Below are 72089 nucleotides of genomic sequence, written 5' to 3'. Positions count from 1 at the left end.
ATGCATGACGCTGGGAGGGTTGCGGTGAGGGACTCGGCTGAGTGGAGAAGCGGTCAGGGGCGCGGCCTGGGATTGCCGATGGCCTTCTACTGCAGCCTGATGACCGTAAGCCCTTTCTTGTGAGGGCAGGAGAAGGGGTTAAATCGGGACATGTTTGTGATCAAGTAGACTTGTGTAGCCGGAAATTGATACTGAAAATCGGGGGACTTGTCCGCTTTCTGGCTGGGGACAGCCCAAGAGCCCCTATGACTGGCAGGTATGCGATGATGTTTAGTTTCGCATGGCAAAAGTTTGTGAGAGTGAATGAACAAGGTCTGTTGTGATTTCTACGGAGGTTTCAAAGGTTAAAACGACCATTACGAGTTAATGTTGATCGTGATGAAGTCTTGTGTAGGTGATACCCAAGCTTGCAGATGGAGTTTAGCCAGCTTGCGCATGATGCCTAACTGTATGGGCAAGAAGAGAGAAGCGGAGAGTGTGCATGTCACCGTCGCCCAAATGTTTTCGATGAAAAGCTGTTGTATCTTTAATATTGCTGTGCGCATCTGTATTAGTCGAACACAATTGATGATTCCGGTGTTTTGCGGCTAGGGTCATACGTCCAAGATGCGGTTGTTTTCGGGTTGGCAGACGAGGGATGACTGAGATCTTGCGATTAGGCACCGGTCAAATAAACTGATGCATCCCGCTGTTGTGTTAACTTAGAAGTAATGGCTGCGTTATTTTGTGCAAGATGTGAATGGGAACTGCACGTTATATGGAAACGTAATGCTGCTGGATGATACAGACAGGTTTAGTTAACCAGCAGTCACTTTCGGAAGCGTAGATTATATATACTAATCTCCAGAAGTTTACGTTTGGCTCAAATGACGTTCGCTGAACAGTACAGGCGCCGAGAACGTGTGCCAGTGCTGGCCGGCGATATCTCGCGCTTGAGTGCAGCAGTGGCAACGCGAGGTGCCAGATGATAAAGCTAAATATATTTTTCAAGTAAAAAGATTGTACTCACCCAGCTTCTTGCATAACAGCGTGTTCGGCGGTTCAAACACAAGTAAAACTCAGTTTAATAAAAGGTGAAGTATGGGTAATGAGGCATGGAATTATCATGATTAGAGTAACTGCATGGAACGACAGAATGAATTGTTTACCCCAAGATGATTGTTTCACTTCTCAGAAGATGTGTACAGCCATTGAAACGTTAACGTATTGGCGTACCATTATTGAATTGGGTTGAAATACAGCGATCTTGCAAGCATGACTAGCATGTGTTTACAGATGCCGGCATCTGAACACTCGTCTCCCGTTAGCAGTGAGCTAGCGCTAGCAGCGAGCCGGTGTTGTGCCGAGAAATGCACCCCTGCCAGATTCTGCACCTCCTTCAATAACACGATGTCCGATTGGCTAATTCTAACCCCTCCCCACACTTTACCCTAATCCTAACCCCTCCCCTAACACTTAATCCTCAACTAACACTTAATCCTCACCCTAACCATTGTGGGGAGGGTGGGTGCATAATCTGGCAGGGGTGCATTTCTCGGCATTACACCGGCAGCAATTGCAGCTGGGAACGAACGAAGTGACGAGCGCAAACGTAAAAGGTCTACGGAACCACTTCCTGAATCTGCAGGGAAGATAAGTGTGGAAATTATGCTTTTATGGATCAGGCCTGCGGCGTGGCTGCAGCGCTTTTAAACTCTGTAGGATCCCTTGAATACCTTACATCCACCATGTGCTGATGAAAACCTTCTTAGAGTTTAGTTCTCATTTAGTAATAGTTTATCGAAAGCCAAAAACAACTGTGTAAATCAAACAAGCTGCTGTGTTTGCGTGTGCGTCTATGAGCGACGATGTTGCAAAACGTCCGAGAGAATGGAGGTGAGGTTGCTTGACTACTTATAGGCTGTTGGGACGATTGCTGTGATTGTTAATCGAAAGCCACCCGAGTTAATTATCTGCACGTGCTCCTCCCGAACCTTGTTAATAAAACATAATTTAGGGTGATGCGAAAGAGAATCAATTATTCAATCAATTAATAAATAACACTTGATTATACTTTTATAATAAAAGCAAGGTTAATTTCTTATGTTTCTCTCTGTTTTTAATATACCCTATTTCAGTCAAAGATTTGCAAAAGATCTTAACAAAATATTACATCAGATCAATAGTCATGCCTTAACATTAATTCACTTGTCTAAACGTAAAACGGGATGAAAAGACATTTACATTTTATCGGCATGAGGGGGAAAAAGATGAGCCCTGCTGCATCTCCTCAGCAAATTTCATTTCAGTTATCACTTTTCACACATTTTTAAGGCAGCGGGTGTAGAATGAAACCCTGTAGCTGTCAGTTCAACGGAAATACCTATGCTAGCTTATCGAAAACCAGGACGTAACCATGCATATTGTAAATTCTTGGGAAGCACCAATGATACTAAAATCTGATAATCAATTTTGATCAGTTGGTGATATTAATGCTTCCACTGGTTGTCAAGCTCCTGACAAATATCACCTCTTCAGTCTGAATAATCCTTTGTTGAACCTGCTAAACTCTTGACCTTCTCTCATCAATTTTCTCGCTCTGAACTCTTACCATACCGGCAGTGGCTTCAGCATGATTACAGTCCTTGTGTGAGAGGATGGCAATTATTATGTCCTTAAAGTATCATCAGGCCAGAAACCCTGTGAATCCAGCAGTGATTGTGTCCTGTTAATCGAACAGTCTGGCTGTTTAGATCGATATACAAATATATTGCTATAAATAGTGTACACAGTGAATTTTTTTATGCCAAATCTGAGAAGCTATGTAAATGGTTCTGACCACAGCTTGGTCCTAATTGAGCCAAACACTAATTGTCAGGGCTCGGGTCTAGCACTACTTGTCTTTGTCTGTGTGGTCCTCTGTTTTTGTTTTGTCGAGCACTTGACAGTTACCATGTGCTCTGAGGCCGCGTGTGTGGCCCCGCCCCCTTGTTATCCTATCTACTGCTCATTAGTGATTTCTCCTGTTCACCTGGTTCTCCCTTCAATGCTCATTCTCCCCAACTGGTCTCTCATTTCTCCTCCTGATTACTTTCCTTTTTATTCCCTGTGTTTCACATTGTTCTTTGTCAGTCCGTTGGAATTTATTCCTTGGCGATCTCTGATGCTCTGGTCTTGCATTCCATTCCATTCCATTCCATTCTTGTCAACCTAGTTTTGCTCGTCTTGTCTTGTCCTGTCCTGTCCTGTCCAGGCTCCAGTGCTGTGCTCACCCTGTCTTGCTAGTCCTGTTCCTGTTTGGGTAGCCATCTCGTCTGCCTGCTACCTGTGGCGAATTTCTCAAGGAGTTTATCCAAGGCGAGTCAAGCGTCCCCTCAACCAGGGAGTCTCTCAGCTCTACCGTAGGGTTTTTCACCCATGGATTCTTTCTGGAGAACTGTGAGAGCAACGCATGTGGATTACTATTCATCATCTTCTAGCGAACCCGTGTTTGAAACCTCTCGCTCTGTGTGGATTACCGTTGGGCATTTGTATGAACATTGATTTCGTATCTCTTCGAGTTTGACCCATTGCTTTCGAATTCTCCATTCTACCGCCTCTCTCAGGCTGGACTTTGTGTGGACTTTAGCAGCCTTCTCACCTCCTGCATGGCCGGACTCTTTACTTTTATTTTTGTCCCCCATTCCCCAGTAACGGTCTTTTGGCCGAGCGCTCGAGCCTTTTGCCACCTCTGACGTATCTTTTGTTCCGTTGTTATTCTCTGCTGTGTTGTTTGATGAATGTGGGGGTGCTCTGATAAACTTGCCTGACCCTGCGTTTGACTCCAGTGTCCTTCCTCACACTAATCTCTGACTTGTCGGAAGGTGGGTACTTAATGCACACTAGGGGGCATTTCACCCTTTGCCATTTAAGTTTAGAAAAACAGTACTTTTAAAGTATTTTTTATGACTTCCTATAGGCCCAATAATATCTTTCTTTAACAATACATGGTGTGCACAGCATTCATTTTAAAGCAGTCAGTGCTAGGGCCAGATTTACTAACAGCTTGCGGCAGCGCAAACACTTTTTTTGGCGTAAAAACCTATTGTTTTTGCGCTGAAAATGGGTGGATGCAGCTGTTTTTGCGACTGAACTTATTGCATATGCATTTGTAGGAGTTTCCGTTTTCAGACGCAAACTTTATGGGAAGAGAGTATTTAAATGAATCACGGAGCGAGGTTTGCGGTCATCATTGTACTGATATTTACGGCTTTATTTAACGCCCCAAAAAGTCCTAAACCCTGTGCTAATTTGCGCTGCTCTTGGTAGATTGTGTTGGCCATTATGGGAATGAGATGTTGCGCCTGTGTTTTTTTTAAAGGGACACTCCGCTGAAAAATGAAAATTCTGTCATGAATTACTCACTCTCAAGTCATTTGTCAGGACCTCTGTTTACCTTCAGAACACAAATTAAGATAGTTTTGAAGAGCTTTAGCTTTCTGACTCCTCCATAGACTGCAATGCAACCAAACTTCAACGCGCTGAAGAGTAAACACATCGTTGAAATAGTCCATGTCACTCCAGTTTGTTTAACTCTAAATTTCCACTGCCATCTTTGCTTCTTTGAAATTATGCTCTCGTGCTCTTTTGCCCTGTTTAGTAAATCTGACCCCTAATCTCTTAATCCTTAATTTTTAAAGGAAAGCTTTACCATCATTTGTTGAGGACGTCATTTGTTGTGGACATCAATAGACACATTTTTGCTAAAAAAATCTCATTTGTCACTTATTAGAAGTGACAAGCTTGACAACCAGCCAACATGGACATAAACTTGGGGCAAGGATAAACATCAGAAACCTAACCATACAAACCAAACTTTCACAATTTTCTTCCAATCAAAATGGCACAAACCAAATTTCTCCAATTTACAACATATGAAATGTTTTGCATTTTGTTGGGAATCTTCATGTCATGGTCATTAAAATAAAGTGATTTGTGCGTCTACCCTGAGAAGTTTTTTATAGCATGCATGCATTCAACCCAACCAAACAAACAATTCGTCATCATGTTATTACTACTTAATTCCTTCCTTGTTTACATTTACACTTACAGTTATGTTTTTGGCAGACACTATGATCTAAGGCAAATTACAGGGCATTTAATGTATACAATTTTATTTAGTATGTATGTTCCCTGGAGATCAAACCCATGATCTCTGCCAATTGTGCTATGGACGGTTTCAGTGGCAACAACATAAACAAGCGTTATGTGGCCTGAAATTAACTTCCGCAAAGAATCAATAACTGTTGAGTAGTTTTAATTTAATATAATTAATATGAAATAAAATAGGAATATAAATTAATATAGCTGCCAGCAGCAATTACAGGGTCAAGTCCTACAAGGGCACAAAGGGAAATACATGTGGTCATGTCTGATCATGATTTTTTGAAAATCAGATTAAATAACAAAGGTAACAGCCTAGAAACACAACGAAATTGCTTATAACTTTTGACCACTAGAAGGCGCTTTCATAAAATTAATATGAGGTAAACAATATGTTTTACTGATGTTGTATACATAGTTTTGTGTCAATATTAAAAAGTATCGCAAAGAAAAAGCCACATGACCCTTTGGCATGCTCACCTTGCTCAACCAAGAACTGTTCGATCAAACAAAAAGCTTTTAACTTTTTGTCAGGAGTATCTGTAGATGCTGTATACTAAATTTTGTGCAAATCTGACAATTTTGTAGGAGGAGTTCGAAAAAGTTTGTTCTTTATATAATTGAATATGGCACATATGGAAAGTATGGTGGAATATGACAATTTTTATATCGAAGTACTCGGCTTGAGCTAACAAATGTACTAGAGTAAATGACATTATATTATGTTGAGTTTTTCACATGCTATAAGCAATTAGACATATTCCGTTAAATATCTTGATCAATAGGGTCGCTGGCTTAAAACTTTACAGATACTCTCAGAATATGGTCATGATAAACCACTGCAAGTTTTGTAACGATTCGCCATTGTGTTCGTAAAATACAACATTTTATAAAAGAATTTGAAATGAGTGGCGCCCCCAATGGCCGACCGAGGAACATTTGGTATGGTTCGACTTGCCATGACTCAAGGGATCAAAGGACACCACTCTCATGATTTTAGATGAAAGATTTCAGAGGTTATAAGCAAAAATATTAACATACAGTTCAATGGGCTGTCATAGACACAATGGCTTGACCCCTAAATACAAACTGAATATAAAATAAATTGTTATATTACTAGCCACTAGCCAGACCAATAGCAAACACAGACCGGAGGTTAACTTCAGGCCATGCATATGCATCTGATGAAACCCTCTAACTGAGATGAAGCATTATAAATGATTATAAAAGATTGATTTGGGACAGTTTGCATAGGCTGTAGCTTTCTGCACCATACAAATTGTCCTTGTGGGGGGATACTGAACTAACTTGTCATTCCAATAATATGAAATTAGCCTTTTGCTTAGCTAACAACACAATCCTTCAAGAGCCATAACATATTTTTGATGTATCTTCCATTTTGAAGTAGATTTCCATTTTCAAAACCTTTTAGTGTTTCATTGTATACATTAGTATTTTGAAGGAGACTATGTGCTATAATCGGGTCCCGGTGCATCTAGCAACCCATAAAATGTGAAAAATAAGAACCCAGTACGTTTGTTTTGGTGTGCCTTTCACTGCAAGCATGTAAGAAAATTTTCTGTGAGAAAAAAGACGTCCAAAGAGGATTTTATTATAATGTTACTGCCCCTTAATCTACACAGTTCCACCCACCGCGCTCCGCCATTGTTGTTTTCACAAGCAACAGCGGTGTACGTGACGCCATGGCTAAAGTTCGTGGACAACATGCAATGTAGTCACTGCACAGAGTCCAAACCTAGGAAGAGACAGGAGTGGATTTATTTTATTTTTAGTGGAAATCCATCAGAAACCATAAAAACCTGCTTTTTTTTATCAACAGTCTGAATTGACGTACATGTACCGTATATATAGGAGGATAACGTTAGCATATGACAGCGAAGGGAGCTAAGTCAGTCACGGGCTAAATAGAACATTCAAAGCCAGTGTTAAACTTACTGTGTATAAGTGCAGATGGACACTTGGAGTTTAGCTGTAAAAATGATATTACAATATGTGCGTAAATATGTATAGCTGCGGCAAGCTGTTTGTTTTGCTAATGAACAGGGGCGAACACTGGGGTTAGTTTCGTTTTAAACGTCTCAAATCATTCGTGCTTAGGCTGAAAAATCTGTCACAGCAAACTAGCGTTGTGTGTATAACGTTATAACTTGTCAATGACAAGCGCTAAAATCCATGTAATTCCGCTGAGATCTGCAGTGGATTCCGTGGATATTAGGTAAGCACACACGCACAACGTAAGCGCATTAGCTGTTTGCTGTGACTTATTTTTTTGTCTCCGGACAAATGATTTGAGACGTTTAAGACGAAACTAACCGCAGAGGAATTCAGGAAATATCATTTAGCTAAACCATTGCCACTGCACGTGTGTTGTGTTGACATGTTACGCCTGAGAATAAACAGGAAGAATAATCACAAGACAGAAGTGACGTTTTCTCAGCGATGGCGTTTACTCGTATGAGCCACCTCTCGCGATCTCGCCTGAGAACGTTCACCCGTATGAAGAAACTCTCGCGATACAGTGTGAACAACAGGGCATGAGCAATCAATCTCCAATGGACGGATCTACGCTTAAACTCCCTATAATAATCGAGCCCAGACTAACGGCTCTGTTAGAAACAATACGACCATCACTAATTGCATTACACCACATCACTAATTGCATTACACCATTAACAATAAAACAATCAATAATGTTAAACGAAAATTACTTTGAAACTTTGAATAGAACTATAACCATATTAACATATTAACAATATTAATATCTGCCAATGTGTGATAAGTACTGTGAATACTACCAATTACACTCTCCCCTTCAAAAATAAATGTTGTCCCCAACATTCACTCTTAGTGCAACATGTATGCTATGTATCATTAATGAAGATTTTAACCTCATAACATTTCAGACACTTATTCAACAAGTTACAAACTGGAACTCTTTACATGCATTCTGTTTTTTTTTCGTAGGAAAAAATACACATTGTACTCCAATGTCCATTTCAAATCCCCTTTTTTTTCTTTTTTCTTTTTTTTTTTGACATGTCCATGTTATCTCACACTTATCACCCTTGGTTTCAGTCTCATTGTCAGTCCCTTCTAGCAGTGCATTGGAACTGTCTATAAGTAGAACCAGTCTATGAGTAGCACTGATGCTCGATAGTCTATTTGAGTGTGAACTCAGCGTTTACAGTCCATTCTGGGCTCAGTGTATGTGCATTGGCAGTCCATTCTGTGATCAGTGTACGTGCATTTGTGCAGTGCAAGGAGGTGTATACTATGGCAAAAATCTAAATTCTGTGTCTATATGACTGGAAAAAAAAGTATGGGTACGCAGGCAATGTCCACAGCATTTCAAAGTTTGTAGGGTGTGGCTGTGTGCCTATTGTGTGACACGTTGGTGAACCCAGCCTATCATACGTGAAAACCTTTGGCTGCCTACGTGGTCGTTGAGGTCGTTGAAATTCTCTCTCACTGAAATTACTTGGCGCAGGCGAGCAGATAAGATTTTCCACAACTTGGTCCTCAGGAACACTATCTTCTGTCTCCCGAAAGTACTCCACTTGATCTTAATCTAGGGGTGGATCAGCACACACAGAGTTTTCCGTTTCAGCTGGACAAAGCTCAGATGGCTGCTGAACTATCACTGGATAGTACTCATCATCATCATCATCCTCTGCTTCTGGCTGTACAGGTTCCTCCTTTTGTTTTTTACAGTTTTTCTTTGGCTGTGTCTGTACTGGAATTTCTACAGGTAGGTGGTCACATGGGAGAAGAAGGTTGCGATGTAGAACTCTGGATCTTTTCTTTCCTTTTTCAGGTCTGAGCTCATAGACAGGGATATCTTTACTGACCTGACGCACAACTGTGTGAATCGTATCCTCCCAGTGATTTCTCAATTTTCCTGGGCCGCCACGAGGTGTCAAATTTCTGATTAAAACACGGTCACCCGGCTGTAATACTGAACTTTTCACTTTACTGTCATAATGACGTTTGCTTTTCAATGCAGCCTCCTGAACATTTTCTCTCGTGATCTGATATGCTTCTTCAAGGTCTTGCTTCCACTTTTCCATGTAGTCATGGTAGTTACTGTCTCTCTGCTCTGGATTCAAACTGAACAACATGTCAACTGGCAATCGTGGGGAGCGCCCATACAACAGGTAAAAGGGGGAGAAACCGGTCACTTCGCTCCGAGTGCAGTTATATGCACAAATCAGTTTGTTTAATGAGTCTTTCCAGCTGGATTTTTGTCTGTCCGTGAGGGTCCGTAACATCTGGAGTAGTGTGCGGTTGAATCGCTCAACCTGTCCGTTCCCTAGAGGGTGGTAGGGAGTGGTCCTCGACCCCGCTACACCACAGTAGGCTTCCAGTTGTTTGAACAGTTGATTTTCAAATTCACCCCCTTGATCGTGATGTATACGGGTCGGAAATCCGAATCGAAGGGCATAGTCATTGAAAATCTTTTCGGCGACTGTTTTACCGGATTTGGACGTTGTGGCATAAGCTTGTGCAAAGCGTGTGAAATTGTCAACAATTACCAGAATGTACTCGTAACCACCTTTACATTTATCAAGATGCAGGAAATCAATTGACACAAGTTCAAACGGTTGAGTGGTAACCATGTTCGTTAGTGGCGCTCTTGTTTCATGGTGGGGTCTTTTGTGTTTAAGACACACACATCTCCTCATGACATAATCCTCTATCTCCTTCTGCATATAGGGCCAGTAAAAGCGATCCCGTATCAATGATGCAGTTCTATCGACACCTTGGTGGCCCATTTCATCATGGAGTTCTTTTAGCACTGTACTTATATGTTGTTCTGGAAGCACCAGTTGGTTTCTGTTTACTGTCTTCCTGTATAAGATTCCATTCTCATCAATCTCCAGTTTGTCCCACTCTCTAAGAAGACATTTCACCTGTGAGCTGAGTGGTTTCAGTTGTGAACCTGAGGGTTTTGTTTCTGTCAGCTTGTACTGAATAACTGGTCCCACAGTAAGGTCATTTCTTTGGTCATGTTTAATTTGTTCCGTTGTTAATGGAATAACAGAGGTCACTGTAGATATTTCTGTGGCTGACACACCCCTGGACCATACCACACTGGAATCATCCTGGCTTTCCACAGCTTGTGTAACTGCCCCAATCACGTCGTATGCCATCTCCGCTGAACACTCGCTCATGAATTTTTCCATATCTAGAGGCATTCTAGACAGGCTATCCGCATCAATATTTTCTCTTCCAGGACGGTATTTGACTGTAAAGTGAAAGTCGGCCAGTTCTGCGACCCACCTGCATCCTGTTGCGTTCAATTTGGCAGTAGAGAGTATATAGGTAAGTGGGTTATTGTCGCTATACACTGTGAAAAACGGGGCATAATACAAATAATCTCTGAATTTTTCAGTAATGACCCATTTGAGGGCTAAAAACTCCAATTTGCATGAATGCAAATTATAATTCTTTTCTGATGCAGTTAAGGTACGGGAGCCATAGGCGATCACTCTGAGTTTTCCAGCCTGCTTTTGGTACAACACCCCACCAAGTCCTTGCTGAGAAGCATCGGTATGTATAATAAACGGTTGAGAGAATTCGGGAAAACCCAACACAGGAGGTTGGACGAGGCAATCAATCAACTGTTCTAGTGTCGACTGGTGTGTGTCAGTCCATTCAATGGGAGTGTTGGACGGAACTCCACTCTTCTGTTTTGTTTGCGACTTTCTCTTTTGATTTGTCAGTACTTGTGTTTCTCTAGGTGTTTTAAGCAACTCATAGAGGGGGCTGGCTATACGTGAGAAATCCTTTACATATTGCCGATAATAGCTCAAAAGTCCCAAAACGGCTCTCAGCTCACCAATATTGCTGGGTTTTTTGTGTTTCAGAGCCCTTACTGCAGCTGTATCGGTGGGATCCATTCTGTTACCTTCTGCGGACACTATTCGCCCCAGGTACCGAACCTCAGTTCTAAACAGGTCACATTTTGTTGGTTTTAGTTTTATCCCACGGCCCCTTAGTCGTCGCAGCACCTTTCTGACATGGTTAACATGGTCCTCAAACGTCCTACTAAACACAAGAACATCATCTAGGTATGGCACACATATGTCATCCCTTAAACCCTCTAAACATTCCTCCATGCAGCGCTGAAAAGCTGCAGGTCCATTCATAAGGCCGAAGGGGATCCGCACCCATTTGTATAGCCCCCAGGGAGTCACAAAAGCTGTTAGATGTCTACTGTCTTTCGCCATAAATCCCTGGTGGTAGGCCTTTCCCTGGTCCAGTAGTGAAAAAAAAAAATTTCCCCCCAGATTATCCATTACATCCTGAACTCTGGGGATCGGGTGACGATCCGGATTAGTTTTTCTATTGAGTTCTCTGTAGTCGATGCATAAGCGCAGGGTACTGTCTCTTTTTCTTACGCAGACGATGGGAGAAGAATAAGACGACGTAGATTTTTCTATCCACCCTTGTGCTATCAGGTCCTGCAAATAGTCTTTCATTTCTTGATACAAAGGTTTGGGCACAGAGAGGTATGTTTTTGTTACTGGTTCATTATCTTTCAGTGAAATGTTCATTTGCAGGTTTGGTACACAGCCAATGTCATCATCAGTTCTGGAGAATGATCCGGATTCCTCTCGTAACATTTCAGTGACTACTTGTCTCTGTTGTTCATCTAGGTGTGTCAGATCAATAGGAGGGTCCCAGTTTTCGGGCGGAGGGATGTTTTCACCAGTTGCTTGGGCCTGGATGTAATGGGTGGACGAAGCAGGTAAGTGATTTTGGTCCACTATGATAACTGGGTACTCTGACTGCACTGACTGCACAGAACCAATAACAGTTCTACCTGGAAGTATAATTTCATAATTTGTAGGATTCTGCACACTGATAATGATTTTTGGGGCCATTTCTGCCTTTACTGACACCAAGGTATCACAGAATTCCAGTCCTTCAGGCCACTGCGAGACTTCGTGCGGTTCAAAAATCAGAGTGGTTTTCTCTTTAAAGGGTGGGGTCTGTACTCGACACTCAACTTGAAGGACGCTCCGTTTTGGCACACTGATTCGCTCATTTACTGTTCTCACTTTATATTCACACGTTCGCCCTAAGATCACTGCGTTAATAAGGGTCTTTGCTTTGTTCTTTCTCAGATGAGGGAATGCCATTTTGACGGCCTTTACCAACCCCTCTTTGTCTCGGTGCTCGACCTGGTTTCCTTGGCTGCACAACACAATGTGTTCGATGACGTTGAATCCAATAATGGGGCATTGTTGTTGCTTGCCTTTTAGCACTAGCACAGGTATTAGCCACTCATTATCACTAGCAGTAAGTTGAAAGAGTACCTCCATCCAACCAACATATGGCATTTTGGTCCCATTGGCTGCTTCCAGTTGTAGGGGGTCATGGGGGTCAATTAACTAGGTTATATACCGTAGCGGCACATCTGGTAAGTGGTCCTGTTTCCAGACCTCGTCTATAGCGCAAACTTGTGAACCAGTGTCCCAAAGCGCCTGTGTCTTATGTCTGTGCAGGAAACATCAGATCAGACATTTATTTCCTACTAACTCTCTTACTGTATTGGTATTTCTGGCAGTAAGAACATTCTTTTTCTCAGGTTTCACATGTGACTGTACAGCTTGTTTCTTCACACCTGAGCATGCACAGGGTCCACAATACTTTTTGTGTACAGGCCAATGGGCTGCCTGGCACTCTTTTGAACAGTATAAGGTAATGTTACACACTGAACAATGTTTTAATTGTAGGCCGCCTTTCTTTTTCTTACAGTTTGCACAAGATTGGGACAGATTGACACATTTGGTTACTCCGTGTCCCTCAGGAGTAACCATTTTTAGTTTAAATAACCCCGGCCTCCTGGTTTTGTCCATCTCTCTGCACTACAGCCCGCCCTAAAATGCTCCGTGCTCCCACACCTAAAACAGTGCTGACAGTACTCTTCACCAGCTTGGGTACATGCAACACACCTGGGTTGAGGCCGAGGAGCTGGATAATATTGTTGGGGCGCAAATCTTTGTTGGAACTGAGCTGTCCCCCTCATCCGTCCTGGACCAAAAGCTGGTCGGTACTCCGGCATCGCTGTTGGTTGGGGCTGGTGGTCATATGGCAGGACATTTGATTCAGTTCTATGAGAAGGGGACGGTTGGGTTGAAAACATCAGGCATGGGGCTGGCCATTTTTGGTACTCGGCACTTGGTGGGGGATACTGGGGCGGTGTAGTCTTATGTATAGTTTCCATAATTTGGGAAACCTCAGCCTTCAGGTCTTTCAACAGTACCATGTCAGCGCGCATTTCTTTGATTTCACCTAACAAATCAAGGGGAAAGGGATTGGTGCTTTGCTGGATGGGGCGTTTCCTTTCCACCGCCACCTCACTGGACTGTACTGTACTCACATGAGTTGCTCGTGATGGGACATTGTTTTTCTTTTTGTCCTGTCTTTCTTTTTCATTTGCACAGGCGATATTGACTTTTTCCAACAGGAGCTCATCCGAGGTATTAGTCTGCAAGAGGTAAGGCTGTAGGTCACTTTTAATGTTGTCATTCTGAAGACCAGTCAGGACGGTATGCATAAATAGACTCTGAACTAAAGCTGGGTCATATTTTAAACTTGATTCATCTTCCTGGGAGGCAAACAGTATTTTCTGCCTCAGGTCCATTGCTCTCATCAGGAAGTTCTGAGGGGACTCTTTACTACTTTGTACCTCCGAAGTGAGTTGTGTATACAAGTCGGTGGCGCCTCTCTCTTGATAGTGGGACCTGAGTATTCGGCGGAGGGCAGGCAGTGTAAGATTTTCTTTCCCCTCAAGGTAACTCCGTAACTGTAGGCCTGGTGTGATCGCACGAATTACAGCGTCAATGATATCAGGCTCTGGGAAGCCTTTGCTGAGCCCACTTTCAATTTGTCTAGCCAGACTAGAAAATATCAACTTATCCTTCTGCCCTGGTTCCCCAATTTGACCTGCTATTTTAAAATCTTTGCGCCACATAGAGCTATCTGGAATTGCTAGGGCCATACTCTTTGCAGGAGTACTGATGCATGAGAAGGGGTTCTTGGTTTTATTTATCAAGTCCCGCATTGCATTCTCTTTCTCTTCCAATGACACTCTGAGTGCCTCAACCTCTTTCAGAATTTTTTCCTGTTCATCAGCTTGATTTGGAATTTCCTTTTGTATTGTGTTTATTATGTCCTGCACATTGAGGAGTATTGACATGCCCTCATCCTCGAGGTCAGTTAGCCCTCCCTGGTCGAGATGCTTTATAATATGAGAAATCAGCTGACTGCGACTTTTATCAGTCACCTGTTTGTCTTCAGGCCCCGAGATCTTCAGTACATTGCATACTTTAGTTAATTGCCCTACAGTCAAGCTGTATAACGCTCCTTTAATTTCCAGTTGAAGTTTCTCTGATTCAGACTCCATTTGATTGGGAGCAGTGAAAGTAACAGAAGGAGAGGATTTATCTGACTGAACTGGCTTTTGCTGCCCCTAGTGGTCACTTAGCTCACTTCAGGATACAGGTTACCAGCAACTGTCGGAAAACCACCGTGTCCACTTTGCTACTGCCCACTTTCTCCCATACCTGAGTAATTTTGGGGATGATTGACACAAGGATTCCACCTACAAGCTGGGGCAGTCCTCAAATCAAAAATCCCAGCGGAGCCTCCAAATGTTACGCCTGAGAATAAACAGGAAGAATAATCACAAGACAGAAGTGACGTTTTCTCAGCGATGGCGTTTACTCGTATGAGCCACCTCTCGCAATCTCGCCTGAGAACGTTCACCCGTATGAAGAAACTCTCGCGATACAGTGTGAACAACAGGGCATGAGCAATCAATCTCCAATGGACGGATCTACGCTTAAACTCCCTATAATAATCGAGCCCAGACTAACGGCTCTGTTAGAAACAATACGACCATCACTAATTGCATTACACCACATCACTAATTGCATTACACCATTAACAATAAAACAATCAATAATGTTAAACGAAAATTACTTTGAAACTTTGAATAGAACTATAACCATATTAACATATTAACAATATTAATATCTGCCAATGTGTGATAAGTACTGTGAATACTACCAATTACAGACACGCCGGACAGAAGGGGGGTGGGGTTCGCTGTAACTCATTATCATTTAAAGAGACATGCACCAAAACGGGTTGCTGTGAGCATAGCTGTTTTTGACGAGGCAAGAAGGTTTTGTTTACACAGCCATTGAGTGTTTTTAAGCTAAATATGTTCCAGACATTTCACGAAGACCCTAATAAATCATACCAACTTGTTGAAATTGCTCGTCTGATTAGACCTTTAAAATCAAGACTTCTTATACTTCCTCCCATCATCTTGGATCCTAAAAATGTGAATTTAAGAATGTATCTTAATACGCAGCATAATTATACTGTCTACCTTTTGAAAAGCCTAAACTAATGTCAGATTTTGTTAAAGTAAAGTAGATTTTGAAACAGAGCATTGGTATAACCGTTAACACACCCATTTTGCCCAAGACTTTCAGAATAACTTATAGCTCTGAGACCAGACTGAAATAGGCCTCAAATTGTTGGTCTCTGGCACTTGGCTTTCCAGTGTATTGTCGTGTCCAGAGGCACTCTCAGAGCTGGCTGGTGGTTGATGAGACAGGCCCATGCTGAGATGAGCCACTCCAGTGTGACAGCCTGTTGTAGTCCCTGTCATCGGCTGAACCAACAGAAAGCGGCAGTCATACGGTCAGAGACAGCGTTTTCAGTGCTCAGTGTTCAGCACCACGAATAGATAAATGCAAGTTTTATCTCTGCAGTAGAGACTGCGAAACACTCATAGCTCCATCACAGTCAAATGTCCAGTGACAAATACAGTGGCAGTAAAATGTATATAGACATTTAAGTCGCACCTAATTGCATTATACAACAAGATATGAAACCAGGTGCCATTTATTACTTTTAAAGATGCATACCGTTCGAGCAAAATATTTTAATTTGTTCGTTTTAACATTACATTTTGAAGTTATTTAAGCAAAACATATTAAGGAATAATCTTCATTTAAAGCTCCATGATTGCATTGTGTTTGCAATAATCTCAGGAAACACATATGTGTCTCAACATATGTATAGATTCAATGCACGGTAAGTCCCTTTGTATAAAAGTGTCTGTCAAATGCATGAAAGGTAAATGATTACAGTATGTGTTTACATGTGAGCCCCTGTTTATAAATCACATATAAGGGATGTAGACTTTTATTTTAATTTCACTGTCTATTTATGAATCCGTCCTTAAGAATGTTCTAAATATCTCCAGCTATGCAGCAAAAACAGATACAGTTTTTTATCATCTGTCTCTGCCTCCTTTCGGAATTAATTTTGTGTTGCCGTCTGACTGATGCCATTCACAGGTTCATGCAGGCAAAACTTACGAGTACCTGTTGACACTTTCCATGGTGCCATGTGATTATCTGTGATTTCTCTGCACTTCAGAAACCTGGAAGCCTTGCCGGTTCTCCCAGAATAGTGGAAAGTTTGGCAGTCTTGAATGCGAACAGGCGTTGATTATGTCACCTCTTCCAGCATTTCATTTACAGGTGAAGAATCTGAAATCCATCCCTCTCTGCCTATTTTAAGCATGGGATGACAGCTTCTGTCAACTGGCAGGACAAATACGGTGACATGTTTTTTTGAACATTTTTGTTTTCTCATAATCACGCTGAAATTTGTTATTAATCAAAAATATTGTTCATGAACCTATATAGTTGTTTATTTATCCTGTGAACTGTTTCAGAAATATTAAACATGTAAACCACTGTATATTAAACATAAAAAAGCAAACAACAGATGGCCAGAAACGTATTAATGTGGGCAGCGGTTTACTAAATCCCAAGCTTGTAATCACTGTTATATAAACTGCTCGAACTGTCTGCTTTCCTTTAGAAGCACAGCCTGCCAGTTTGCTTTACCTTGTATACCACTGAAACATCAGGACTTCATTGAAAATTGTTCAGATTTTTTTAATGGCAAAAGGGGTAAGATGAAAAAAAGAAATGTTGCTGGTTGCTGGAATGTTGCTGGTTGCTGGAAACCGCTGCTGGTTGTGACTTGTGAAATATGTTGATTTTGATTAAAAAAAAAAAACTCAATTTACATGAGGTTGCATTTGAGCAAAATAAAATGTTAAATGGCACTTTACTTTACACTTGTGAGACATTAATTAGAAGTTATTCAGACCATATGCTTCAAAGGTGTGCCCAGACAGAAGTAAATGAAGTGGGTTATTATGCAGCCATTCATTATTTACACAGAAAAAATAGATTTTTATATATAAAATAATTAATGAAATGAATTAAAGGTATAATTAATGAAAATACACATAGCTATGTATGTGTGACCATATTCAAAGTGAAATTAAATGCTTTATAAACGTAAATTGTGGCAGCTTTTAGACTCTTGACTTACATGATGTTGTCTAAAGGTGTTCAAAAAAGCATTGATACATTTCATGTAATACCTACCTACTGCAATGCACCCATTTAATATTTCATGATGGAATTTACCGGTAATATTTTGAGGTCATATTGACAAATTTGGCAAGTTTTTAATGTGATCTTTGAAACGTAGATGTGTGACAAACTGCTGATGGTCTGTGTTACATATGGTTAACATTACTTGGTTGCTGTGGTCTGGTGATTTACATTAGACACTCAAGTAAAACAAAAGCCCAAAATGTGATCAATTTAGATTAATTTTTGCATTTTATTATCTTTTTTGTATATTTTTATATCGTCTCTTTGCTGAAAAGCCTGTCATACTGTATACTGTTCATAGGCATGTCCATATAGTGAGACATGAAGGTACAGTGAAAGCCTTGTTTGCCTATATAGAATTTCACTTTAACAACTAATCTACAATAAAAATGAAATAAGATAAAAATGCATTACAATAAGGTCTCATTCATTAGCATTCACAACAGCGCATTAGCTTATATTGAGCAATATACAGCCAATATATAATCTCATTGCATATTAACTATATTTGATATTGACAAATTACTTCAGTTGAATTTAAATACAAATGACAAGGCATAAATGTTGTACTTTATACATAGTAAGATAAATGTATGCTGTATACGTATTGTTTAATTTTAATTCATTTTAACAAGTGGAACCTTAAAGTGTTAATGATAAAAAATTAAACACACAAATAAGGGTCAGAAACATGAGACTTGCAAATGACTGCTGTCATCCTAATACAAAGTCTAGTTTTATTATATTAACACGAGTACACTCAGCGATGCCATAGAAGAACCATTCAGCCAAGGGTTCTTCAAAGAACCATCTCTTTCTTTTTATAATCTGAACCTTTTTTTTCACCACAAAGAACAGTTTGTGAAACAGAAAGGTTCTTCAGATGTCAAAGGTTCTTCTATGGCATCGAAGAACCTTTTGAAGCACCTTTTTTAAGTGTAGGATTTTCTCTTACGCTCTATTGTAAAGCATTTGGTTGCTTCTATTGCATTGGTATCTTAACATGCATATAGTTAGATAATATTCACTAGGGAAATGCCTCCATGCATTCAAAAAAATAAACCAAAGTAAAAAATACTTTGCTTGTGACTTATCATATTCCACATAACCCCTGAGCGAACGTGTTTGCTAGGACAGCTCCTGCGCTTTTAAAGATGTCTGTAGTCTCGTGCCTGTCCGTGGTGCTGAAATGACACGGAAAATGTCATAAAAATCATGCATTTAAATAAATGTCATTCTATAAATATAAATCCTTTATGAGTTACCGATAAAATAAAGGGTACAAAGTGTTCTGTATTAAGAAAGCTTAGACAGACCATGTCTAGGCAAATATAAACTTTCGTGATGCACATGTCTGCACGGTCACGTAAAACGTGCAATGATGCGATCTGACATATTTCCCCAGGTTCTTGTCACCATCCACTTGCAGGGAACAGGGCGAACACATAATACACGACAATGTAGAATCACACGCACAGAGGGAAACTTGGTGTTGCAGCTGTTGCTCGCATTGCATCAGGTTATAGTTAAACTACACTGATGTGATCGCGAGAGACACAGTAACTCATTACTGTTCTCGTCATTTATTGTTCAATGTCACGCGTGCACGAAAGCCCACATGGGTGAATGCACACGAATACGCTGCTGATTGTATATCAAACCCATCCTAATGTGTCAGATCTGTCCAGCAGCTCTCTAACTCCCGACAGGCAGAAATCGATGGTCATGGCCTCTAATAACGGCAGTGATTTCATAGAGCTGCGCTATTTTCCTCGTTAATGTCACGCTAAAACACCCTTCAGCTTTGAGTTTGTGTCTTCGCTACGCAAATGATCAGAAAAAAACACACGGAATCGTTAAAGCTCCTCTGCAGATGCGCTGTAAGGACTGCGGCTCTTTCTCAAGCATTTGACTGCAAAAAATAGCTGTGCAATATTCCAGGCGGTGACTCAGTGAGGAGAGGGGCTTTGTAAAGACTGCTTCAAGGTGATTTTTGGGAAGGACTCGTGTCGTCGGGATTTTTTGGTAAGAAATGAATGCATGCCAATTTATTATATGCATGCGCATGAATTACGCACATTGTTGCATGCATCGATGATATGCTTTTTACGCGGTGACACTCAACAATGTTGCTGCCATAATTAATAGCACATTTACTGTGATGAGTACGATGCGGATTGCACTGTGAAGCATCAAATGCAGACCGACGCAATAGAAGAGCGCGCGAAAGGGACGAGATCCGGGGCTAAATGTAAGATGATTTGATTTCCCAGTGAGTGAAAACAGATTAAGTCGACAGCAGTGCAAGTTAAATTGTGCTGCATATGAAAAATGGGGCGGATTGGTCTTTCGATGAGAGATTGGTGCCACCTTCCATTCTATAATACAAATCGCCGTGGACTGAAGTGATCTAATTTCACATTCAAGGGGAACAGCACGATCGTTCGCCTAAAGTAAATCCCGATTCAGCCGCAGTATCGGCGTTTCTTGTGGATTAGAGGTTGGTAGATGACCAATTTGCTGTAAACTGGAAAGAGAGTTTCGATGAAGAGTGCGCGAGAGTTGCGCGCGCTCAGCATCATCATCACCAGCAGCAGCCTCCAAATCAAAGTCAGCACAGTTCACATCTCAGAGCATCTTCTCGCACCCGAACAGAAAAACCATTTGCAAAAGTTTGATGATAAGGACTTTTCGCTGTAAGTGCACATAAATATATAGATCTATAGATTATTTGATGCTTGTATTTTGGATTTTGTAAAAATGGGGGCTGGGGGGCGAACCACAGGTACACCCGGAAATCTAAAATGGATTATTAAGAACTTTTGTTCTTTTTTTGTTACACTGATGAGGATGCGTTAAATGCATAATGATCGTGGCATTCATGATTGCTGTGATGTTTTGATGGAGGCTGAACTTGGAGATGACAATGCACGATTTGCATACCTAATTACGCCAATTGAATTACTGCAAATGTTTAGGAACAAACCCGATGCGTGCGATAGTCATACACTAATTTTAAAATACATTTATACGCATTTGCGTATCTCAACGTGTACAGCTCTTAGAAACGGCACCATAGTACATGTAAAGTAAGGGAATTTTGCCCATTCTGAATTTGGGCATTATCGAGAGTGCCTCGGTGGGCGATCACGTTTTCACTCGGAGCTGTGAATCATTTTGACGACGTTTAACAAAGGATTAGATCGCAGATTGCGTGCGTAATGATTTGCTTTAATGTGTTAGTGCCATATACTCGACGGAGACAACGCAGACTTTGCGTATATTGTTGTTGTTTTATAACACGCTGTTGCACAGCCTTATATTAGCGCAAGATAGAGTATCCTAGCAGAGGTAAGTGTACATTGTGATTGCGGAGTCTTGTGTTGTTTTTTTCTTATACTGGTGACTGTCATGATGTTATTATCATGTATAACAGTTATTTTTATTTTATGGTGTTATTGATGGTCATTCGTATTGCTATAGTGTTAATACACGCGCAAACTGTATTATGAGCTTTAGAGAGCACAGTATTCACTTGCTCTTTTAGTCTATACGCACATTGAATAGTTTCTAAAAGAGGATACTTAGGTGAAATGTGGTCATTTGTATGTATCGTAATATATACATGTTAAAGTAAGGTTGTGCTTCATATATAGATGATTAAATGGGTAGTGGGCTGTTTCTCAGATTAGGCTATATTGTTGTGAATCAACAAATCAGCTAGCAACTAACAGTGGTATCCTAATGCATTTCTAAAGTTACATATATCTTCTAGAAAGATATTGATTGTAAACTGTCAGATTAAATATTGTTGTTTATATGTCCCCTCTAATCACAACCATATCAGTTTATCAACATGTATACAAATTTTGGGTTATTTCTTTCGACCTAGACTCCACCTTTTTTCTAGTTAGTTCCTGTGGGAGAACTTTTAGCTTTAAAAGTCTCAACTGTGAAGTAATCCTGTCTATTCTTTTAAAATATTAAATGAACACATGAACTCTAGACATCATGTAGATATTTGATAGTCTTTGTGTTTTCTCCTTTTTAGTGAGGATTCATCAATTGGGGGCATGATGTGGGGTGGAAGAGGAGTGGCTTGGCTGTGGATTTGGGCCTGTTTACTGGTGACTAATGTACTGGCTGGAAAAAGGTATGTTTATGCACATGTAGATGGTAAATATTTTCATTAGATATCAGAATGATTGTCATATACTCTACTCTTTATGAACAGCACTACTAGGCTCTAGATGATATTCGTGTGTATGTATAAGGTGATGACCTTAAGTGTCAATGTATGTGTATCACCTGTAAGCGATGAGGATCACTAGATTCGTTTTATGACCTGAACAAACACACAAATAATGGTTCTCTTAATATTGTAGATAAAAGCTAGTCTTGTAAGAAAATATAAGCAATTTACATGTCAATTTGTAACTGCTGAAAAGTATGTGTCTTCAAAAACAACATATCTTGCTCGGTTTTTCATTTACAATTTATTATTTGAAATGTGATATGTAACATTGACTGTGTTGAATGGTCATTATTGAGTCTTAGGCACACTAAGTAGTATGTTCACTATTAACATATCGACACTATTTATACTGAATAGTGTAGAGGGGTGTTTCAGTAAGAAAATTGTTTGATTACATGAATTGTGATTACAACAGCTACAGCTGTAAATTTGGACAGCTGAGAATCAGAATAATATTGCCATTCTCATATACTGTATGTTTTATAACAAGGCTAGAAAATGCCACAGGCATATATGGTCTGGTTTGTACGCTGTGCTGCGTGACAGCGGAAACCCCACGGCACCATGATGCTGGACAGCATTGTACAATATTGCTGTTCAGATGACCTGTAGATGGGGTTGGTGTACAATGTTTAATGGGGATCTGTGTGCTATTTATAAGCAGAAGGATTTTGCAGTATAGTGTGCATCTATCAGTGTGCTTTCATTCTTATTCACCCACAAACCTACCAAAGTATATTCTGTGGCTGCTGCGATTTTATTTTTTCCTAAATAAATGCCTCTGAGCTGGGTCGGCATTCTCCTGTTTATTAGTGAAGATGTAATTTTAGGTCAGCCTGACATTACCGGCGTGCTGTGAGTGTTGTACTGGCATGCATGCGTAATATATGAGACTACATTTTCCTCATGACCCCTTTTCTGTGTCGCTCGTGGGGTGTGTATGCATGTGCGCGTATGTCTATTGGTGCAGATGGGGGAAGGGTGGAAGTATTCTCCTCATTTTATTTTTCGTATAGTGGTATTTGTTGACAGTTTGTAGTTATCTGGGTCCGGAAGTTTGAGACCACTACCACACTTGATTTTGCATTTTTGTAATGGAATGCAATTTTTAGATAAATAAATTATATTATCTTAGAATTTGCTATGACCCACTTTTGCTTTTGCAGTTTACCAAGTCAAATTGGCATGGACTTCACAAGTATGCAACACCTGCTCATCCATCTTGGAAGCATGTTTTGAGAAGGTTTTAAGGCAGTTTTTAATTGGCTTATTTGATTGTTAACCTAGAAATAGTAATACATATTTTAAAAAATGTAGTTTATTTCCAGGTGGGATCAGGGTAGGCAATAGTTACATTTACATTTATGAATTTGGCAGACGCTTTTATCCAAAGCGACTTACATTGCATTGTACTATACATTTTTGTTTCTGACTATGTGCAATCTCCTGGGATCGAACGCATGACCTTGTCATTACTAGCGCCATGCTCTAACCACTGAGCCACAGGAATGCACGAAGAATAACTTACAGTGTATTCAGTCTGTACATGTATTTTATCAGGATGTGTGTTCCCTGGGATCAAACCATTTGCTAGCACAATACCCCAACATTTTCGTACAATCGTTGCATTTGGAGTGTACCGTGAAGGTAGTGCTGTAGTACTCGAGTCCGGTCTCGAGACGTTTTTTTATGGTCTCGGACTTGTCTTGGACTCTTTGGTATTTGAACTCGGACTCGTCTCGGACTTGATCATTGGTCTCGCAAATGTTCTAGTCGGTCTCGTCCGAGTCCAGCGATATATGTTTTATTTTCTCCTTCAAAACAAAACATTGATAGAGCAATATTCTTGTGATCCGAAAACTAATGATCCGTAGTGATGGGTCATTCTTGAACGATTCGTTCATTTTGAACGAATCTTTAATGTGACTCGGGAAGAACGAGTAGTCTTAGGGAGTGATTCGTTCAGTCGCGCATACGCATTGCGCAACATTCTATGGGTCCTGTACTGGAATTCAAGAAGAATGAACGATTCAAACCCGAAGACTCGAGAGGTGAACTAATCAATTCTCTTTCTGGCTCTGACTGCATTGGTTTAGCTTACGACGCTGTCACGTGATGAACGAAGGAGTCAAACCCGAAGACTCGAGAGGTGAACTAATCAATTCTCTTTCCGGCTCTGACTGCATTGGTTTAGCTTACGACGCTGTCACGTGATGAACGAAGGAGTCAAACCCGAAGACTCGAGAGGTGAACTAATCAATTCTCTTTCCGGCTCTGACTGCATTGGTTTAGCTTACGACGCTGTCACGTGATGAACGAAGGAGTCAAACCCGAAGACTCGAGAGGTGAACTAATCAATTCTCTTTCCGGCTCTGACTGCATTGGTTTAGCTTACGACGCTGTCACGTGATGAACGAACGAGTCAAACCCGAGGACTTGTCAGATAAGAGGTGTGGTGAGCTAATCATAGACTAAAGACCCAGGTAAACAATGAATTAATCTTTTCTGTTTCTTATAGCATTATAGTTTTGTATTGTTTGTAATGTAAATACTACTAAAGTAGTAGATGTGTTAGGAAAGTAACATGTAACATTTTAATTATATTTTGCTAAAATGAACGAAATGAACGATATGACTCGAAAAAAGATTTGTTTTGCTGAACGAGACTCAAAGATCCCAGTCAGTAAAATGATCCGAACTTCCCATCACTAATGATCCGAAAACTGTTGCCGACTCTCGACTCTAGAACGAGAGCTGCGCGTGCTCATAAGTTCTCTTTTCACACAGCAGTTCAGTTCAGTGTGTGCTGTTGTTGTAATTAAATAACTCCGGTATATTGGTTCAAGTCCGCGGGACTGTCATGCACGCCAGAAAGTGAATAACTGAATTAATTTGTGGATAATATTAAGTGTTTACGGGAGACGCTAAACGGGAACGATTCAGCTGAACTGGTTCGTACGGTTCACTAAAAAGAAAGAACCGGTTCGAATGAATGATTCGTCCGCGGCGCGAACCAGCATCAATCATTCATCAGGCACGATGTCAGCGAGCAGCGGCATAATACAGATTGGTTTTACAAACCATAATAAATGAATCGACAGTGCGCTTAAAAGGAAAGTTTTTGCAACAAAACTTTCCCCGAAACATGTGGGACAACATCCAATTTCGTAAGACACCTGCAAAGGCATCACAAAGAGAGGTAAGTTAATGCCATGTTTCAGAGTTAGCATTGCATTTGAGTATTTTAGAAAGTTTGGAAAGTAGGGCTTAAAGATAAGAATGATCGTATTTTTATTGTAATTGTGATGAACATGTTATTTAAGGATGGGCACCGACGTGCTTATAAACGTGCTTATAAACGAGCCGTGGAGCCTCTGCTCTTTCTAGCGGCTCCTCTATCGAACACGCACGTGCACGGGCAGGCGCGCACACGCACGCACGCACACACGCACAAAAGTGTTCATTGCTGCACAACCTTGCTGTTAGGAGGGCTGATAAAAAAGTTCCTTAAAAAAGTAATAAACAGTTACACTTTGGCTTTGTGACTTTAGTGCTATACCTATATAGTAAAAATAAAATGACCTTATTTTATCTGCTTTTTGATCATTACAAACAATAATAAAAATGATTATCTTAGAATAGAAGATATGCTGTCTCTTGCATCACATAAATTATCAATAGTTAAGTATGTGGTCTTGTAGTCATGATTTTTTTCTGTCTCTGTCTTGACTGTCTCAATTGGACTCGGTCTTGACTTGGACTCGAACCTCTCTGGACTTGGACTTGACTTGGACTCGAACCTCTTTGGACTCGGACTTGACTCGGTCTCGACTAGTCCTGGTCTTGGACTTGTCTTGGACTCGACAATGGTGGACTTGACTATAGCCCTACGTGAAGGGAAGGTGGGATATTTTGCTCAGTGCTAGCTGGCTGTATTGTTAGCCGTTTCCGAAATCGCCTATCTTTCCTTTAAATCCTAGATTTGCAATGTCCCAGACTTCTAGACCCTAATGATTTTTTTTTGCTAAAAAATGAACTGATTGAATTAGGGATGCTCATATTGACCGTTTAACCGATCGTTAACATTTTGACCGGTTAATACTATCAGTTAAACGATTTAAAAGGTATGTTTATTTTAAGTTTAATAATATTAATAATATTTATTTAATAATAAAATAATTTAGTAATACGTTTTTAAATGACTATTAAATCGTACATGTTTTTAGTTTTATGTATGGTGAAAGAAAAACATACTGAGCATTAACTCACGGAGCGTGCAGACGTGCGCAACTAGGTGTTAATGCCCTCCGAAACGTTTTAGAGACAGATTAAAATCCGATCACGCAAATCACTTGACGAAACAGGACACGTGTAATTCCTCTGATTGTTGAGGCCACATTTGTCAGGGCTTTACTCCTCCAAACGGAGTGCCACTGGCAGCCTTGCTCAAGTTCTTTGTTTTAAATGTAGACACGGGACAATCGCGCTCACAATGCGCTGTAACATTCTCTGTCTTCCCGGCGTGTCTACGGCTCAACAAAGCTAATAGCGGAGCTACTGCAAGGGAATTTCGGTGCTAGCCATCAATTTATCCTTTACATAAACTTATCTCATGGATGCTTAGCATTGGTTGCCAGTGCGCTTTGGAAAGGAGAAGAAATCGGCACGACCAGTGGTTTCCATGCCTTCTTTTTAGACGTGACGTAAAAATACGAATGTGAAATATGAGTAAGTAAAAAATAATGTTTGTATTTTGGGTGGTATAGCAGATCGGATTTATATTTGTTTAGCTAAGACTGGCTGTTGGAAAGCAAATGTGACACGCTTCCCGTGGCGTTATCTCTACATTCACGGGACATCTGTGCCATCTGAAAGGGTGTTTTCTGCCTCGGGTCTAATTGTCAACAAGCTCCAGACTGTCACCACAACACGTAAACATGTTACTTTATTAAATAAAAACTCCAAGCTTTGGATTGAGGTAGGCCTGCTATTTTTATTTGATGAAAAAACTTTCTGACGGAAATAAACCTTGCCGGTTCTTCTGTGTTTTCGTTTTGTCATATTTTGTTAATTAATTCAATTTTTTTCTTGCCTGTTTATTTTATGCTTTGGATTTATATTATTTTAGTTTTTCTACATTGTCCAAAACGCTGCAGGTTCGTGAAAATGTGATAATATGTGAATGCAGGTGCTGTTGTTGATGCATGTATTCGTTATGCTGCTGTTTGCATGTTAAAATAAAACTGTGAAAAAAATGTTTGTATATTTAACGTGTCACAGACCCTCGTCAACTGTAGGTATGTTCTCTTTTCGAAGTCTGTGTCCTCCGGATGTCTCCAGAGGACGCAGCCTTCGAAATGAGATGCAGCATGTATTTTTTAAATTCCAATTTATTATTAGAATCTTATCGGTTAACGGTTAATGTTCGGATTACGAGTGTCGGTTCTCGGTTAGGGAAATTTACAGAAATGAGCATCCCTAGATTGAATGAACTGATTGAAATGAACACATTCCCTGTGTCTCAATCAGCTCCCTTGTTCCCGAGGTTGTGAATCAGTATATCGTGTACACTGGCTCACTTCACATTAGGACACCGTTCAGTTATTTTCCTGTGACATGACTGCTTAAGCGCGGTGTGATACTTCACAGATGGCATTAATAAATTAATTAATCATGCATTAATCACATGGTTTCCGTTGAGGGAACATAGGGAGCATCGATGCTCCCTGGTTTTTGCGGTGCATTGTGGGAATTTTTAGGGAACGAACGTTTCAGTCCACTGGAATGATTTTGCAAATGAGACAGTCCTTAAAATGGCTGACTCCCTGCTCAGTGCCCTGACTACTGAACAAGGGAGCTGATTGAGACACGGCCATTGACACTCCTGGTACCGGGGAATATAAATATATCAAAGATTGTGGAGTTAGATACAATAACATGATAGATATGAGGCACCAAATGCACAAATAACTCAAATAACTATTGTGTGCCAATTGATGTCTCTCTCATTTGTCTTTCGCATGCTCTCCATCTTTCATTATTTAAAAACACCCCCATCCACTTACTAATCACAATAACCTCATCTTCATCATTGAAATCTGTTTTCATTCCAAGCAGCAAGCAGCAAACACCAAACAACATTTATTCAGTCCACAATCACTCTTGTAGTTCAGTACCTGCTGCGGCAAAAAGAATGCGACGATTACCACAAAACAAACTATTATGTATGAATGGCGCTTATTGTTTTTAAAGGACAAGAAATTGGCTTCCCTCTTTCTGAGCTGTTGCTTATATAACATCATTTTGCACTTTATGATGTCATGTTTTGTTGGTATTCTTTAGTGTGAAATATTTTTGAGCCAAAATGTTAATATAGCTTTTTTATTTTGCCAAAGGTGTAACTATCTTAATGGTTATTTACGTCTAAAGGAGTGGTTTAGCTAATTATTAACAGATTGACCTTGTGTATAATCCCTTTGTCGTTAAAAACAAGACATTTCTTGGGGTTATCTTCAGGCCAACATTGCATAGGTAGAGCGTTTCTGAGCCACACATTAGGGTGTTGTTCTGCTCATCGCTGTTGATCACTGCATTTGTCACGCTGTGAGTAAAGCCTCTGATGTTTTGAATTGTCAGCTCCAGTCAGAATACAGATGAGCAGAAAGACAACACCACAGTTTTCACCAGGATTCTGGACAGCCTCCTCGATGGCTATGACAACCGTCTGAGGCCCGGCCTTGGAGGTAGGAACACAAGTTTCTCTAATGATTTGCTTCAAGCATTTGCTCAGCCTTGCATTAGATTTACATCAAACTTACATCTTTAAATTAATGTTTTGCACCCTCAATTGATTTCTTCATATTAGGAAAACAAATCAGTAACCAAAAATGACAATCTTTCTTTGAAAGTGGGTGACATTTTACAGCTTTGAAGCAAATGAGAAGGGACATGTTTAGCCAGTTTCCCCTACTTAGACAGTTTTTCAGTAAAATGTCATAAACACGTTGGAATTCATTGTGATTTTGTTACGCACGTTTTCAATTTAAGACTCAGCATCCATAATGTCCTGAGGTTACAGCAATAAAGCAAATTATTCTGATTTACTTTAGGAGGTAAAGGTTTTCAAAAGATTTTTTATATTGTCTGGCAAAAATAATTTTTAATTAATAAAAAAAAGAATGCAGTGCAGGAAATAGCATGATGGCAGTTGTATGGAGGTTTGTTATAATCAAGGCCTGTCGGGAAAAGCACATCATGAGAACATTGTTTTTGTCAATGCAGATCATTTAACTTCTGACATGAATTAGTTTTGAAGAGAACTGCATGATTCATTGAGCTGGCAAAAAACTCTATGCACATACGATGTAATATGTGTAATTTTCCTTGTGTGTGTTTGACCTTACACACATAACCTTAGTGCCTACAATGTGACAACATGTCAAAAACAGCAAACGATGTTGACTAACAACTTTAGTCAACATCAGTCAACATTCCGTGCTGCACAGACAGTTTTTCTGCATAGAACAATTTGTTCAAAACACTGTAATTATATTATACAATTTAAAAGAATATCTTACCCAAAAATATTAGTTTTTCATAATTTAGCCACTCTCATGCTATCCCAGATACATATTTGATATCCTTTTTTCAGTTGAACACTTTAATATCTATCACTTTATTTAGCCTAAATACAATATATGGACAAAGGTATTTGGATGCCTGCTTCGAAAACATGTTTACGATTAAATTCCTTTAATTTCCAGTAATTCCAATCAAAACAAATATTAATACTTTACCATACAATACCATATTAAAGAAATATGTTTCCATGTTTGTTGTAACAGTTTTGGAAGGGCCTTTTTCTGTTCTGAAATGACAAAGTCATTGATGATTGTTTGTCTAAAAGCCTGCAAGTCATACCAAAGGTGTTCAGCTGGGTTCAGGTCTGGGCTTTACAGAGACCAGTCAAGTTCTTGCACACTAGTATGAATCAATAATTTCTTTTAAATCTTGCTTTGTGCACATGGGCATTGTCATGTTGGAATAGAAAAAGGCCCTGCCCAAACTATTGCTATTAAATTATAAATTCACAATTGTCTAGAATTCTCTATATGCTGTAACATTAAGATATGAGCTCACAGAAAGAAACCTGTTCATTAGAAGGGGGCGTCCCAATACATATAATGTACATATTGATATACTGTATATTGAGGGATATTTTTACAAAAGAAAAGAAGGTGTGCGTATATTTATTTTCAGCTAAAAAAAGGAAGTAATATACTTGGGTGTGAGTAAATTGGGTGTAAGTAAATTATGAGAACATTTTCGTTTTTGGGTTGGTTAGCCCAGATTATTGATCCGGTCTTGGCAGGATCTCACATATTATGTGATAACACTGGGGAGAACAAAAAGTATAAGAAATGAATAGAGACAACAAAGTTTCCATAATACCTCACAGAAAATCAAAGAAATGAACACCACGTATTAACAAAAACAGCATTTTAACACACCAGACACCCTTTTATATGTCAAAGACAAAAAAAAGAGGTTCACTGACTAAAATCTGGAATTATTATTTCTACTTGAGGTAACTTGGTGTAATCATGAAATGTTGTGATGGCAGGATGAGATAGAGTCTGTGCCATTTTAGTGTGATGGGGTTGTACAAGTGAACCTTAATGATACTTCTTGGGACAAAGAATTATAAAAGTAAATGACTATCACTAATTGACACTCAAACTTTTAATTTCCTGCTTCGACAGAGCGTGTAACCGAAGTGAAGACTGACATTTTCGTGACAAGCATTGGACCGGTGTCAGACCATGACATGGTAAAACTTCTATTAAACTTTTGTAAATGTCACTTGCTTTCTGTCTCCTTTTTGACAGTTGTTCAGACAAGTCATTTTCATGGTTAACAATTTTTTCTGATTGATCCAAACATGAATTTTTAAATGTGACAGTTTTATATAAATGTGAGATCACAATAAGTAAGGAATAATTGATGACGGGCTTCGCGTCGTGGCCGCATTACTACCTCGGGGTGTGCATTAACTTTCGAATAATTGAACTGACCCGAGTCAATTATTCCGCTTATACCAAACCACAGGACATTGTTCAAATGTTTCATTTCAACGTTTGTCATGTCTTTAAAATGATGTTGATGTAGGACTACTTTCTTGTGCACCTCCTTTCAAGCATCCGTTAGAGCGAACGGACTCGGAGGCTTGAGCCACTGCTACGTGGTGTGAGTGAGTGAGAGAGCGAGATGCCTGCTTGTTTGCAGTAATCATCAAAATATCGTCGCTGTCGGGCGGAATCCTCGCATCTCCAAAACCATTATTTTTCAGGAAATTAAAAAGATTGCATATTTTTTGAGTTATTAAACATTGTATCGTTAAAGTTGGTATTATACCTTATATTGCTATCATATACTGTTGTGTACCAACATTAACACAACATTTCCCAAAAACCATGTTTAATCGGAGATACAAGGTTTATGATTTGGGAGCAGGGAGATACGAGATTACGCTGTCATTGATAAGAATGGTACGGACACAGACGTTGCTGCTGCCAGCAGTGTTCATCAAAGTCTGCAGTCGCGTTGAGCCTTTTGACAAGTGACGAGACTTTAAGAGCTAATGAAAGCTAATGATTGTGGTTACATACATCTTCCTAAACTCTATTTTAAACGTTAGAGCTATGAGTGATGCAATACCAAAATAAAACGTTAAACAGGCTGTCTAATATAGGCGGAAATTAATCTGCACGCAAATAAAGTCGGCAGTCGCGTTGAGCCTCTTGACAAGAGAAAAGGCTCCAATCGTTAACCAAAGCTAACGACTGTGGTTACATACATCTTCCTAAACTCTATTTTAAAGGTTTAAGAACTATAAGTGATGTAATACAAAAAACGATGAGCTGACTAGGCTGTCTAATAGGCGGAAATTAGCTGAATCTGCTCGCAAACTTCCTTCTGGCTCACAGGCTTCCTTCTGCACCGGAGCATTACAGCTATCGGTTTTTAACAAAACAGGCCTACTCAAATGTATCTAACCTAACTATTTTCACTCGTTATTGTCTAAAAAATGTTCAATCATGAGACGTAATGCCGAGAAGCTCCCGCGGCGTGAAGAAGAGGTGGAGTTACGAGACTTCTCAGACAGTTGAAGTGTCCAATGGAGTTAAGAGATTTGCTCTCAAGCTATTTTCAACACTTTAGATTGGTTAATAATTTGTAAAAATAACAGACCCACATGGGGACTGACCAATAGCATCGATTTGTGAAAAAATATGAAATTGACCAAATTTGGACATAGGAGGTTTCCGCCCGACAGCGACGATATGTTTGTTATCAGTTATAAGCAGCATGAAGAGGAAAACGAACCAGTAGGCTATCAGTGTTTATTCATGCATTTTGTTTTTCTATTTAGTTATTTTATATATTCGATTTCAATACATGTACTGTATTTCTATATTGTTATTGAAACGAAATTGTGCACCCGTTTCCATTAACAGTAAAGTTTGAACGTCAGATCAAGAGCAGGGTGCTGGATGAGGTGATGTCCTGTAGGCTACACTATAAACTTTCTGTTATTTAAACTTGGCGAAGTGATATGGAACTGTAATGTGGTCAGCAGACCTGCAACACCTTCATAGGTGTGCATTTACTGAAAGTTAATGCATACCCAGAATGTTTGTCAACCAATCATATTGAATCATTCAACAACCCCATGGTATAAAATTATGTAATATTCAGTTACAGTATTAAAGGTGTTAAAGGTGAAGTGTGTCATTTTTTAAAATATATTTTGGTGTCTTTGGTTAATGTGCAGAGAGTATGCCAATCTTACACCAGACGCGAGGGGCGTGACAAATGGCTTCAATGGCTTCATGCCGCATCCAGTGTGGATTATCTGGTGGGAAAGCTATAGTGTAGCAGCACAGAAATGATACACTTCACTTTTATGTATTTTAGCAATCTATACATATTTATTTTATTAATCAATATGTGATCAAACTGGACCTATGAATTACTAACACAATGCTTTACCAGTTGAGCTACAGGAACACACAATAACTTATTTGTCTTAATATATGGAATGAATTGCAATAAACTGTCTGTATTGAATTCGATTGAATAATTCTATTTCCAGTTATAACCCAATCTTGTTTTATTAAATAAACAGCCAATGAAATGCTGCTGTTTGGCTCTATTTTGCCCTCTTTACGTTTTATTCAGCTAGTTATGCGAGTCCCATGTGGCTGCATCTCCCCCCTCTGTGTCATGATGGATGATCATGTGAAAATGAAAAAGCGCTAGCAGCTTTGACAATCAGTAGTTGTTAGAATGATTCATGCTGCTAATTATGGCCGCCGATGCTTCAACAAGCTCTCACGACTGTGGTTTAACTCAAATTACTGCAAGGATACAACAGCTACTCTCCAGCTATAAGTCTTAATTAGGATCCTCAGTTTTTATTGACCAAAAAAAACAGGTTATATAAAGAAACAATTGCACATGCGTAATGTAAGTAGTAGCTTTTCTCAGCCTCTGTAATGGGAACGAAACAAATAAAGAGAAAGAAGAAAAACTTCTAACAATAAACTCAATTGAAAAAAATGTACATAGTTTTTAAATGAAACTGCATTCTTTCTTAACAGTTTTGTAGGTTTCCTTTTTTGCAAAATATGGGTTATGAATTCCCTGCTAGTGTTTTCATTTTCGTTTACGATCCTCAAGTTTACATTCACCGAAATTTAAGAATCTAAATGACACCCCGTGAAATGAATACATTCAAATTGATTTTTTAAACATTGCTACAGCAAAACAAATTCATAAGAAGGCATAATTAGGTGTTTAGAAGTGATGTTTTATTAATTTAGTCTGTCTATTGCAAAAGACCTTGCCATTGTGTACACTAAGAAAAAAATGGTGCTACATAACACTAAAAGTGGTTCTTTGGCTTGTAATCATAGGGGAACCGCTTTTAGTGCTATAGCACCAATTTTTAAAGGTACTATACAGCACCTTAATCAAATGGTGCTAGAACCATAAGATGTACCATGGAGGTACCATGTACTTCATTGCTTCAACAAAAATGGTGCTTAATTGAACCATTGGGTTCTTTGTAGACTGTGAAAAGGTTCTATTATTGAACCATTTAGAGCTCTATCTTTAGGGTTCATTTTTACGGATTTTTTTGTCCTTTGAAAATATCATTGTAATACAGTTCAAAGTAGGGAGGGAAGGAGGCGGGAACATTCAACAACTTTAATCAAAATAAACAAACAATAACACGGAAGTAAAAAGAACATAAATACAAACTTAACACATGACCGAGCCCGGTCCTCTCTCATCGTACACTCCTGTCGCTCGTCCCTTTATGCTTCCGATCTCCTCCGTGAGAGATGTGACAAGACCCCATGATGTCTCAGTCATTTTTCACTTTCATTGTATCATTCTTACCGTACAATTGAAGTAAATGTTGACTGTGGTTATCAATTTCTTAATATCCCTGAACATCTACTTATCATAGAAGAATGAAAGTCATACAGTTTAGAACAACAGGATGAGGAAAGATTTTCTTTGTTTCTCCTCATTTATTAAAATATAAAAAAAACTGAAATGAGTTAACTTAAAACTTACATTGTGTAGAAAGAAGTGAAACCTGATATTTTCTCAAAATAAGGATGGTAAATGAGCAAGTGCAACATTCTTCTCCAGATCTGCAACGCCATTGTAAACAAAAACAAAACAATTTATTGGCACACAGTATGAGTGTAATACAGTTCAATAGAAGGGAAGGAAGGAGGCGGGAACCGGCGAACATTTAAACATATTTAATCAAAAATAAATAAACAATAAACAGCATTAAAACAGGCCGGCAGCCCCTCACGGACGCCTGCCGGCCACACGAACGTAAACAAAACTTAACAACTTCCGGGCCTGGTCCTCTCTCCTCGGCAGTCCCGTCGCTCGCCCTCTTACACTCCCGAGCTCCCCCGTGAGGCATGCGAGACCGGTGCATGTACAGCTGATACTCATTATCACTCACGCCACCGGCCCCACCTTCCTGCCCCACGGCTCTCGTCCCGCCTTCCTCGCTACAATGAGATAAAAAGTAAAAAAGTTAAAAGTAAAAGAACCACTGAAGAGCCATACAGGCACTTAACAGGTTCTTTATGCGCTAGCGGTGCTATATAGCACCTTAATCATCCCATGTGTGTATAATCTTATATAAGTAAACAGATTGAAGACAGGCAGAAAAGAGAGACTTCTTTAACTATAAAATAAAATAACATTTAAAGATGAAATGAAAACTAGCAGCTAATTCATGATTTGTAAAGAAAGCTGTTAGAATGCAGTTTATTTAAAAAAACATTTTAAACTTTTGAACATTGAAAACTAAATTAAAAAATGAATCATAATTAGTGATTTTTATAACTTTATAACATTAAAGTTTTACGAAGTGACGATTTTGTGTAAATCCATACAATGTGAATTGGAAAAAATAGTTAAATTATTAGAAAAAAGCAAGCATAGAGGTCCACAACTAACCTAACTTTATTGACAAGGTTGCCGATAGTGTTGTTTATCTTGCAGGAGTACACCATAGACGTGTTCTTCAGGCAGAGCTGGAAGGACGAGAGGCTTAAGTTCAAAGGTCCCATGGCAGTGCTTCGTCTTAACAATCTGATGGCCAGCAAAATATGGACCCCCGACACGTTTTTCCACAATGGCAAGAAGTCAGTCGCCCATAATATGACTATGCCCAACAAACTCTTACGGATTACAGAAGAGGGCACTCTACTCTACACCATGAGGTGAAGGCATTTGGACATTTCTGTTCTATTTATTTTACTTTAAAAGGGTAAGTGTCATAAAACTTGATATAATCCAGTTTACAGTAATGTGTAGAAACCAATGTACATCTACTTGTAGGCTGATTGCACAAAGTCTAAAAAAAGTGGCTTTGTGGCAAATCTAAATTCTGTTTGGTTTAAGCCAATTCTTGGAGAAAGCAAACCATTAGTGTTCCCATTCTCAATATCAATGGCAGTTGCCGTCCTGTGAGCGGCCCCTCGAAAGTACGTAATTCGCATTCCGTCATTTTTGCACATTGCCTCTCAGTGGAGATGTCCAGAGAAGAGTAGATGTAAAGATCAAATGTACAGTTTAACACTTCTAGTGTAATGTTGTATTTGAACAGCAGTGCCATAAATTACAAACATCTGAGGCGTCTAACATACGGGTCAGAAGAGCAAAAGCTATAAAGGATTCCTTTAATGAGCTTATTAGAAGATTAGGACGAAGCAGAAAGTTTATATTTGTGTCAACAAAATGAAAAATTGTGTAATGTCTGTTTTATCATGTTGTCAAGCTTTAGTGTGTGTATGTGTGCGTGTGTGTGTGAGAGTGTGTGTGTGTGTGCGTTCATGTTTGTATATCCCGGTGGGGACCTAAACCTGAATACACACCAACACGTGTGTGTGTGTGTTCATGTTTGTATATCCCGGTGGGGACCTAAACCTGAATACACACCAACAAATGGGTACTCGTGTACAAAATTGAGGTCCCCAGGGGCAAAAAAGCTAATAAATTGTACAGAACAATATTTTTTACAAATCTAAAAATGCAAAAAGTGTTCTATGATCTTTAGGTTTAGGGATAGGGTTAGGGGTAGGGGATAGAATATACAGTTTGTACAGTATAAAAACATTACGCCTATGGACTGTCCGGGGATAGTCAACCAAAGCCTGTGTGTGTGTGTGTGCGTGTGTGTGTGTGTGTGATACACACCAACAAATGGGTACTCGTGTACAAAATTGAGGTCCCCAGGGGCAAAAAAGCTAATAAATTGTACAGAACAATATTTTTTACAAATCTAAAAATGCAAAAAGTGTGTGTGTGTGTGTGCGTGCGTGTGTGTGTGTGTGCGTGAGAGTGTGTGTGTGTGCGTGAGAGCGTGTGTGTGTGTGTGTGTGTGCGCGCGCGTTTGTTTGACTTTGCGTATGTATCTGTAGGAAGTAGTCATTTGAAACATTTCTGTCTAGGTGGGTGGCATGACCATTTGATTTTATGTCACAGTAACAGTAAATATCACAATATAGTTTTTAAATATTAAAGAAACTATGTGATTATATTTTGAAAAATACAATTAAATTCTTTGAAAGGAACGGCATATAATATATCCATGTATTTATTTAGAATAAATTATTTGGACCTTGTTGCGTTCAAACCAAAAGATTATTAATAAAATTTCTCTATCCAGCATTATTTAAAAAGCTGTTTAACATTGTTATTTCAGACAGGACAACTAGTTTCATTAAACACATCATTTGGACTCTAAATTCTCATCTGCTGAGTCACAGTTCAAGGCTGAGCTGCATTAAAAGCCATTGTAAAACATTGAACACACATCTGTGACAGCACATCCGTTCTGATTTAAAGTGGCAAGTTGCCTATATATTGCCAACTAGACCAAACAAGCCCAAACTTTCCACTAGTTTCCATTTAAACACAAGAGCTGTCAAAGGCATTCTCTTACTCCAGAGTTGGAACGATCTCTAAATGGGTTTTTTAAGTAATATTTCTTGTGGTTCACACAATTCTCTCTCTAATGCATGGTAGTTTACAAAAAAGAATATCTAAATTGGGTCCATTAGTAATTAGTAAAAATAGTAATTTGTTTAAATACGGTATTTCCTTCTTTGTCCTTTAGGCTCACTGTCAGAGCTGAATGTCCCATGCACTTAGAAGACTTCCCGATGGACGCCCATGCTTGCCCTCTCAAATTTGGCAGCTGTAAGTAAAGCAACCTTTTCTATTTTCCATGGCATCTCAGATCCTACCCAAACTCTCCTCACTAGCTTTTAGGTTGACAGAGCACAAAGATTACCTCTGACACAACACGTCACACATCTGAGCCCACACGACCAGCCGGACGGATTTAGTCAGATCGTGTAATTCTCACAAAGAACAGATGCGTCTGCGCCGGAAGAAGAACAAGGACAAAAAAACACATGAATAAAAAACAACCCTGTGACTCGAAGCCACGAGGCTCTAAATATTTTAGCGTCTGCTGCATCTCTTTGTGTGCTTGAGGATGTACCGCAGTACATGATCCTAGGAAGCCCATGCTGACAGCTGAAGAGCAAATTTACAACTTCAGCACTCGTGACGCTTGTTTTTGTGTTTTGTTTGTTGGCACCAGATGCCTACACAAGGGCTGAAGTGGTGTACGTGTGGACACGAGGGGCAGCACAGTCCGTGGTGGTGGCTGATGATGGCTCCCGTCTCAACCAGTACGATTTGATGGGACAGACCGTTGACTCGGGCGTTGTGCAGTCCAGTACTGGTGCGTTTTTCTGAAGCTAACATTACACTTTAAATGGTTGTATTTTAGCAAGTTTACCGAAAGTAGCATGCCCCAGATTTTATAAATTCCCTGGCGGATATGAAAATTACTATACTGCTCCTTGTTTTATTAGCCATTTAAAACAAGCACGGATCCAAAATGGTTGACCTTGTTCATAGGACTATGGCAGCATTTAAGGTGACTTGATGCCATTAGGTGTCAAAGGGTGAATAGCTTGTCATTATGAATCAGTCACAAAAAAGTAAAAGTATCATAAAAGTATTTTGATTGACAGTTTGTGCTTCCAATAAAATACATAAACATTCATAATTATTATTATTATTTTACAAAATTTACATTTAACAATTAGTTTCTTGCTTCAATTTAAGCACAAAATTGGTTCTATGAAACATTCTTAGATAATGCTATGGGCAAATCAAATATGACATTATAAAATTTAGTTTGAGTTCAATTATTATTATTTTTAAATTGTTTATGCCGTTAATATATTTTGTGATAATAAATTCATATGAAATTAGAAATTGAATTAGAAAATGTGTTATAAACTTTAGAAATCATAAATATTGCAAGAACACCTGCTGAATATCATTTTAATATTACCATGAAATGATATTGGGGTGTATTGCTGATGAGCAAGTGCTCTAAATGCCACATCCCTCAAAAGAAAACGCACATTATATTCAAGTACACACAAGACATTTAGGTGCACAATAGCAGCACAAGTGCATGTGCTTACATTATACTTCCATATACAAAATGTATTTAGAAGATCTAAACAAAACAAAACAAAATAACAAAAGATCAGTGCAAAATGAATAAACCACACATTAACAAATGTGGTGCTTCGTTTAAAATTGCCCCACTCAAATTTCTTTCTCCACATTTCTAGGAGAGTACGTTGTCATGAAAACACAATTCCACCTTAAAAGGAAGATCGGATACTTTGTCATCCAGACGTATTTGCCATGTATCATGACGGTGATCCTCTCCCAGGTATCTTTCTGGCTAAACAGAGAATCTGTCCCTGCCAGAACTGTGTTTGGTGAGTGCCTTTTTAGTTTTCCTATCAATGTGCTGTTAGCATCACATCATAGTTTACTAACAAAACCTGATGAGCTGTCTGTTAATAGTCAGCTAAGACAGCATCTTAACTGAAACGGAACCTCATTTTTGGCCATTGGCCAATATAAAATGCTCTACACTGTAAAAAAAGAAAATTACCAGTACATTTTCCTTTATTTTACAGATTTTCTCCGTTAATGCTAAAATCCTTCATATTGATATAGTATATTGTTCCCTATTTTTACAGATTTTTTTAGAGTGTACAGACAAATACTTGACAACTGATTTTAAGAGTTTGACATCAGCATGGTAGCTTAGGCTAATATAGAGATATTTCGTAAAACTGTGAAATTATTGTATTCTTTTATGAATACACTTTACTGAAGTACAATACTTATTTAAATATAATTACTTATTATACATTTATTATTGAACTCATTGTGGAGCATTCTGAGATTGTGAAAGAAAATACAACAAAACAAATTTTCACTTGTAATGAGAACACACATGGTGAACTACTTGTTGTGAACTACTGCTTTGGCATACAGCTGAAGTACATATTTTATCAGTGCAATGCCACATGCTGTCTAGGTAGGGAGGCAAAAAGGTTTTGGGTAAGATTTCACAGCTTGGGAGCCAGTCGGGTTTATACCAAGGATTTAATTTATCTTCAAAAATCAACCTAAATTGTGAACCTGCCTGTGAAAACCCATTTTTTGTGTGATTTTCTGTTTTCTATAAAATGACATAAAATTAACAACATTCTTTGAAAATATATGGCTGAGGCCATTTCAAATATTGCTATCATAGTGAAATTAATGTTTAAAATCATATTCTATTGCTTGTTATCTCATAATTAGATTTTGAGATTTTAGCCTGGTTTTTACAGGTCACAATTCTGACAAGACAGGCTCTTCAAATCAATTCTTAGATTTTCTCCCAAAACTACTTTAAAGGTTGCCTGCATAAATTGTAATTTTAAGAGATGCATACAATTGCTGAAACACAAATGCTTAATATGACAATGACCCAATAGTGCTCTAACTTAAAATGTGCCAAGAGGGTTAAGCGTCTGAGTGTTTTTGTGTCTGAGTGTGATGCATTATGTAAGATGTGTCAGAAAAGAACGAGTTTCTTCTGTCAGCTTGTCAGGCAGATCTCATGTTAGGTCTCCTGAGTGGCCACTCTAGAAATGCTGGCATCTCAGAGAAACATTTAAAGGGGCATCTGTCAGTGTCTAATTTCTTTCTTGACTGCAGCCTTGTAGAAATTTATTTGCTCTTATTTGCTCCTTCGAACTTGTATCTGCAAATACACTTTTATCGCAAATGGCTTATTGCCATGTTCAGTTTTGAAACTTCTTTTAGTGTGTAACGTTGTTGTTTGAAAATAAAAAGATCTCAAAGTTCACTTCAAAGGGATATATTATTTTATGTTTAACAGAAATCGCTTTATAACTACAATGAACGGCTCATAGGGACTACGACGAGCTTATGACATCACAAACCCCTACATTTAATCCCTTCACCTGGGAACATCCGAAAAAGGGGGCAAGGCCTTTGTAACAAAGTTCAAAGTAGGGAAGGAAGGAGGCGGGAACCGGCGAACATTAAACAAACTTTTAATCAAATAAACAAACAATAACACGGAAATAAAAGGCCGGCAGCCACACAAACATAAATAAAACTTAACACATGTCCGGGCCCAGTCCTCTCTCGTCATGCCTTCCTGTCGCTCCTCCTCTTATGCTTCCGGAGCTCCTCCGTGAGAGATGCGAGACCGGTGTAACGCACACCTGACACTCATTATGACTCGCACCACCGGCCTCGCTTCCTCCTCCCACGGCTCTCGTCCCGCCTCCCTCGTCACAGCCTTGTTGAGCTGCTTTAGATTCAATTAAATTTTATTTATATAGCGCTTTTCACAATGTGCATTGTTCCAAAGCAGCTTTACAGGAGAAAATAAAAAACTGAAAAACATAAAAAAGGTAAAACACAGCACAGTGCATGGTGTTTATAGAACAAGCAAGATTATTCTAGTAAATAATATCTAATAAATGCAGTCTCCCGGTGGTTTATTTAGCATATTTTGCATTAAGTGAATGCTTGGCTGAAAAGATGTGTCTTTAATCTAGATTTAAATTGGGAGAGTCTGACCCTCGAATAGTATCGGGAAGGCTATTCCAGAGTTTAGGTGCTACGTATGAGAAAGCGCTACCCCCTTTGGTGAATTTAGTTGTTCTAGGTGTTCGGAAAAAAAAAGTACGGAGTTTTGGGATCTTAGAGAGCGAGATGGGTTGAAGTGTAATAGAAGCTCTGTTATGTAGGTTGTCGTAAATTTAAAGACCGCCTGTACGTCCCCACCAAACTAACAGCTCCCACAATCTCTAGTGCAAATCCTCTAATCTCTCAGCATACCCACTGGTATTATGAAACCCCACATTGGCATTGAAAAGAGCATCTCACCTGCAGATGGCATGCGCTGTCAGGAGTCATCCTACGGGGCGGTGTCTGGTTGACCTCAGAAAGTTCGGTCACTGGGCTAGATCGTTGGATTTTCATTCAGGTTGAACCAATAATTATATTTGTAATCACTTCACACCGAGACTTGTTAAAAGAGGTAGATCGCATCACCATAGTAAATGGCTTCGGTTTAATAACAAATCATCAAAAGTAATCATACAAACATAACATAACAGCGAAAAGTCTTCACCACGAGGTTCGGCCTCGTTCAACATCTGGGTTCCTCTTTTATAGGGTCCCAGTACAAAGGAGTCATGTGCCAGGATATACATCCCTTATTTGGGCACTACACATCCTGACATACATTTCATAAGCATAACACAGAATACTATAGAAACAACACCTTTAACCACACTGGAGATAACATCTCGAGTTTATGGCAGTTGACATCTGTTTCCCCCCATTCACAAACATATACATGGGGAAGGCTTCACACCCTTTACATTTCTAATGCATAAGCAGTTTAACCGCTGACCTTTTCACCCTTATTCTTAGGAGTGGAGGTGTCAAAACAATAGCCTGCAAATCTATATGTTGCAGAAGCGTAAGCACTATTACAGAGTACAATTCAAATCAACAGCCAGCGCTAAGTCTTCCGGCGAAACCAAAGAGTTAACCTCGGCTGTGGTCACTTCGAAATTAGAACAAAGGTTATCATCTATGAATATTCCCCTTGCATGCCTCGACAATTTCTTATTGATACGTTCTTGCTGACGAATCAACCTTACAATTTCTGTAGCTATGGAAATCATATCACTCGTTGATTTCTGACGGTTTTGTTCTACGCTTGGTCTTCTTCTCCTCCTTGATCCTGATTTTCTCCTGCTTTTTCTGGAGACCTTGAACAATCAAATCATGCATGTCATACTTTATGGGTTCACGGTGAAAGGACATATACAAACTCTTTCTCAGTACCTTTTTAGCATGTGCATCAAATACAACAAGGTAGGGGCTAAACCGTTTAAGGCTTTATAAGTAATTAAAAGAACTTTAAAGTCAATACGATACTTAATGGGTAACCAGTGAAGGGTTGATAACATTGGGGTTATGTGATCGTATTTTCTGGACCTGGTTAGAACTCTGGCAGCTGCATTCTGAACTAACTGTAGTTTGTTTATTGATGATGCAGGACAACCACTAAGCAGTGCATTACAGTAATCAAGTCTTGAGGTCACAAATGCATGAATGAGCTTCTCTGCATCAGCCACACATAAAATATTTCGCAATTTGGCAACATTTCTAAGGTGGAAGAAGGCTGTTTTTGTGACATTTGAGATGTGATTTTTAAATGACAGGTTGCTGTCTAATATAACGCCAAGGTCTTTAACTGTATTTGTTGGAGTAACAGTGCAGCCTTCAATTTGCAGGTCATAATCCGAAATATTCTGCTCACGTGTCTTTGGTCCGATAAGTAATATTTCTGTTTTATTAGAATTTAAAAGAAGGAAATTACAAGTCATCCAATGCTTTATATCGTCGATGCACTCTGCCAATTTGGATAGTTGGAAGGAATCATCTGGTCTTGATGAGATATATAGCTGAGTATCATCTGCATAACAGTGGAAGCTAATTCCATGTTTTCTAATAATGTTTCCAAGGGGCAGCATGTATATGGAGAATAGCAAGGGTCCTAAAACCGATCCCTGAGGTAATCCATAATTTACTTGCGTTAGATTTGATGATTCCCCATTTAAATGGACAAATTGATGTCTGTCTGATAAGTAAGATCTGAACCATTGTAGTGCCTGTCCCTGAATACCGGTATAATTGTGTAAGCGATCTAGAAGTATTTTATGGTCTACAGTATCGAACGCAGCACTAAGGTCGAGCAGGACTAGGAGTGAGATGTTACCTTTATCTGATGCTATAAGCAGGTCGTTTGTAATTTTAACGAGCGCAGTTTCAGTACTATGATGCGGTCTAAAGCCTGACTGGAATTTTTCGTGTATGTCATTATTTTGTAAGAAAGAGCACAACTGAGTGGACACTACTTTTTCTAGTATTTTAGACAGGAAAGGGAGATTTGAAATCGGTCTATAGTTTCCTAGTTCATTGGGGTCTAAGTTTGGTTTCTTGATAAGAGGCTTAATGACGGCCAGTTTAAAGGCTCCTGGGACATGGCCTAGATTAATTGACGAGTTGATAATGTTATAAATGGGCTCAATTGCAACGGGTAATAACTCTTTTAATAATTTAGTTGGTATGGGGTCTAATAAGCAAGTTGTAGGTTTAGATGTTGCAATAAGTTTAATTAAATCTTCCTGTTTTATAGGTGAAAAACACTGTAGCCTTTCTTTTGGGGTGATGGTTGGTACTAATTCATAGGACAGACTTGCGTTTGAGGTTGCGTTTTTACTATTTTGTCTCATATGTTTTCATGAAAAATCCATGAATTTATTGCTACCAAGGTGCGGCGGAATAACCAGGTCAGGTGATGTCTGTTTATTTGTTAATTTAGCAACTGTACTAAATAAAAACCTTGGATTGTTTTTGTTAGTTTCTATGATGTTACGGAGGTGCTCCGCCTTTGCTGCTTTTAGTGACTTTTTATAACAGTTTGCACTCTCTTTCCACGCAAATTTAAAGACCTCTAATTGGGTTTGTTTCCATTTGCGCTCCAGTTTACGTGTTTCTCTTTTAAGGGCGTGAGTGGTGCTATTGTACCATGGTGCTACGTTTTTCTCATTAATCTTTTTTGACTTCATAGGTGCGACAGATTCTAATGTATTAGAGAAAATAGTGTTCAACTTGCTGGTCATGTCATCGAGCGATTCTGTCTTTATTGGTATGGTTTTTAAAGGAGTCAGATCTGGCAAGCTCTTTGCAAAACTATCTTTAGTAGTCAAGGTAATTGTTCTACCCTGTCGATAATGAGATAAACGGCTGATTTCTGCAGTGCGCAGTGTACATGTTATAAGATAGTGACATCGTCGCTTTGAGGTATAATATCTATATTGGTTAGATCGGCTCTGTGAGTTATAATCAAGTCTAGTGTATGATTAAATAGATGAGTGGGTCCATTGATGTGTTGTGTTACTCCAAAAGAGTGTAATAGCTCTGTAAACGCCACTGCTAATGCATCGTTAGCACTATCTACGTGGATATTAAAATATCCGACAATTAGTACTTTATCAACATTAACCAATAGGTCTGATAAGAAGTCCGCGAAATCAGTGTAGGGACCAGGGGGTCTATACACAGGAGCCAATGTAAAAGAAAGCAATGGTTTTTTACTTTCGTTTGGAACAATTATGTTCAATGCAAGCACTTCAAAAGATTTAAATGTATGCTCTGTTCTCTGAGTTACAGTAAGAAAGTCTCTAAAAATTGTTGTGTCACCACCACCTCGACCAACCGGACGTGGCTCATGCATATAATAGTAGCTTGGTGGGGTACACTCATTTAGACCGTAATAATCATTTGGTTTAAGCTAGGTTTCGGTAAGGCAAAGTATATCAAAACTGTTGTCTGTGATCATTTTATTTACAATAACTGCCTTTGAATTTAGTGATCTAATATTAAGTAGGCCGAACTTTATTGGTTCTTGTTCGTTGGTTTTGTTCGTTTATTACATTGTCTTCAGGTTTAATCACGATCAGATTTTTTCTCTGAGTTTTGCCTAAATTATTATTTTGTAGTATTATTCGGGGGACAGATACGGTCTCTATGCATTTGGAAGCAGTAACATTTATAACAGTTCAGTGGGAGGAACACTTAAAGGTTAAAGTTTTGACTTACCGGTGGGAGACATAGTCAAGCGGTGCGTAGCATCTTTGAGATGTTGTCAGACAGAAGATCCGCTAAGATGCTTTTGGGGTGCAGGCCGTCGGGGCGGAAGAGCCTAGGTCGCTCCCAGAACAGATCAAAATTATTAACAAAGAGCAGCTTCTGTTCAATACACAATGACATCAACCATTTATTTAGCGCAAATAGTCTACTGAACTTTGCATTCCCTCGTCGGTAGGTAGGAAGCGGCCCTGATACGATGATCCTCGCCGTGGGCGATGCGTTGCGTACAGTCTCAATCAAACTCCTGAAGTCCCTCTTCAGGATCTCCGACTGCCGCATCCTGACATCGTTCACCCCACGTAAAGCACGACAGCTCCGATGTTAGCGTCGTCCTTCAGGTTTGCAGGTACCTGCGCAGAGACATCAAGAACACGGGCGCCAGGAAAACAATGAGTGTGCACCTTACCTTTAGTGGAGGAAGCGCGTACGTTCCGGACGATTGAGTCTCCGATGACCACAGCGTTGCATTCTGTCTCGCAGAGGGCGGCAAAACGGTTCCTGGTCGGGATCTCGAAGTCCGGTGGAGGCAGTTGGGTCATCGCTCCGGTCCTGGCTCGCGACTTTTGCCGTGGGTGTGCCGGTGCAGGAGTGAAGTTCATTTGGGCAGATCGTGTTCTCGAAGCCTGGGCTCTGTGCAAAGAAACACGCGGAGTAGAAGTGGTAGGAGTATTACAATTGCGATGAAAATTTACCGCGGATTTGTGAGCGTCAGCTCGGGATGTTTCCAGTGCCGTTTTACATTCTCGCAGCCGTGTCTGCTTCTAAAGTAAATCCTGGATCTGCCTCTCCACAGCCTCCAATTCCAACTGAAATGCAAACGTTTCCTCATCTGCACTCATCTGCAATCATTTTTGTAAGGCTCCGTTTACTGCTGTTAGCTCTGGTGATTAAGATTTAGCCACACCTATTGATAACTAATAATATGATCCAGTCTGTAACAATGCTCATGGTTATGGTAGGGCAGAACATTGTTGATATGGGCTATGAGCAGGTGAACAATCGCAACAATAACATATGGCAAGCGACAGTACATTTTAGATGCACACTGGGTGACAAATCACAACAGACTGGGTCAGCTTGACCAGTCAGAGCTTTTCGGATGCAGGGGATTCAGCGGAACTAAAACAAGCAATAATGTATGTGAAAAACAGCATGTTTTAGAACAGTGGTCGCCAACCCTGCTCCTGGAGATCGACCAGACTGCAGCTCCAACCCTGCTTCAGCACACCTGTCTGTAATTATCAAGCAAACCTGAACACCTTGATTGGATAGTTCAGGTGTGTTTGATTGGGGTTAAAGCTGAAATCTTCAGGACGGTCGATCTCCAGGAGCAGGGTTGGTGACCACTGTTTTAGAACAACCAAGCATAAAACCTATTAAAGGTCACCCAAATACAAAATCAAGACTTTGTAAATGACCATAATATGACTCCTTTAATTTTTGTGGCCATTCTAAACATTTATTAAAAAAATAAAACATAAATACAGTATCAACATTTGTTGATTATTTAGCCTTTTTTCTGGAACATTTAATTCATTGTGTAACCATGTTCCCTGCCTGTCTCGCAATGCGTCTTTATACAGTATATATATAAAGTTCTATAGCGTTTAATGATGTTTATTGAGTTAGTTTGTGCGATTTTTTTTAAATATGTTAAAATCACTTTGAAGATAATTCATATTTAGATGTATTAGAGATATGGAAAATATGTTATTTAAATGCTTTGCACTTCAGTGAGAGTGTAGAATGTTGGACAATGAATTAGTTTTTACTTTAGCATTTGGATTATTTTACTGCTAAATTGTAGTATTAATTATCCCTGAAATGAATTGGTGACAGGGGTATGATCATGGTCTAAAGGCAGAAATGTGTACTCAACTTTCTACTCAACTCAACTTTATTTATATAGCGCTTTTTACAATTTTCATTGTACATTCATCAAGACATATTGACTATAAGCAAACCAATTAAAGTTGTACCTGCAAAAACAAGAAACAAGAAAAAGGTGAAAACAAAGAAGACAGACATACCCACATACAAAACACTCCACACACACAATATGCACACGTACTAACACACAGACACACACACACGGATGCGCACGCACACACACACGTACACAGACAAGTACGCGCACACACAAAGACACGCACGCGCACACACACACGCACACACACACACACACACACACGCACACACACACGCTCACACACACACGCTCACACACACACACACACACACACACACAAGTACGACCACACACACACACACACACGCTCAGTGAGAGCACACATTTAGGATAAAGGAGAGAGAAGCACAGGTCAAATATAACAGACTATAAATTCCTATATGCAATATTAATTAAGTAAAACTTTAAGATTCTAAAGCAGCCCCCCGGTCAGGCAGATAGTGCAAAAACAGTATGCAAACGGTGGCGAGGAACCCAAAACTCTAATCGAGAAAAAAAACCTCAGGAGAACCAGGCCCAACCAGGGGATTCCAGTTCCCCTCTGGCAAAAGCTGCTCCCTGCACAAGCCCACTTCACAACAAGGCAAAATTACTAATAAGGTAAATATAGTTTAAGATTATCATTAATAACTAATAGCATTTGAAATTTTGTGGTGAAGACGTGTCAGGTGACCGCGTCCTTCTTTATCCAGCTCTATCATCTCAGCTCTTGTCAGGTCTCCCTCTACCATCAGGTCAGGCCATGAACTGCATCCTGCTCGCTGTGGTAACCTTGGAACAATGAGACAAGACTGGCTGAGAGTAGAGTACTGTTCTGCACTCTTTGATGCAACAAGTACATCAGTTGTGTTTTTGGTCCGGTTGATCTAACTATGCAGCCTAAACCCTCAGAAGATTTATATTATGGAAGTCTAGTGTATGCAAGATTAAAAAGATGCGTCTTTAGTCTAGATTTAAACTGACAGAGTGTGTCTGCCTCCCGGACAGTGCAGGGAAGACTATTCCAAAGTTTAGGCGCTAGATAGGAGAAGGATCTACCACCTGCACTTGATTTTGAAATTCTAGGTATTACCAACTGACAGGACGCCTGAGAGCGTAATGCACGTGAAGGACTGTAATACAAAAGGAGTTCATTCAAGTACTGAGGAGCTAAACCATGTAAGGCTTTATAGGTAATAAGCAAGATTTTAAAGTTAACGCGATGCTTTATAGGTAACCAGTGCAAGGTTGACAGAACCGGGCTAATATGTTCATACTTTTTTGTACGTGTAAGAACTCGAGCTGCCGCGTTTTGGACCAATTGGAGTTTTTGTAATAAGCCTGCAGGGCAACCACCTAACAGTGCATTACAGTAATCTAGTCTTGATGTCATGAATGCATGAATTAACTTCTCTGCATCTGACATTGACAGCATATGACGTAGTTTAGATATATTCTTAAGATGGAAAAACGCAATTTTACAGGTGTTGGCGACGTGGCTCTCAAATGACAGATTACTATCGAATAGAACGCCAAGATTCTTTGCTGACGACGAGGGTTTTATGGAACATCCGTCAATAGTTAAACAGTATTCTTGGTTGTTACTTATAGCAGTTTTCGGTCCAATAAGTAACACTTCCGTTTTGTCCGAGTTCAGTAATAAAAAGTTGTTACTCATCCAGTTTTTTATATCGACTATGCATTCCATTATTCGATGGAACTGCTGTGTTTCATGAGGCTTCGAGGAAATATAAAGTTGAGTATCATCAGCATAACAGTGAAAGCTAACTCCGTGTCACTTTATTATATCTCCTAGAGGTAGCATGTATAATGCGAAGAGCAGAGGCCCTAAGACTGAGCCCTGTGGTACACCGTACTGGACTTGCGATTTGCGTGACACCTCATTGTTTATTGCTACAAATTGAAAACGGTCGGATAAATAAGATTTAAACCATTTCAAAGCTATTCCTTTAATGCCGACGTAATTTTCAAATCTATGTAGGAGTGTGCTGTGGTCAATGGTATTGAATGCAGCACTAAGGTCTAGCAGCACCAATAACGAGATACAACCTTGGTCAGACGCCAATAGCAGATCATTTGTAACTATGATCAAAGCAGTCTCTGTACTGTAACATAATCTAAATCCAGACTGGAATTCTTCATTGATGTAATTCCTTTGGAGGAAAGAGCATAATTGAGTTGAAACTACTTTTTCCAGAACTGTAGATATGAAAGGTAGATTCGATATAGGCCTGTAGTTCCCTTGTTCTCTAGGGTCGAGTTGGGGTTTTTTGACAAGGGGCCTTATAACAGCCACCTTATATGCTTCAGGCACATGTCCCAATGTCAGAGATGAGTTAATAATACCAAGAAGAGGATCTATAATTTCTGGGAGCATCTTTTTCAGTAGATTTGTAGGTATAGGGTCTAGCATGCATGTTGTTGATTTATATGATCTAATGAGTTTAGACAGCTCATCGTGATCTACGGTATAAAATAATTGCATTATGTCCTTAAGGGCGCTGTTTTTAGTTTGTTCAGTGGGTTTCACTTCTGATTGCATTGTTATAATATTTTCTCTAATATCTTGGGTTTTATATGTGAAGTAGTTCATAAATTCATCACTGCTATGCTAATATACAGGATCAGAAGTCACTGACGATTTATTTTTTGTTAATTTAGCCACTGTGTTAAATAAAAACCTTGGGTTGTGCTGGTTTTCTTCTATTAGTGATGAAAAGTAGGCGGATCTAGAAGTTTTTAGGGCTTTCCTGTATTTTCGAATACCATCCTTCCATGCTGTACGAAATACCTCTAATTTAGTTTTCTTAAAGTTGCGCTCCATTTTTCGGAGAGCAAAAGTGTGTTCATTATACCACGGTGTGGGGCTGCCATTTTTAATCTTCTTTAAACGTAGAGGAGCAACTGTGTCTAGCGTTACCGAGAAGGTGGAATTAAAATTTTCAATGGTAGTGTCAAGATCTTCAACGTTATTTCTCATGCTAGCGATTTGAGACAATTCGGGCAGATTATCGAGAAACGCATCTTTGGTAGTTGAAGTTATTGTTCTACCATATTTGTAACAATGAGTTTTATTTGCAGCTGTAGGCCAGTGAAGCAGACATAATACCAGATAATGATCCGAAATGTTTTCACTCTGCTGAAGGATTTTAACGTCGTCCACATTTATACCGTAAGACAGTATTAAATCTAAAGTATGATTATGAAGGTGAGTGGGTCCTGACTAAGGGTGTGCAAAGCAGCCGGTATTTGTATCTGTATTTGTATTTGTTGAGGGGGGTAAAGTATTTGTATTTGTATTAGAGTAAAATTCAAAATAGGAGTAAAAATCCAGTTTTTTTTGCGTTACACTTCTAATTTACGTTATAGTGTACGTAAACAGAGCGAACATGAGAGCACCCGACTGCAGACGTCAATAATGCAGCATAATGGAATAATCTCCCGATCAAACTCCGCTTCCCGAAAGTTATAAACTGCCTCCGGAACCCAGTTAAGGTACAAAAATCTGTTCATCAAAAATAGTGATGCACGCAGTGAAGTCTTTTTTCGCTCAGCCGAGCCTTCTCTGTTGCTGTGTGGAGCAGCCTGTGTCAGTCACCTCTTTCCCCCCCCCGACTCCTGAATGTCTATGGAGTTTAAATGGACCCAAAAATCACGCGCATGTAATCCACGCGCAAACGCGCATAATGATAACCACGAACGGAAAGCTGCTCCGCGAGGGCACATTTAAACTCCGCGAGCGAGCAGAACAGTATCCGCAAGCGGAAAAGAATCCTCGCGCGGGCGCATTTCTGCTCCGCGAGCAAAAACTCAGTCCGCGAGCAGAGGCTTTGACGAGCGCGCGTGCGATTCTCTCTATGCTCTCGCAACTGCTCAACACTTGCTCGCTCGTTGAGTTGACTTCTGAGACTTTGGAGGCGGGACAATGCATTTTAAAAGTTACCAATCAAATGAGGTCTCCGCACATTATCATTATGCGCGTTTGCATCGCGCGTGTGCGCGCGGATTCCATGCGCGTGAGTTTAGGGTCCATTTAAACTCCATAAATGTCACTCACTCACTCACTCATGCGGGCATGCACTGCGGTCTCATGAGAAAACGCAGCTTTTTGATATAAAGTTTTTCTTGTTCCCGAATACAAATATTTTGTTTAAGTATTTGTTCGAAATAAGTATTCGTAAAAAACAAGCTATTTGTGCCTTTCCGAATACCGTATTCGGGTTCGGCTCCACCCCTAATTCTAATATTGGTTGACTAACGCCCATGGAGTTAAGAGTGTCTTTGAAAGCCATTCCTAAGGCATCTGTATCGTTATCTACATGGATGTTAAAGTCACCAACGACAAGGACTCTATCTGCGGCCAGTACTAGTTCTGATAAGAACCCACCAAATTCTTTAATAAAATCTGTGTGGTGCCCTGGAGGCCTATATACAATAGCTAAAATAAATTTTAAAAATGTTTTATCTTTAGTATTAGGTGTTGAAACATGAAGTACCATGACTTCAAAATAATTATATTTAGAGTTAGACTTCTGGGAAATGCTAAAAGAGTTATTGTAAAGTGCTGCGACACCTCCCCCTCTGCATTTTAGACGAGGCTCATGTTTTATAATAATAATCTTGGGGGACAGATTCATTTAAAGTAATATAATCATCTGGTTTTAGCCATGTTTCTGTCAAACAGAGCATGTCTATTTTATGATCTATTATCATATCGTTAACAAAAAGTGCTTTATTAGAGAGAGATATTTAGCAATCCGAGTCGTAATAGTTGATTATCTGTATTTTGTTCATGTTTAATCTGTTTAACGTTTATTAGATTACTTTCAAGAGGTTTACGCATTATTTTATGTTTGCTAATCCGGGGGAGAGACACAGTCTCTATTTTGTGTATCAAAGAAGTGCAGAGCCATATATTGTGTTGAAAGTATTACTTTATACACCTGGGCTTTTAGAAGTACATTAAATCAGTAATAAGGCTCATATTGCCACCATAAAGGTCTCAAGAGCCGGATAACATTGTAGAGTCACATAACTTTAGGCTTACTGTAATGTCATCAATGAAGAGAGAAGGAGAAAGAGCCAAATGGCTCAAGAGACAGCTAAACCCGTAACTCAAGTTAGACAGTGTAAGGCCCTTTATGATTTCATTCTTTATGAAGTTATTCAAATACAGAGAATTATTTAATAAATAATTTAAAATGTTACTACTTTAATGACAAATGTGTTATGCTTATCTATGCCTTTTAGATTCTGCGCTGAATGGCTTAATACCTATTTTTTTTATTAGGTGCATCATAACAGCCCTTTAATTTATGTATTTATGGTGAAATTGACTGACTACCAATCGCAGATGTCAGAACATAAAACATCAAATAGCCCATTGTTAAAAAAATCATGTCACATTTTGAAATTTGTAAAAACATCACTACTCTAAACTACATGCGACTTTAAATGAGAAAATCTAGCAGAATTGCCTCCCAGCTTTTCAACACTTTTAATTGTTTATGGTGGCATGTATTATTGTCATTAGTGTCAGTGAATCAAATTGCAAAAACAATAATTTCCCTCTCCCTTTCATTAATAACTCCACATGCTTCTGTCACTAACAGTGTTACAGAGGACACCTGAAAGTTAATTTAATTTAGCTGCAATGCCATTATTCTCTGTTTCCCTGCTGTGTATGTGTCTGTGTATGTGAAAAATGTTTTTAAACGTTACTGACCATCTTAACAATGAGTCCATGCTTATTCAAGAGTAAATTAAGTGTAGTTCGTAATAATAATATTAAACTTTTTCTAATTGAATTAGAGCTCCACAGGTGCATCTAGACAGAGCATATAATAAAACTTTGTCTAATAGCCTTTCATGTACATAAACAATAGATGTGCCAAAAGCTTTTGCCGTTTATTTATGTTTGACAAAAGAGTAGAATGCTAAAAATTAAGAACTGTTCTGTACAGTACCACAGCTAGCGCATTTGTAGCTTTGTCATGTTGTAGTTGGATGTAATAATTGTGAAAATAATTGTTACCAAATTTATTCATACTTTTTTGTATACTGAGAAGAGATACGTAGCAGTGATTTTTACCAAAGAGAGACAGTGTTTGTTGTAGCAGTGATGTGTTAATGGACAAATTTGTGTTTTTGAACAAATTTAAACAAAGTACAGAAAGCTGTTCCCCATACCTACCCTAACCACATGGGCATGACTTTGTGTGTATGATTGATTCTGCCTTCAAAGGGGGACATTAAAATGATAGTAAATGAGCATATCATTAGTCAAATCCATTGAACAAATACGCCCCTTTACTGAACTAGGCAATATGTTTCTTTGATCCTTGCCAATCAGCGAGATTTGTTGCTTGTACTCAGAGTAATTGAAAATGGATCGTTAAGTCTCAAGTCTGAGTAATAAAATATATAGTGCGTTTCAATTGGATTCGGTTCAACAAAACACACAACATTCCAAAGAATGTTTATAGTCATCATTGTCATTGACAACGTTTGTGGAGTGTGTATGACAATATACTCTACAGAAGTACAGAAAAACAAGAGTACTTGCAACATATTAGATACAAACTGTAAATCTCTCATGGGGTACCCCACTAAGCCCACTTCCCCGGCCTGGCCCCGTCCACCGTACGCGTCAGCCATATATTTCCTGGGGCTGAATAAAGCATTCACTTTGCAAGCTGAAGCAGCAGTGCAGGAACCGTTGATCACACTCAATAATGTGATGACAGTGTAAATTCACAAGGTAAAAGTAATAAATTCTCATGATGTCTAAATGATGTCTAATTTTGTATGTTGCTGTTGTATGTATGTGAGAGGGTAAAACGGTTGCATCGCACTGTCAATCACTCCTGCGCTGACTGAATCATCATTTCTCATAATAAACTTCAGAGAACTACAGTTAGACATCATGTTATATGCTTATATTGCATATGTGTTGGGGAAACGATCACTCTTTCCTACACCGAGTGACTCCTCAATCGTCTTTTATTGTTTCCTTCAAAGCATGAGATAAAAAAATAGATATACAAATACAAGTTATACTGTACAATCTACATCATCAGTAAAATTAGCTTCTTGGAGAGGTTTTGTTCATTAATGTATTTAACGTAAAATTAATGTATTGGGAATTGTTATTATTGTACTGTGGCAGGCTGCTCGATGCGTGTTGGAAATGCTCTCCCTACATGTGCTGCTCACGTCACGTGATGCATCATCTTGCCGTAGGGCTATATCACAAAACAAATTTGTATTCCTTTACATTTGATCACCGTAAATAGTAGTACGAACACAGTTAAAAACTAATAAGAACTGTATTTTTTCTTAATATTATACACTTGCCAGTGTATAAAGTTAATAAAGATAAAGTTATTAAGTTACATTGTTGTTAGTATTATTATAATTATTAGGTTAAAAGGTAAAACAATCTAGTGTTTACTTGGAATTTCAATGGCATTTATTTAATTTAAACTTCATATTAACTGTAACGGGCAATTAATATAAACAGCAATCGGTGATTCTCTGACTCTGACATTCTGCAAAAGCATCCCAAACGTCTTGGTTATGGATGTAACCTCAGTTCCCTGATGGAGAGAACGAGACGTTGTGTTGAACCGACAGAATGGGGTTTGTCTTGAGAACCTATCATCTTCTGAGTATTTAGAAAAGGCCAATGAAAATTGGCGAATGAAATTTGCATGCCGGACTCCTCCCCGGATGTCCGGGTATAAGAGGGAAGCCGGCGTGCTCATTCATTCACGTTTGGTCTGAGGAGCCTTAAGCATCCTCCCCCGACAGCTGGGGTGGGCGGCCAGTGTTGTGGCTTGAGGGACACAATGTCTCGTTCCCTCCATCAGGGAACTAAGGTTACAGCCGTAACCAAGACGTTCCGGTTTCTTACCGACAGAATGGGGTTCCTATGGAAGACGCCACAGCACTGAGCCGCGTCACAATCTCTAGCGGAGCGACGTTGACTGGCCTGGGCGAGTCAGACGTAGGCGCTAACGCGAAATTATGACCATCCAGTGGAGAGGAAGGTGGACCCAGAGCTTTACCAAAAAGTTGGGAAGCCCCTGCCACCGGCCGTCACGGGCGGAGGCCTAGTTCTCTAAACATCGAGAAGCCGCCCGGCACCGTAAGGGCCACTGGGTAAGCATTATTCCCCCCGGGGAAAAACTCTGCAGAGACCACTACCTACCGTAGGAATTAGTGGAGACACCACATGGTCTCACCATCAGGGGAGAACTCATGGGAAAATGTGCGGACTAGAGTTAACCGCAAGGTGGGAGTCCACCTAGGGAGATCATGGGTTGCCGAGGTGGGAACCATTCATGAGGATACATCAGACGGAACAGCCCACGGAGGGGGGGTTACCACGTCTGGAGCACTAGGTCCGGTTAGAGCTATGTGGGAGATAACTCAACTGTTCCCCGGCCTAAGGGGGCAGGGCTGCTCTGCCCAGCCTGCCCCAAGGAAGGTGCTAGTGATGGATAAAATGCCTGTTTTTTTACCCAGTGGGGGGAAGAGGGGAGGCGTAATAGCCGCTGATCCCCCTAGAGGAAGGGGGAAGGGCTTTCGCAGGCGTACGCTCTACTGGCTGCCGGTCCTACACATTGCCCTGCAGGATGCGGGCTGACACCGGTTCCGCGCGTAGGTATTAGAACCTCACAGAGTAGTTGGGCATAGCCCAACCTGCAGCTCTGCAGATGTCTGCTAGAGAGGCACCCTGAGCCAGTGCCCATGAGGAGTGTGCCTCACTCCCAACGGGCAGGGGCGAATTGAGATCGGTATGCCATAACGACGGCATCCACGATCCAGTGCGCCAGCCTCTGTTTGGAGACAGCCCTCCCTTCTGCTGACCTCCGAAATAGACAAAGAGCTGCTCAGAGCTTCTGGGCTCTGCGTGCGGTCCAAGTAGAGGCGCAGTGCGTGTACTGAACACAACACGGATAGGTTGGGTCTTCCTCCCCGGGGGGAGCGCCTGCAGGTTCACCACCTGGTCTCTCGGGAGAGTGGTGGGAACTTTGGGCACGTAGCCGGGGCGGGGTCTCAAGATAACATGAGAATACCGGGCCCGAGTTCTAGGCAATCTGTGGACACGGAGGGTGCTTGCAAATCCCCTACCCTCTTGGAGGTGAGCGCCATCAGGAGAGCCGTCTTTATCGAGAGTGAGAAAGAGCGGCAACTCCGAGAGGCTCGAAGGGGGCGGGGCCTCTTGAGGCCCGCCACCTAGGTCACAAGAGGGTACCCAGCACGGATAAGGTGGTCACCTTCTCGAGCCCCTTAGGAACCTAATGACCAGGTCGTGCTGTCCCAGAGGCTACCCAGCAACTGGGTCATGATGAGCGGCCGTAGCGGCTACATACACTCCCAGTGTGGAGGGGGAGAGGTTACTCCCCAATCTCTCTTGAGGAAGGGACAGCTCGTTCCCGATCAAGCAACTCCGCGAGTCTTCTCGCCGAGAAGAGCACCAGGACGAGAATAGGCACCACTTATGGGCGTATAGCCGCCCAGTGGCCGAGGCCCTAGCCTGAGTGACGTCCCAACCAGACCGGGGGTGGGTCACTCAGGATCTCCTTGTCCCGTCCAGACATGGAGACCTGGTTCTGCCTGGGATTCTGTAACGTGCCACTTCCCCAGGGGAAGACAGCATCGGCTGTCTGGTTCAGGACGCCTGGGATGTGTGTGGCTCGCAGGGAACTGATCACCTGCTGACTCCAGAGGAGGAGGCGCCGGGCGAGTCATGTTAGCTGCCGTGAGCGAATGCCACCAATTAGGGTTGTTCCGATAGACGATACTATCGTGTATCGACGATCCTCAGACCTATCGGCGATAGCTGATTCCCTAGACGATAGTTGGCTGTTTGCCAATATATGCACGCGGCTTAGGCTTTTCCTCGCACCAGAGAGAGTTTATAATGTGCAGGCTTTGAGTTTTCAGTGCACGAGAGAGCTTGTGATGCGCGAGGCTCGGGCTTTTCCTCGCGCCAGAGAGAGTTTATAATGTGCGGGCTTTGAGTTTTCAGTGCACGATAAACTTGTGATGCGCGCGCCTCGGGCTTTTCCTCGCAGGAATTGCTATGCGCGTGAGTGTTTAAAACCACCGCACGAGTTGTTCCCGTTAGGCAATCAAGTAATAACAGCGCATGCGGGCATCAATGACGCATTTGGATGAATGATATGGACTTATAGCAACAGTTTACTTTCTCTTGTTTAAAAGGTTGCGGTGGTAGGGTTGTCACGGTACCATAAACATGTCTTATGATACTATACCAGCTGAAGTATCTCGACACCAAGTAGTATCACGATGCTGTGCCATATAATTCAAATCTCTACAAAAAACACAGATTTAGATTCAACATTTTGTATTTACTATAGTAAACTGTATTATACTTTGCACTAGAATATGTTGTTGTATTAACTGTAGTAATTGGATAAATTATAGCAAATACATTTACATTTAGTCATTTATAAATACTATAAATACTGTAGTATACTTAAATATTTACTATGATAAGACTCAAAAACATTAGTATCTATGAGTTTTAGTAGTTTACTGTAGTAAATACTAAAGTACGCTAGATCATTTTTCACGTAGGAACTAATTCAAATGTGGGACAAATTTAATTGATACAGCAGTCTTTATAAAGGGAAATATTAGGCTTACTTTAAATGCAGAACTAAAACGGCCAGTAGGTGGCGTCAATTTCCCACTGAGTTAGTGAATCATTTAACCAACTCGTTCAAAACGCTAATTTGAATCATTAACTTGTCCGAGAAATTCAAAACACACATTCATTTTGGAGATAAACACCGCAAAAAGGCAGATGTAAGTGTTCAAATAAATATTAATGCACATATGCAACATTAACTACGGTACTACGATACTACCATTTAAAAAATAGAGAGGCATCGCGGGTATTTTGAAGATTTAGCATCGCGATGCTACCGTAGCACCGGTACACCATCCAACCCTATGCGGTGGTAAGTAACAATGTTGCCAACTGCACTGAATTTAAGCTCTGATAGAATGCTAATTGCAGTCACATGAGCATTTTCTAGACACATACACTTCTGTTTTTGTCCACAAATCCAGCTTGTCATAGATAAATGCGTAATTGCCCCGCCCCTCGATACTATCGTGTATCGGCGATCCACAGGCTGGCGATAGAACGATCTGATTATATTGAATATCGCCCAACACTACCACCAATTAATATACGCCACAGCAGCTGTGCTGTCAGCCCAGACCAGCACGTGCTTGCCCTGCACGAGAGGTAGTAGCCTCCTCAATGCAAGTAACACAACCAACAACTCTAGGCAGTTGAAATGCAAACGCAGGCGGGGGCCCGTCCACCACCCCGACACTGCGTGCCTGTTGCACACGGAACCCCAAACCTGCAGGGAGGCATCCCTAAGTGGACCCCTGTCCGCAAGAAGGTCATGGGAGACCAGGGGGTTAGGGTGTGTCGGCAGAAAAGCGTGATGACCATACGCCTGCTGCCGGTGTGCCACGGTCTCCAAGGAACCTGACTCTGTAGCCAGTGTTGGAGTGGTCGCATGTGCATCGACCCGAGGGGGACCACCCCTGCCGAGGATGCCATGTATCCCAGGAGCCTCTGAAATTGTTTCAGGGGGACCGCTGACTGTCTGTAGCTTCAGGCAGTTCAACACTGATCGGGAGCGCTCTGTAGTCAGTCGCACTGCCTCTGGGAGGCCGGTTCGCACTGCCTCTGGGAGGCCGGTGGGTGCGGGCTTCCTCGTCGTGGGTCTCCACCCCACCGAGGATGCCATGTATCCCAGGAGCCTATGAAAAAGTGGGTGCACTCTGAAGTCAGTAGCACTGTCATGGGGACAGAGTCGAGTTCCATACCGAGAAAGAGGATGCTCTGCACCGGGGAGAGCTTGCTCTTTTCTCAGTTGACCTGTAGCCCCAACCGATCTAGGTGCAGGAGCACCAGGTCCCTGTGTGTACACAACAGATCTCGAGAGTGAGCCAAGATGAGCCAGTCGTCGAGATAGTTTAGTACCCGCACACCTCCTTCCCTGAGGGGAAGGAGGGCGGCTTCCACGACCTTAGTAAAGACCCATGGAGACAGGGACAGACCGAAGGGGAGGGCCTTGTACTGATATTCCCATCCTTCAAACGCGAACCGTAGGAAAGGCCAATGTCGAGGGAGGATAGGTCACGTCCTTCAGGTCGATTGCCATGAACCAGTCCTGACACCTGACGGACATCAGGATGCGCTTCTACGTGATCATCCTGAAAGGCAGCTATTGTGTAGGTGCCTGTTCAGAACACACAGACCCAAGATAGGGCGCAGCCCCCCGCCTTTCTTGGGGACAGTGAAGTACAGGCCGTAAAACCCGTTGAACATCTCGGCTCGATCACTCCCTTCGCCAGAAGGGTGGCAACCTCGGCCCGAACTACGGGAGCATCCTAGCCTCTCACTGAGGTATAACGGATGCCCTGAAACTTGTCGGGCGTGAGGCGAACTGGATCGCGTAGCCAAGACGGATCGTCTTCCCTAGCCAGCCTGACAGTCTGGGAAGCCCAGGCTCCCAGAAATGTAACAGGGGGACTAAAGTTTCGATCTTATCCATCGTCCACCCGGGGGGTGGTTCGATGGCTAGCAGTACGGATTCCTTGGCGGGGGAGGTCCCCCGGGGAGGAGATCGGCTATGCTGCTTTTCCTGCCTGGCGACTGCGCAGCTCAACGCACTGTCTGACTGAGAGTGCTGAGGGCTGGTGTTTATACTCGACATTGCGTTTTGCCGTGACGCAACGTCGAGTTTGCCATTCACCGTCGTGCGGAGGGTGGGAGCAGCTGTGATAACCCAGAGAGAGAGGAAACTCTTTTTTGAGAGTAAGTGGGCGCTAGCCCCCCGGAGGGTGCCAGCAGATGGAGAGAAGGGGCAGGATCCGTCCCTATCCAATTTCCCAGCGACGTGGCTGGGGTCAGGCCCAATGGGGTCGGACCTCGATCCCCCTGAGGTCTTCCCATGAGGGCTGCTTCGCTTCGCCGCGGCTGCTGATGGGGCGATGGTCTCCTCTTCGCTGTCTCCTCCAGGGGGGGCTGCCTGAGTGGGGGGCGCCAGAGCTAGAGGGTGTCGAAGAGGACCAGGGCTGCTGGGAAGCAGACGGTGCACGGGACTCGACGGCCGAGGCAGCCGAGTCGCGGCACGGAGGACTGCTTCTTTACTGTCGAGAACTGCGGCTCGACAGTATCACCAACCAGCCCCCCCCCTTGCAAGACGGGTGCATCGAGAAACCGCACCTTCTCGGAGTTACTCATCTGCGCAAGGTTCGGCCAGAGCAGTTTCTCATGGACCACAAGTGTGGACATCGCCCAACCCAGTGGAGCCGCGCTCAAACCCGAGGCGCCATGTAGCCAGCCGCGAACGCCGGGAGAGGCAGTGCGGGCATTGCAACCCAACACTCACGGCGGCCCATCTCGACATCCGCTTTTTCCTGGGCTCGACCCCCCGAGGGAGGGAGCCCGAAGAATCGTCGGAGTCGGATGGCAGTACGTCACCCCCCGATGCTGCAAGAGACCTCTCATCATCACGCATCGTGTCCGAATACGTGATTGAGGAATAAAAACGGCGGACCGTCTTTTTTGGGGAACGGTCAGACGAGCGAAATGAGGTGTGAACGGTCCGTGAGCCGTGGCTGGCGGATTATCGCTCACAGTAATCCTCATCTCACCCTCGCTGCTTGCCATAGCGGACGGCAGGGCCGTAGTCCTGCCGCCACGGAACGGGGAGCAAACGAGGTGGTGGCTGAGTCCCGTGGGAACACAGCCACCTGTGACGCAACGTCTGAATCGTCACCGCCCGCAGTGCGGGCAGGACGTATCCACAACGTCTGCCCCAGCGTACTGGAAGCAGGCATTGTGTCCGTCCCTCTCCTCAACGAGTGTCCCAAGAGAATCTCATCATCACGCATCGTGTCCGAATACGTGATTGAGGAATAAGACGGTGGACCGTCTTTTTTGGGGAACGGTCAGACAAGCGAAATGAGGTGTGAACGGTCCGTGAGCCGTGGCTGGCGGATTATCGCTCACAGTAATCCTTATCTCACCCTCGCTGCTTGCCATAGCGGAAGGCAGGGCCGTAGTCCTGCCGCCACGGAACGGGGAGCAAACGAGGTGGTGGCTGAGTCCCGTGGGAACACAGCCACCTGTGACGCAACGTCTGAATCGTCACCACCCGCAGTGCGGGCAGGACGTATCCACAACGTCTGCCCCAGCGTACTGGAAGCAGGCATTGTGTCCGTCCCCCTCCTCGATGAGTGTGTTGCACCCATGAGAACAGCGGGACAAGCCACGCTGGAGAAATTTGCTCTTTTAGCAAAGGAAATTTGCTCGAACACCTCCGGAACTGCCGAGACGCCCAGGGGAGAGTCACTGCAGGAAGGGACCGTCCGCTGTCCACGTCGTAGATTCCAGCAGAAAGAAAGATCAACAAGATCGTAGAGAAGCTCAACAGATGCGTAGGCTCTGAAGAACAAAAGGTGAATGAATGAGCACGCCGGCTTCCCTCTTATACCCGGACATCCGGGGAGGAGCCCGGCATGCAAATTTAATTCGCCAATTTTCATTGGCCTTTTCTAAATACTCAGAAGATGATAGGTTCTCAAGACAAACCCCATTCTGTCGGTTCGACACAACGTCGAGAGACCCACAGAAAGGGAACTACTGTTGTTTAAAATAAAATGCATAGGAAAACTGATTCCTCTGTTTGGTGATCCCTTTGTGTTACGTACCTTATCAGTATTCCAAAGTATTCTAAAGTATTTAAATTAAGTTACAGAACTTGTGTAATCTAACGAAATACGTTACAAATTACTTTTTAAAGCATGTATTTTGTAATCTGTAGTGAAATGCATTTTAAAAGTAACTTTCCCAGCCCTGGGTAAATGTACATAATATTATACATTTACATTAATTGTAATGTAAATGGTATGCTAGAGGGAGTAAACTGACGTCACGCACCACCATATATGGAAGGTCATATACTGTTGCGGGTCCAAACGCTCAATAAGATGCTATAGGCAAACAACAAAAAAGGCTAATTTACGCTCATGGCGAGCTGTAAAACTATCGGAAAATCACGATCCTAACATTTATCTTCGTACCGAAATCCCACATGGCCAGTCAGTGATTTATTTTTCATAAATCATTCAAATATTGATGTAGGAGATTCCATAAGCCTGGAGACTGTATACTGTGAGTTAATAAATGCTCCGCTTAAAGTAGTCATATTGCACGGCTAAAACGAATATTATTGTTTGTTTTAGATGTAACGCAATGTGTATACACCATTTAAAGTTTAAAAAACATTGTATTTTCCACATACTGTGCATGTTTGTATCTCCTCTTTGCCCCGCCTCTCTGAAACGCACTGATTTTTTACAAAGCTCATCGCTCTGAAAAGCGAGGTGTGGTATGATTGGCCAGTTCATCAGTGCATAGTGATTGGTCAAATACTGCAAGCATTTCACAGAAATGTAACTCTTACCATATTCGGAACATCAGGTTCCAAAGCAATTGTACTGACAGATGATACAATGAGATTTACAATTACGCCCACCTTAACTAAGTGTAGATTAGGGCGGTCTTAGTCAAACAATGTTACGAAGTTACATAGATTCGCCGAGGTGTGGTTACATGAGGCATTTCAGGCAAGTCTGGTTGAGCATTCGCTTTTAGATAGAATGCATCTTTTGTTCCCACACTTTCATTTGTGCAATTTTACGTGTCTAATACATGCATGGGCAACCTATAACACACCAAAAACACAGAAAAACACATACTTCCGCCATATGACCCCTTTAAATATGCGATGTGAGTAAACAGCGTCATTAATAGCTGTTTAAGCTGTAGCCCCGCTTGAAATGAATAGATGCTTGGACACGGAAATGGTATTCCTTACGTCACCACTTAACAACCGAATACTCTTTCTACATTGCAGGAGTGACCACTGTTCTGACCATGACAACCCTGAGTATCAGCGCCAGAAATTCTCTCCCCAAGGTGGCCTACGCTACAGCCATGGACTGGTTCATTGCTGTTTGCTATGCCTTTGTCTTCTCAGCTCTCATTGAGTTCGCCACGGTAAACTACTTCACAAAGAGGGGTTACGCATGGGATGGGAAAAGTGTGGTGCCAGAAAAGGTAAAGTCATTTCTCATCTCAAATAAGAGAAAAAAAGCTAACATTGGATACAAATGTTAAAGGGTTGGCTGGTAAAAATATTCAGTTATTATTTACTCACCCTCATGTCCTTTCCTATTTTGAAGAAATTTCCTATAATCAATGATTAATACAGCTCAGACAGGGACAAAAAAGTAAATGTAATATACAATTAAACTTGTCTATGTGACTTAATATATGTGACTTATTTGATATTTTCAAGGTCTCACAAAGACATAGGATAGCTTTGTGTCACAACTCACGGAGGGGAAGAACCCAAGTGCAGGCAGGCAGTGATTAAGGGGTTAACAGATATTTTATTAAACACAAAACGCAAAACAAACACCCTCAATGGGGGAAAACGGACCTAAGAAATATATATAAAACAAAAGACTTCCCACGTGGGGGCAAAACAAAAACAAGAACAGCAAAACTAAACTAAAGGACACGACCAAACGTCTTACACCACAACACGACAGGGTAGAACACAAAACTCACAGAACACGGGCAAGGCTGGGAACAGGAACACTGGACGAGGTACATAGCACATAAACAGTACAATCCACGAGTCTAAGACAAAGAAACATGAGGGCATTTATAGGCAAGACAAACGAGGGATAATTACACAGGGCAGGTGAGGAACATTAGACACAAGAGGGAAGCAATACATGAAACGAGAGGGGCGGGGCCAATGACGAGACATGAGAAAACACATGAGATGTAAAACATACACAACTCATGGCTTTCTCACATAAAACCTAAGGGCTCTGTCCCGATCCTGCCACATGACTAGAAATTCATAAGCAAGAAGGTAGGACCGTGACAGCTTTGTGTTTTGAATATGCTGTCGTTATTTGCAGAAAATCTTTGCTGTATCTGCATTTACATGTGTCCAAACATGACACCTTTAAAACATGGCACTTGCCTTGTGACACGTGTAATGTCCGTAAAATTATTTTTTATTGTTTCTTATTATTGACTGAAGTGTAACACCTTTCATTATTTATTTAATGCAAGTGGTTTGAGAGATACAGTGAATGGAAAGGTTTTCATCAAATACTGACTGTCTGTTCAAAAATATCATATAAGTTCAAAAGATTTGGATTTTAATGTTTTTGTTTGTCGTCTGTTTGGAGTAAAACTCACCACCCACTTCGATTTCAGAGAAAAATACAACTCTGAGATTCTTCAACATATCTCATTTTATGTTCCACAGAATAAAAATGGTGATACAAGCTCAGAAAGTCATGAGGGCCACATAAGATAAATTAAATAGTAATGACAGGATTTTAATTGTGGGAGAAATATTTATGTGTGTTGGAAGCAAATGCTTTAGGAATAATTTCTTTAAAACAAATGTGAGTTGTGTAGCTGCAGAATCCTACATTAGTGACATCCAATGGCACGTTTCTTGACTTCCTTTGCAGCAAAAGAAGAAGAAGGAGTCCTTACTGAAGAAAAACAACACCTACACCGCTGCAACGGCCACATCTTTTGCTGCCAACATTGCCAGAGACCCTGGTTTGGCAACTATTGCTAAAAGTGCCCCCCCACCCCCAACCGAGCCCAAGGAAGAGCCCAAGCCCAAACCACCTGAGGCCAAGAAGACCTTCAACAGCGTGAGCAAGATTGATAGGATTGCCAGAATAGCGTTCCCGCTGCTCTTCGGAACCTTTAACCTGGTGTACTGGGCAACTTACTTGAATAAAAAGCCCAAAATACAGGGTGCCCTACAACCCCACTAATTCTACCCCTTTTGTTTTTCTTTCATTTGTTTTTGTTTTCTTTACTATAACAAAAAATAACTATTTGTCTCAGTTTTGTTTCAATGATAGTCAATCTCCGATTTTGAAATATATCATATGTAACATCTTCCTAAAGGAATGAGAGACGTCTGCATTATGAACAAATCACTGCATTGAAAGGGAGCTCTTACTATACTATACACTATACACAGACACAATATATCATACTTGAGAAAATGCTAATCTGCAAACACACGTAGAATAATAGTTAATAATAGTTCCCTTCTATTTCTCAAAGGAATAGCTGACCAAATGATTTATCGACCCTTGTGTCATTCTAAACCTGTCTGCTGCTATATTTTAATGGAAACACAAGAAGAATTTGGAAGAAATAAATGGCATAAAGGCATTCCATATTCTAAAAATCGTTTTGGAGCATCATTACTCATTAGTCACAATTAATGTTGGATTAAAAGAACTGTGCAAAGGTTCTTTTTCTAATGGGCACAAAATAACAGCATACAATTTTGAAATGACATGAAGGTCAATGACAGAATCTTTGGTGAATGAATTTGTTGTGGCTTCGTAATATGTTTCACTCACCATTAAATTAATATTTTGCATTATGAGTTTATGTATTTAGATGATTCTGTTTGCATGGGGGAAGCTTATCTGTTTCTGTACCCAGTCAACAGCTTGATTTAAACAATGCTACCTACAATCACAGTCATGTGATGACTTATACTGCACTTTCTTTGGTCTGTGTTCTGGATATTATTTTATCTTATATTATAATACGGTTCCATTAACAGCAATAAAACGGGAAAAAGAAAAATAATCATTTACTCATAGAAATAAAAAAGTAGAGAAATTCATGAAGATTATTGTGTATATCTTAGCTTACTATTTCATGTAAATATAAATATAAAGTGTTAGAGATGTCAATATAATTTTAAGCTTTGCTAAATGTAACTACAAGGTACAAACACTTTGTGCTTAACAGAGAGAGAGAGAAAGCGAGAGAGAGAGAGACTATTGTGTTTCAAGTTCTGTGACACATGGAGACAATTTGGTGTGTGTGTGTGTGTGTGTATATATATATATATATATATATATATATATATGTGTGTGATCTCTTTTTTGATCCACTAGACAGTTGTTTTGGATTCAACATTTGATGGCAAATATACATCAATGAAAAGTAGTATATTTGTGCATTTGCACACTTACATTTTTGAAGATGGACTACAGTAGATACTTAGAAAGAATGTAAACTATTGTCTTGATGTTGGAATGCGATTTTATATTTAGCATTAAATTACTCTTTATTCTGTATGTTGGTTAATGGTTTTTGTGACACACGGGATATAAAAATGGCACCAGGGTTATATGTGCTGCTATCCACATAGGGGCACATTTGAGTGAGAGAGTCAAAGAAGGTTAAGAGTGCCTTGCAAGCTTCAAAGGTACTTATAAGGCACTCTCATTAAAATACTTGTTTGTTGGGTTTATCTGGGTAACTTTTCAAAAGCATCACTAAGAAAGTATCAGCCACACTGCCTTTTGTCTCATATGCCATTAGAAAGTAAACATATTCATTACAGACATCTTTGTGACTGCTTGCTGATGAAAACTAGGGAAAACGTGTCTAGATATTAGCCATGTAGGCGAATACACTGTTCTAAACATATGTCTTGTAGTGCTATAACAATGCCAAATTTATTTTTTGTGGCATGATGTCAGTCGCTCTATAAGCACCTGTTGAAAAGAAACCAAACTTGAAAAGGTAAAGAATATCGTCTCTATTTTTGGACTCAGACTGACAAAAGGTTTCCTCTCAAATGAGGAGCTTTGACATATGTTACTTGGATGTAGCAATATAGATTAGCAAGGGCTTTTTTGTGATCGAAATGAAAAAAAGGCACACCATTATGATCAATTTCAAGGTACCTCTATGTATGCCTAAAATATATGATGCTTTTGCCCTTCAGTTGGTAGTATTTTTAAGATTTTTTTACAGTTCCAGTGTCAAGTAGCTTTTTTCTTTTTGCAAATAATAAACACAAAATATTGATCTTGACGACATACTATTAGATAAGAACGTTTCTGGGGGAAAAAAAAGTTAAATTACCCTGTATATTTGGTTTGGTCAAATGACAAGTTGTTTTGAGAAATGTGTGAAAAATAGTACGCAAACGGACAGTATGGATTCAGCTGGAGGCAGTACAATTGAGAGTTTATTGCGATTTCAAATACTTACCTTGTATTGATGTGTAATATCATGTTGAAAAATATATAAAAAGATATATAGCTACAATATACTGCAGTTGAAAATTTCCAAAATAATACTTGTTCTACACACAACATATTTTATTTGCACCAACCTCTTGTTATGCAGTTTGCACATAATAGACATATTTGACATTTCTGTAGTCAGCTTTGTGCTATGCAAGGATAGCTGTGAATCACATTACTTAGACTCTCACTTTTTTCAGTGTCTTGAACATTTTAACATATTGTAAAATCTTACTTAGCTTTGGGGTTTTTGCTTAAAAAAAGACATTTTTCTTTAAGATGGGTAATACAGATGGCATGGCAATATGGCAATAAAGTAAAGACTGATTCAAAATAATAATTTAGTTAATTTACTATTTTAATTCACTAATTCTAAATTAATCAAATTATATTTTGATGCATCTAATTGATTAATCATCTATGTATTATGTATTAGTGAAGCATTTAAAATTTGTGTTATGTCAGATGATCAAATACATACTAGATTGTGAGTGTGATTTTTTTTCATTATGGAAATGTGCCATGGGCAAAAACAAACAATCATTTAAACAAATGTATGCTTGATAAAAAATTCATTTTAAAGGAGGAATATGACAGACACAAACAGAAACACAAAGTGCAGAGGTAGAATATGATTTATGCTGTTCTGTACACTGGATCGTCTTTGTAAATGTTTGCTTTCTTAATGTTATGGCCCTGTAGAAAATTGATTATTTTCATTATTCATAAAATAAAAGACAAAGAAATTGAATAATGTTAAATTTCATTCATGTTTTGTCATTTGTTGTTTACTTTTTGAATAAGCCTCTTAATGTCCTTAAGACCCTTATTTTTTAACCCTGTATATTAACTGTCAATGTATTAAATCTTCAATAAATAACTGAAAATATATAGAATAATACAGTTTTACTATATTACAATATAACAATATATTGAATAATACATAATGATTTGCCGCTTTTCAGATATTGAAAAATATAAGCACTTAATTTTGATGTAGCCTATGTAAATATATTATTTCATATATTGCCATATATTTTTGTTTTGTAAGTGTCTTGAGTAACACACTCATTATTTAAAAACTGCTGTGTAATTGTTTATTTAGTTTAATTTGAAGAATATGTGAAGTCATCCTGTTAAATGTTAATAATTCCAGTGAACAATCAAATTTCCAGTGAGGCAGATGCAATCCAATGTAATATCCGGTCTATAAGAAATATTGATACCAATTTTGGAAGAAGAAAGTCTTCAAGTTTGCTAATGTATGCATGTGTGTCTGGCACAAGGCAGCACATGCTATAATCTCTCTGGACAGTACCCTTTTCAGTCAACCAGACAGAAAATCATGTAATCCTTGTGCATTGAACCAAAAACGACCTTTTATGTATCATATGCAATACAGAAACTGCAGAAAACATCATTAAAGGGACAGGTACAAAATAAACATTATTTAATTATTTAACACATTAGACATTTGCAACATTGGTAACTAAACAACATTGGTCCCCAATGACATGCAGACAAAACCATTTACAAAATACAAATATAAACATTTATCAAAATATATTTTATGTCTGAAAATCGTTCATGCACTAATTTACTACAGTAACTAATGGCTGGAATACACTACAAGACTTTTAAAATCTGAACAGATTTTTTTTAACTAGACATCATACACTGCACTAACTGATCAAATCTGCAGACTGGCACAGACTTTCTGCAACAAGTCCAGACTGAAAATCTGTGCAAAATCTGAACAAAAGTCTTGTAGTGTATTTTAATCTTAAGGAAAGTGCTGTTCTCTACTTCTCTCCGATGCATCTCACTCATAAGCACACAGATAACTGGTAAGTTTACAGAGCATTACAAAAGGTATCTGATCAGGTGTTCAGGTTTTCGCATCACGATAGTTGGACTATTATCAGTGTTATCAGAAATATGTACTGTCATCAATAGAAACACTTTAATATACAACTTGCAACGTATAGAGTTTAATTTATTGAATGCAACATATCACAATATACTGTATGGACAGGAATACAACAAACAGCTCATTCTGTTGTAAAAACATATAAACCACTTATTTTCATTTACAGGTAGGTCACAAAATTCTCAGAACAACTAGATACAACCAATTCAGTTTCAAAAAGACATTATATAGAGCTCTGTGACGAGGGAGGCGTGACGAGAGCCGGAGGAGGAAGCGAGGCCGGTGGCGCGATTGATAATGAGTGTCAGTTGGGCGTCACACCGGCCTCGTATCTCTCACGGAGGAGATCGGAAGCATGAAAGGACGAACGACAGAGGACCGGGCCCGGACATACGTTACCTTTTGTTTATGTTTGTGTGGCCGGCAGTCGACCGTGAGGTGGCTGCCGGCCTTTTTACTGCTGGATTTTTGTTTGTTTATTTTTGATTAAAGTTTATTGTTGAATGTTCGCCGTTTCCTGCCTCCTTCCTTCCCTTTTATTGAGCTTATTACAAGCTCTTTTTGTAGAGAGCCTTCACATTATCCTTTTCTATTTGTTCATTCTAACAGACCTGTCTATACCATCTTCAACACAGTAAATCACCATCATCTTCTGCTGACAATTTATCTTGACACAGAGTTGACAAGAACTGCATTTTCTTTCTTTCACTTCTGATTTGGCTGAGCTGCTTTCTATCAATGTCATAGATTCCTAGGTGTGAGGTCACTGGTTAAAGCACTGAACATTTGTGAATATTTGTTCTTCTGGTTTGTAAAGTGCGGTCAGTCCAATGTCACGGATGTGATGTATCAGCTCTCGGGTTGAAGGAAACCAACCTACGTCATCCACTTCTCTGCATTTATTAATGAAATTATTAGTTAAATCCAAACACTGCACTGTGTCTGCATATGAGATACAGTATGTGCTCTATCATTATGCATGACAATGTATCACTTTGGTCTTCCATCATTGTTGTCATTCAAAGACATGAGTCGAAGCTGAAGAGATTTGTTTCCTTGGTGCGGCAACACAAAACTGTCATTTGCGTTGCGATGCGACCACAGCTAAAATTTGGGGGCAGATGATTTGGGTGTGTAACTCCTCTGGCTGTTCAAAAGCGATTGCCATCTCGCTACCCCCAGTGTAATCTGTCAAAATGATGGATGGCCTTCAGATTTCTCTGTAACTGCTAAAAAATTTCAATGATGGAAGATTTTTGGTTAATGCAACCTCCCACCTTATCACAGTTGACCACGTACCTTTTTTGTGCCCTTTTAAATTTGGAGATGTGAAAAAATGCTGCTTAAGCAGGGGGGTTTCAGGACATTTCTGGAATATTTATCTTATTATTATTTAAAACAAATCATGCTTTGGAGTATGATTCCTAGTTTGACAAGCAGTAACAGCTTGATGTCATGGTTTAGATTTTCAGAAATTATTGTGGAGTTCTGTTGCATTTTAAAGCAGTTCCTTGATGAAAATTTTAAACACAGTACAATTAACCTAACTAGATAGTAAAGTTGGTAGACAAATTTAGGCATAAATCTAGTATGTGTCATGATGAGATTAGCATATTTCAGGTTGAAGCTAACATGATTTATCAAAGCTAAAATGCTTTTGCATGCTTTAGCATGAAGCTAGCACATTTTAGCAATAAGCTATCATAATTTAACATGATGTTAATGTAGCATGGTGGTGAACTAGTACTGACTACGCCACCCCAATTTAATGGGGAAAATAATCCGAATAAGAACACACAAGTCTAATCCACTTAAAAGGAAAGGCAAGTGGTGTGAGTTACCATACAAAAAATATATTTTTATTGGACTAAAATGATTTGGCCAAGAATTGGGCCATTCTTTGGATTTTAAAATCCAAAGAATGACCACATTAATGATAATTGGTTAAAAAAAAACAGGAGGCTGAGGCTTCCTACACGAGGACGACACCAATTATACCAAGACAAACCACACCAATCAGAATCACAAAGGACACAGCAAGGCAAAAGTGACACAGCAATAGATAGCCCTTAATAAAGGGATACCACGTGGTGTAATAGGAAACAGCCCACCTCAGGAAGCACTCAGCTCCTACAACAAAAAACAAAAACATAGAAGAAAAATTAATCAATGAAACAAATACTGGAACAGAACAAACAAACAAAAAAAGAAAACCTCAAAGAAAACATACAAACACAACCAAATGTAAGGAAACAAAACAAAAGAAACAAAAATGACAAA

At 40.2% G+C, this 72089-nt stretch overlaps 1 protein-coding gene across 5 annotated transcripts; it reads left to right on the top strand.

Annotated features, from left to right (window-relative positions):
• Window positions 1-19317: 19317 nt before the first annotated feature.
• LOC130570529 (gamma-aminobutyric acid receptor subunit alpha-1-like) lies at window positions 19318-66917 on the top strand. 5 transcript variants are annotated; one of them, XM_057360868.1, is made up of 10 exons: window positions 19318-19676; window positions 21703-21804; window positions 28543-28649; window positions 30669-30736; window positions 35512-35732; window positions 37631-37713; window positions 38123-38266; window positions 39177-39329; window positions 63619-63821; window positions 65267-66917. In XM_057360868.1, exons 2-10 carry the CDS (start codon window positions 21725-21727, stop codon window positions 65582-65584), a joined length of 1377 nt encoding a protein of 458 aa, XP_057216851.1. In that variant the 5' UTR covers window positions 19318-19676; window positions 21703-21724; the 3' UTR covers window positions 65585-66917. The 5 variants fall into 5 exon arrangements, with proteins under 5 accessions (XP_057216851.1, XP_057216853.1, XP_057216854.1 ...); XM_057360870.1 differs by lacking the exon at window positions 19318-19676 and adding an exon at window positions 19782-19902; XM_057360871.1 differs by lacking the exon at window positions 19318-19676 and adding an exon at window positions 20004-20151.
• The last annotated feature ends 5172 nt before the right edge of the window (window positions 66918-72089 follow it).

This window comes from Triplophysa rosa, linkage group LG19 (genome assembly GCF_024868665.1).
Source record: "Triplophysa rosa linkage group LG19, Trosa_1v2, whole genome shotgun sequence".
In the NCBI taxonomy this organism is placed as follows: domain Eukaryota; kingdom Metazoa; phylum Chordata; class Actinopteri; order Cypriniformes; family Nemacheilidae; genus Triplophysa; species Triplophysa rosa.
This window is presented reverse-complemented; position numbering and strand designations above follow the sequence as displayed.

Excerpts from the sequence above, each read along its gene's own strand:
- LOC130570529 (XM_057360867.1), top strand. The coding sequence starts at position 20,196 with ATGAAGAGTGCGCGAGAGTTGCGCGCGCTCAGCATCATCATCACCAGC. Across the intron at positions 28,650-30,668 it reads TCTGAGGCCCGGCCTTGGAG|AGCGTGTAACCGAAGTGAAG; the intron begins GTAGGAACACAA and ends CTGCTTCGACAG. Across the intron at positions 63,822-65,266 it reads AAAGTGTGGTGCCAGAAAAG|CAAAAGAAGAAGAAGGAGTC; the intron begins GTAAAGTCATTT and ends CTTCCTTTGCAG.